The following is a 72,089-nucleotide window of genomic DNA, read 5'->3' as shown; positions in this document are numbered from 1 at the left end:
ATGTAGACACCAGAGAGTTGCCTGATTTTTACAAAGTCAGATTGATGAGCGTTGAAGGAGAAAATGCGTGTAGAAGTTAATAGAACAGAGCCCAGCCCAGACATGACATCATGACTTTGTAAAAAGTAGCACAATATCTGTATCCACTTGATTCATAGCTGGATGACACCAACCAGATACAAGGTTATTTAAAGCACACTCCAGCAAAGTAGACCCATGATGTCTTTGTCAAATTATTTACCCAAGATTTATCCATGGAAAGTGAAATAGTCCTGCCCTGTCTGCCCTGATATACATTTATATTCAGCGTTTACATGAATACAAGCAGATGATAAAAATGAGATATTTGGGTGTGGAGCGGCCGTCAGAATGCAGCAACGTTGCTCTTTTGAATTGTGTCAAAGTGGAACACCACGGCTCGTGCATCTCAATTAACACGCACTCGGTCTCACTGAGTTGCTATGGTGTCAGCTTTCTCATCCGTTCGGCTCCTTCCTGCTCACTTCTCTCTTTGTCACCGCCGGGGCTTCCACTGACCTAACACAAGCGTGTCCTGTCACCGACTGAAGGATCAATGATAAATAAAGAACATGATGCAAATGGAGTCCACACTGGGACGCGTGAGGAGGTCATAGGTTTACCTTGGTTACGAGTGCAGAAGCAAAATGATGCGGTGACAGTGTTGGGGGCTATCATCAATCAGTGGCTCACTGCGATGCACAGGATCTAGATCATGGAGTCAATGTTACACTTAGACAGTTTTGACACATAGTTTTAAAGCTCTGAAACATTTATCCATTTCTGCTGAATTGCTCTTTTCCATGCAGAGCAAAGCTTTCTCCTTCAGTTGATATATGATGTACAGTACGAGATATTTTAACATATACAGTTGAATTTATTGAATGTCTTTATGACTCTATTTCTTAAATACTACGTAGTACACCAAAAACCCTGTTTCCCGTAATTTGAATAAGGAATTAGAGAAAACCGTCTGTAGCTCCTCGAGACACCACCAAAAATAAATCTCTTCACACATTGTAACACATCTGTCAGTCTCAAGTTTCCATAGCTGAAGGTTTGACTTGTAAAAAAAAAAACAAAAAAAAAAACAAAACAAGTACATAGCGTGACTTTTTTTTGCGCGTTTAGTTTAAATAACGTTATTTAAAACTTGAAGATGATGGTTTTCAGAAAAGGTCAAGAAGAGAATCTGTCTACATGATCACTGGCCTGCTGCATATCTATGCTCATTTTACACCAAACCATAAAAGCTTGCATTTGTTTTATCTTCAGCCATTTTAAGGTCCCTATTAAAGAGGTTATAAGAGGTTATATATTCAGTTCAGATGGGATTGTATGAGGATTAACTTGCTGTCTGATTGGGGTTAAGTGGGTGTCATTGTGATACCTCTTAATGGGGCTCCATTGATGGTGTGCGGATTCTCAACAAATGCAGCCGTGTATCAGATTCTGCAGCAGTTACAGAGACAGTGTTGCCAATCATCAATCAGCTACAAAGCGTATGTTTAATCAATAATCTGATAGAGTGCCACATTACATGCATTATGCACTATACTTTGACTGTGTTTTTTCTTTTTTTTTTTTTTTTCTTATTCCAATTTCCAATTCCAGTTATTCCACAATTACTCCACATCAGGATCAAAGTTCATGTACACTGAAATAACATCTTCACTGCCATTGGTTTTACTTCAAAGAAAGGCTCAAATTCAAAATGAAACATCTTTGGGAACATCAATGACCGCCTATAACAACCACAACAGAGGGAAACATTGGAGGAAAACCTCAAGAAAACAGAATATGGCAAGGTACCAAACCTCTACAAGCCTTCCATCCAACGTGCCAAAGAACATGAAAAGCAGTTACTTTGACCACAAATCTACCAGGTCAGATTAATACAGAGAGAACAAAGACTATGAGCGTTGGAGTTGAACCCTGTCATCCTTGGTAAGACAGCCGCGATGTCTTCGTTTATGTGGGTGGCATTGAGCACATTTTAAATAGACTCACGTCGTACGTGTTGTGATTTCAAAACGTCACCGCGCTCCTGCAGCCATCTCATCCCACAATGCAGAACCCCACACTTTTCTTCTTGCAAACACATCACATTCAAATCAGCTTCAAGATTAAAGTCAGAGAATTAAATTCAAACAAAAAGATCTTGTGATTGTTACTCACAAAGACGAATCATATTCTGTCCTCGCTGAATACCAGGCTTTTTTCCTCCACGCACATATATTCTCTGAGAAAGGAGAAGATGGCATCCTGTTTATTTTGATTATCTATTTTTAATGCAACATTTCACAGCTAAACAGGAGTTGAATTTGACAGAGTTTTTTCGGCTAAACACAAAAGTATACTGCTATATGAGCTTGTTGCTTCGCAGCAGGAAGGTCTCAGGTTCAACTCCTGGACCTGTCAAGTTTGCATGCACTCCCTCTGCCCCCATTGGCCCGTCTTCATCCAATGTCAGCCAGGATAGGCTCCAGTCTCCCCCCAGGATGCTGACAGAGCATTATAGAAAGTAGATGGATGGTTATTTCAACAAGGAGACCTCCTTGTTATCTTAGAGTGCTTTAGAAATTGACATGTAGCCAGCCGGTCAGTACCATCAAGGACCTGATTGCCGGTGAAGAGGAAACAGCTCAGATTGTTACTGCCAGTGTGAGTTTGAAGTGAAAGTTGAGAGGAAACCATGGATGCTGCAAAATATTTAGTTTAAGAGTGATGCCTCTTGTTGGCTGTGGACTTTAAACTTGGGCTGAACTACGGTACATATTGTATCATATCTTTATCTGGACTTAAAAAAGCAAACCTCGTGTCGAGGAGCAACAGTGTACTTCAAGCGTTCATTGAGGCTTTGACTTGAAAATAATACTTCACATCTTTGTGAGTGATCCCATTGTGTGCCATGCAAACTAAAACTGGCAAAACAAGGATTATAACAAATGAGAGCCATCTGCCAATATAGCATTGTTTGGCTGCACTCCACCATCAACTCTGAAAGAATCACTGTAGATCAAATTGTTAGGTTTGCGACAATAAGGCAAACAAACTACCACTAATGCACTACCACACATACACCACTTAAAATATATGAGGATGTAATTGTCTGCCGCAAAAATTCAGAAAAACACAACTTTATATACAACCTAATGGATTTGAGGAAGTGGTATTGTGTGAATGTGACATTCAGTATGTCACATATTCCAGTGTGTTTGGAATATGTCACTCATCATTAACTCTAACTCTATTATCTTTAATCAAATACATCATAAATGCAACACCGGCCTTTGAAAAAGCACTGATCCTCGTGCTGCCCCCACAGAATGACAGAAGCTGAGCCAAGGGCGGTCTGACAAGGCCCGCTATCGCTGGTCATCTGTCAGAGATCTCAGGATTATCCTTGATACACATGCAAACCTCTGAATAATGCTGCTATCTCGGCTTGGTAAGCTCCAGTCGCTGTCGATGGGGCACAGTAACGGCAATGAACAAGACAAAAATGTTTGTTCCAGTTGCTGCAAGTTAAGGAGGTTTTCGGGAAACTTTACCCTAATGCCACCAAATGAAGTAATTCACATGATGAGAGCAAACAAATATAAAATCCTCAATGGAACAGGAAGTTATTCTGAGATCAGATGTAAGGAGAGACATCACCTCCACCTTAGCATTATTCTAACTCATAGGTTGTACAGGGAAAGGACTGCTTTCTTTGCATGTTCTGACAGCACTCCTCTGTGTTGTGCAAATGTTTTTTTTTCCAGAACTGGAGCAGCAGGCATAAATCCAGACAATGCGGGACATCTGGTCCCAGTATAGAACAAGCACATCCCTATAGTCTCAGCTAGGATTATCACTCGTGGCTCTCGTTTCTTTGGAAATCCAAATGTCATGTTAGCTACCTTGGATATATATATATATTTATTACCATATTCTGGAAAAAAAAGTTCTGCATACAAGTGTATCACTAAAGAGTAGTTTAACTGTCTCCAGCAAATTTATTCATTTCCATTCCTTGAAAATGTCAATTCAGAATCGCCCATGCCAATGTACCGGCCTGCTTCCTGTGCAGTATGTTAATGGAGGTGATGGTGATGCTGTTTCATTTAAAGCCGTGATGGGGGTAGGATTGTGTGATCGGTGTGTGTGCTGTACTGCTTTGGCCACGTGTTTTCTTCTGCACTGACATTAGACCTCTGACAGCCTGTTCATTCGCAGACGGTTGATTGGTGGTCTTTAATTGGCCGCTGGTAACTGGCTGTTGTGGCCCATCTGTGCGCTAGCATCCTATGTGCTAACCTTGTGACAACACTTCACTCCCCCACCTACTGCTTTCTCTACATTTCGTTGCCCATTATAACGGGGACGGTTTGAACATGGGAACAATTGACTCCTGTGAAAGAATGAAGGGCACGTACACGTAAATCTGGCTTACACGTAATTGCCTGTGCATCCTCCTCTCCTCGCCAATACCACCGCGCCCACAGGTCTCTGTCAGTCAAGTGGGAACATTTGATAAAGTCATTACCATAAACTTCATCATCTGATCCTTCATACTTAATCTTTTTTGATCGTTTGGTGTAAAGGGAGAGAGTTCAGTCTGTGTGAACAACGATAGCTGTCATCTCTCTCATGCTAGGAAGAAAAAGAGAAAGCACTCCAGACGCAATTTCAACTTTCTGTGCATCATTTTATATCTACATATTTAGGTTTCATTTGTTTGTTTGTTTTTTTTCAGCAGCCAGCACTTTTGTACATTACACCTTTGCACGTTTGTTAGGACAACAGTCGACATACAGAGCATTGTTGGTCTCAGTTGAGAACTGGAAGCTGTACAACATTTAAAACCTACGGCTCCAATTTTTGCTCCATAATGAGTTTCATTCTATCACTGCAAGAGATCGGGGTTGCTCTCTCATTTGGGTCCCGTCAAGAAAGTCAAGACAGAGGTGCGTGTTTTAATAGCTTTTTTTGGAATAAGTGTGATCCAGGAATACTCTGCCGCCATAAAGACAGACCTCGACTGCCATTGAAACCCTTCTTCTATCAATTAATGTACTAGGTATTCTACATCCTTCCATTATCTATAACAGCCATTCATCAGGGAGAACCCAGCTGTCATTAGTCAAGGGTGCAGAAAAGCTGGGCTATCATATAGAGATAAAGGACTATTCAAACACAGTCATTCATTAACCTAAAAATGTGCTTTACAGCTGTGGGGGGATACCAGAGTACCTGGAGGAAGACCGCACAGGTTATGGATGTGAATTCCACGCAGAGTAACAGTTATAAGGGCAAAGGTTCTCCCTGCAAATGAATACACAACATTTTACAATGAAGAAATCCTTTCACATTTTCAATAAGTGGTCCACTGTGTGCCATAAAAACTAATAATCGCTAAATAACACTTGCTTAACAAGACTAATAGCAAAGGGATTTGAAACCAGTTTAGATCATTATCTCGAAATGAGAGCAACTAACTAGCAGGTAGAGATAAGGGTCATTGGAGAACAGGATAGGAATTGATTGGGAAAGAGGTTAAAGACGAAGTTAAAAGTGGTGTTTATGCAAAAGATTGGGGGAAGAGAGGGCCCTGACCAGGACCTGAAGAGACAAGACACACTCACAGTGAAAAGCTCTATCTGCTTAGTGGCTTAGTGGCATTGTGGATAGTGAAGCTGGGTGCATAGGAACAGATTTGGGCCAAGGGGGGGTTGAGCTCTGGAGGTTGATGACAATCTGGAGGCAGTCATGTGGTGGGGGAATAGAGAAAGTGTGAAACTGGGGAATCCAAGTTGGGGGTTGAGGGTGAATGTGGCTGAACCTGGAGCAAATAGGAGTTCAAATAACTAACTGGTGAAGATGGAGAATGAAAGCGAAGGGGGAAAACACTGGCTGAATGATTTTTTTATTGTAGAGCACATTTATGTGACTTCCAAAGATCTACAACTGAGCACTATGAAATGTTCACTAGAGGCAACATGGCAGAACACTGACTTCTGCAATTTGGACTGAACAATCTGGAAATGAGTGAGGAGTCAGCTGAGGTTCTTGTCCTAAAGATTTAGTGAAGTGGTGAGCAGCAGGCATGGAGGTGAGCCAGAACAGCCAGGAGAGCCAGAACAGCCAGGAGAGCCGGGTATGTTCAGTCAGAACTACACACATTCAGCTTTTTAGCTTCGTGCTCAAAATGCACCATGAGTTTAACAAGCAAAGTAATGGGGTGAAAGATACAGGGAGGCAGCAGACAAAATGTTTGAAAATAGCCCTAGATGCCTGTTGAACAGGTGGCTTGACAATGTTGCTATTGGCCTTTTATATTTTATTGCACAGTAACATGACGTTCAGGAATAGTTTAGTCGAGTAATCTTCATTTATCTTTACTTAACTGTGTAGCCTCTCTGTTGTGTGTGTGTGTGTGTGTGTATTGCCTAGAAATATAGGAGAGACAGAGAGACAGCTTGACCATAAATGATAAAATAAGAAAATCAATGGTGATGCTGGGTTATTCACACTGGACTGGCCTCCACAAAAGGAATGTGCTGATTCAAGATACTGATGTTGTTTCCTTGCAAGTGCCTGTGTCACTGGTTATGGCAGCTAATCTCAACAGCCACAGGGCAGACACTGTTGTATATCCCGTTTGACTGTGTTCATGTTAATAAATAAATCTCTTAACCTGGACTGATCAATATTTGATATTATAACACTGGCCTTGATGATTATCTTCTTGTGAAATGATTCACAAACTCAGAGAAATAGAAAGCTTCACAAGCAATCGACAGTTCCCACTATGTACAGTCCTCACATCAACATTGTCTGTAGAAGCCGGCAGCTGTAAGCAATGACTACTCTCTGATAAACCCCGAAGTAACAGGGTTAAAATGAGCTAATATGTCTGAATATGTCATTGATGCCAGCTCGAACTGAGACCAAAGCAGAGCTAGAGGACATCCTAATGTTGTATTGGCCAGGACTCAGGCTGGATAACTCTTTTATGTGTCTGCGGAGACTGACTCTTTGGTAGCAGTAATGCAAAAGGTGATGATATGTCAGTATTACTTGAGCATATCACGCTGTAAGGAACAAATTCTAAAATGCAGTTGACATTGGAGGCAGCAGGCCGGTAGAAGGGTGATTCTTTATCCACGGCAGTAATGAGTCTTTTTGGAGTCCAAACGAATCCGATTTGAGTTTCTAAAACGTTACCCTGATTTCAAGGGACCCATCTCAGTTTAAAAAGAGTCCCTTTTTAGTGAAGTCATTTTGAGACGCTTGAGTTGAAATGGCATCAATATTGTCTTGCCTGTGCTTGACCTGAGCAGCAAAGCCTTTGGCACATGATGCAAATTCATTATAAATTCAAACCTAAAGGCATGTGAGGCTACTGACGGAAACCCAGTAGAGCATACGGTGAGCTATGGTCGAATACTGCCTGCAATGTTCTGGCACCTAATAGCTCCTTCCCCGCTGCATCGAATCAGACTGTCGGATGACTAATTACCTGTTGATGTCCCTCAGTGTCTTGGTTGCTTTCAACCGAAGGGCCACATAGGAAGTCATTTATTTCAGTTGTCAGCTGAAGAGTGCTTTGTTTCATATTCATTATCCTGTGGCAGACAAAACCTGCAAAAAACCTTGCTGCATGTAAAATAGAAAAACAATGAAATTCAGAAAAAGATCTGAAGCAAGGGATGGAGTGAATATCTTAGCTGAAATCAACCAAAACATGAGAGATGAAACAACAGATAGCTCAGTGAAAGGCAGCAAACATTTGACGCTTCTCCTTCCATGTCATTGTCGTAATTGCAGCACCTTTGTTTCTGAAGCCATTAACATATCCAGGGCTTTCATCTCATTTCTAATTTCATTCTTTTATCTCCCCTTTTCTTCCTTCATATTCAAGGTGAAAAATGCGTTGAGGTTTTTTTTTTTTTTTTTTCCCCCCTTTATTTATTTATTTAACAAAGTGTAACACTCATAAAAATACCTAGTGGGAGTTACAGAGTGGTATGATAGTAATATAGATGTAGTAATATGAGCACGACTGATAGTAGCTGCTCTCTTGTTCCACAGTTCTGGATATCCCTCAGGTCTTAAGAACACAGGTGAGACAAGGGGATGTGGTGGGATGGTAGTGACACAAACATTTCATCATTCCTCATATCAGTTAGGAACCATCAGCAAGTTGAAACATATTAACATTTTAAAGGTAACATATTCAATCTCTTTCATTTCATCGTGCCTTTCTTCTAATTTTAAATTCAATTCCAAATCCTAATTATGATATCATGTTTGAGGGTTAGGAGGGTCAGAGTTACTGTCCTGAACCCGTGAAAATAGAATCAAAGCAGATTTTTCTCTTTTGCTGCTATCTCTGGGCAGAGACTCATCTATTGTTCAGGGAAGTCATAACCCAGACGGAACAGAAGTGGGTTTGTTGAGAAAGTGGCAGAATAGAGTATCTTTTTTTTTTTTTTTTTAACTGACCAGTTGAGTTTTTAGATGGCATACACCTTTGCTGAAGCTTCTTGTCAAGAAATAGCAAAAACTACGTGCCAGTAGAAGAATATTGAGGCGAGCAGGGGTTGATGGTTCGCCACCGATTACAAAATAGTTTTTTAGTAACTATGAAGAAACAAAATTTTGTTTAGTGGCAAACCATGATGTTGGAACCAAAAATCTTTTCTTCGTTTCTGCCAGTTTGCAAGTCACCCACCAACAATTATGTTGTGCATATCTGGAGCCTCAGCATTCTCTTTCTTTGAAACCTGCAACTGCTCTGAACCATTTTGTTGAGTTTAACCAACATCATGTTTGTACTAAGCCTAATTTAAAGAAGTTTTTTTTTTTTTTTTTTTTTGGTGTAGAACAACATTTTCAGAAAATTGCAGCTTCTTATCATCTGCTCCCTGCAAAAAAAATAAACCTAAAAACAACCTAAAAGGATTAATGAAACAGACATTCTACTTTCCTTAATGCCTGACTGAAAGAAGATTTGATCAGACTTTTCATGATTTCACATTTCTTTTGCACTCCTCCTATTTTAACTCAGATGAAACATATCCCAACCTACCATGATGTGAAAACAAACATGATCGCAGCAAGTGGAAAAATCTTTTGCCAGCGTACTACTTTCTAAGTTCAGATGTTATTCTAATAGGGTAATAAAATAGCGCACATGTAATTGTCTTGACTTGCGTGGGTTGCGCATGCACCTTGTGAATGCATATCTGTGCATGTGAGGGAACTTGTCTGTGCGTATGAATATCTTTCATCACCTCAGGTGTATTTGTAGCAGATTTTCTGGGGAGTTGGAGACAAATCATCTGGATCCTTGCTGACATGAAACCCCCCCGAAACACTAATCAACAGTGTTCTCAAACAAATGCAAACAGGCAGCGAGACCACCACTATGTGGGCTTCAATCATCACGGCTGATGTCACACTTTAACAGGTATCTAGGCTGTCGAGGGAAGAGATAAGGGGGAGAGAGCGGAGAACTGCAGGGTAATCAAGGCAATGGATGATCACAGGCAGTATGCTACAGTCAGGAAGGATTGGACCTTCCTTTTCTTCAAATGATGTACTGCGGTAAAAATCCCTTTCAGGGGTGATGGCAGGTACGGCTAATGGCCATGCATTCAAAATCTCAAACAACGGCGTCAGATCAAAGCTGCTCAAGCAAATCAGCTCAAATAAACTAAAGCTGTGTGTGTATCGTGCAGGGTGAAGGACACACTGAGGATGACTGAGAAATCGATTGGCAGAAGCTGTATTTTTGCCAGCACTAGTAAATGAGATACTACTTAATCACTTAATTCTAATTTTAAAATCCTGAATCAGGAATAATACATGGTTTGTTCGGCATCTGGCACACTGCCAACCAAAAATGAATGTTGCATGTTACACTCATCTTTGGTTTATCTCAGTTTCTGAATTAATGAGCTCCACCAGAGCTATCCAGCACATTTTCAATAATCCTTTATGAGCAACAACAAAGTTCAAAGCAAAGTTCATGGCCTCAGTTAGTCAGAGGGGGACACTGTTTGCAAAAAACTGATGCAGTGCATAAAGGACTTGACTCTATTTAAAAATCATTTGAACAATATATATATGAGCTTTTAAACTAAACTATTTATTTTATCAAGATGAAAGTGTGGTCCCCCAACATCTTCATGTTATTCATATGAGGTGTTGCAAAAATGATTGCCTGCAATGACAAATTGCACTAAAGCTATTCTGTCTCTCAAAACTATCTACATGTGTCCTGTTGGGTTGAGATTTGATGCCGTGCTTGGCCTCGGAATCACTTTCAGCCTGTTCTTCCGATGCATTATTTTGGGCCTTCATCACACTGAAAATTCCCTGTTGACCTCGGTCGCAGTAGCATCCTTTCATGCATCTTCCCAGCACCCTCAGCACTCATGCAACCCCCACAGAAGAACACTGTCACCACCTTGCTTTATCGTGGGGACCATGCATTTTTCATTGGACCCCTCACCCTTGTGTCTGCATTTCAATTTGGGTCAAATCAGTGCCAAAAATGTATTGGTGTCTCGTCATTCCAGGCTGCAGAGCCCCAAAAGTCTTCACATTTGTCAACATGGGCCGAATGTGGCAAATGTTAGAGGGCCTTTTTTGTGCATGGGCTTTAGCGGTGGCTTCCTTTGTGAATAACACCCCTGCATGCCAGTCCTCCGCACGGCAACGTGTCACAGGAAACACTCCCTCTCTTTCTAATGCCTCAGTTAACCGTGGCGCATTCCAATTTCCTTCAACTCTTTTCATCATAAACTTCTGTTAACTTCTGTACATGACCTCAGCGTCCATCCTTTTCAAACTTTTGGACCACCTTACATTCAAATTTGTTAGCTATACTGTCCTGATGTTTTTATATCCTTCATCTTTGTTTTGTTAAGAAGTTGCTGTCTTTCTCAAATCAAACCAGTAAAGCACATGTCTTCAGTGAATTGAACCCATTGGAAGTTCATTCTAAAGGTGTTTTTCTGAGAACTTGCCACAGTTCATAATATAAATAAAAATCTCCCCTCGGTCTATCCAGTGAGTGTTCACAAAATAGCCCATAATCCATGGAAGATAATCTACTGCAGGTCCACTGAAATGTCTGCAGGCAAAATACAACAAACTACCTCACTTGACTCCCTGTCTTGTGTTGGCTGCACAATTTGCTGTCATGTACGAGTAAGGAAATGTTTGCACGCTGTTGTCCACTGCTTGAGGAGGTATGTGAGTGAAAAACTAGGTGAGGATAGGAGAGGGTCAGGCACTGACTTTTCAGGTCAAAGTTCGCCATATTTGAGCATTTGATGCCACCTCCCAAAACCAAGTTATGTCAGCCCAACTCATCCAGAAGTTGCCCTGTTCTCTGAAGAGTTACACGGTTGCATTGAAGAGCTCTGCCTTGTTTGGAATAATGTGTGACGGCTCTATGGTTGTGTCCCATCTGTATCTTGTTCTTTTACTGTGTGTGAATGTCTTTCATTTTAGTTTGAAACCATCTTGGTAAGGACATTTCTGCATTTCTATAATATTTTGCTCACACGACACTGTCATTATTCCCATAAACAGATGTGAGCTTTTTAAAGAACTGTGAATTCTAACTGAAAAAGGCCAAAGAAAATATTTTTGAAATTGCTTCATTTTAAAAAAAATTCATTTTAGTTCTCCTTGTGTCTCACAACCTGTGAAAGAACCACTGTGCAGGCTTGGCCATGGGTTCGGTTCCAGGCCTGGAGCCTTTCTATGCATGTTTCTCCCCGTGCCTGTGTGGGTTTCCTCCCACCATCCAAAGACATCATGTTTGGGTGATGACTCTAAACTGGTGGTGACTCTAAACTGTCTGTAGGTCTGAGTGTGAGTGGTTGTTGGTCTCTGTCTGTCTCTGTGTGTTGGCCCTGTGATGGACTGGTGACCTGTCCAGGGTGACCCCGCCCCTCACCCAGACTCAGCTTAGATTGGCTCTGTGACCCAGAAACAGATAAGTGGTTGAAAATTAATAAATTAATGAATTGTGAAATTTCCCCATCGTGCGACAAATAAAGAAGTCCAAATTCACAAATGCAAATGTTGCAAATGTTGATTTTGCTAATTCACACAAGACACCTTTTCCATCTCTTCATGTTCCTCTACTTCAGCGATTCAAATAGATTTGAATGCATATTCTGTCAGTTAAACAGCTATTGCATTCAGAAAATGTCAAGCACAACATACGTAGAAATATGCTATATCAAAGACTTGTTAGTGCTGAGAAGCAAAGTTAATTACCATGATTTCTCTTGTTCCTTGTTTATCCCCTACATTGCTGTTTAGAATTAAATTATGTACAGACAAATCATCTGAAACATTTTATTTTAACAGAGAGGGGCTTGTGAAAAAATATTGCGACACCTGTTGAGTATATTCCTGAACTCAGTGTAGGAAGACAGAGCGATCAGTTATGTAGACAGAGACACATTCATTCATTCTTCTTCTCCCGCTTCACTCCCGTTTCACTCACGGGACTTGCTGGAGCCAATCCCAGCTCACACTGGGTGAGGGCGGGGTCACCCTGGACCTGTGACCTTCTTGTGCTAACCGCTCTGCCACCGTGCTGCCCACTGACGCACATAACATCTGCAATTGACATGTACAGTATACGGTCATATGAAGTAAATGAACTATACCGCATTTCCATGCATTCTATCTATTTTAAACAAGGAGGCAGCTGACCTTTCAGGTTTCAACAGTATACACCCTGATCTAAAGCTGTCTTGGTATTGCTTGGACTCATTTGAAGTTTTGGATCCATAATAACTGAGCATCTGTTCACAAGTTTCACACTGGAGTTGGGGCTTCGTCTGCGGTAATTCAATAAATGTAATGTAATGGCATGATTCAGTTTCCCGTGTCTTAGTCTTGGTTGGATGGGCTCCCATCCCATATTGGCAGTGGTATAAGTGGGTGACTGTTTCCTATCAGGAAGGAACAGTGAATGTATAACATTTTATTTATGCAATGAAGATGTATTCATTTGGTGAATAATGCTCAAATAGAGAGCTGCGATATACCTACGGCGACACTACCTAAACACTATACTGTTTATTCTACACACATGAGATGCATTGCTAAGATTTAGTCATAAGTTATCAATCATTCCATCCATCAAGCCACATACAATCCATCCAGTCGTTCATCTAATTATCTAGGCATAATCCATCCATCCATCCATTTCATTAATCCAACCGGTCTATTATCTATCTATGTTGAACCCACCCATCACTAATTCATTATTCTGTTGATACAGCACCCATTCTGCAGAGATCATCTTCTCATAATCACAGTCTAAAGACTCACTGCAGCCATCGCACATATACAAAATCTGATGACTCTGCATTCCCTAATTGTTTCACTCAAAGTACTTTGAATGTAGACACACAAACACAGGAGTACTGTACACGGGCAGAGTAGGAAGATGACAAATTTGTGTGTGTAGATGAAAACGATGAAGGCAACCATTGTTCAGACCATGTGACGATGATCTCTCTGCGTCTCCTGCTCCCGCCCCCTTTGCATCTTTGGTCCTCCAAACATTGATTTCATTCCACTGGATCTTTTTTGTCGAGAAACTCTTCCAAATGCATCAAAACCAAACTAATCAACCTTTTTGAGCCATAAATTGCATCCCATCTTCTGTGTTGGCCTCCACCCACCCAACACACGCACACGGCCATCACACAATCCATGTCTTACTGAGAGAGATGGATTGTCCCATAGCAGCATGAAAAGAAAAGGCGACGCTCGTGTAAGGAGATTAAAGGGCCACTTTACTGAGAATCTGTTATATTAAACTATTGGTTCATCTCCACTGGACAGGTGAGGAGGTGATTCAATCCATCTTTCATGGTGAACCACAACCCTGCCAACACATTACTTTAGAGCATCCTCTCCCCCGACTCATCCCATTCAACCGCCATCCCCTTCCGTTTTTCATTTTGATGTTAAATCAGGAGAATTACCAAGGAGAAAAGATTTGTGCGCTTTTAGTTTTGTCGTTGTTGAAATCAACTGCTTTTACTGCAAAAACAGCGCTAACATTTCAAATGGAGCTATGACGCTTTTTAAGTGGTTGTTTTTCATCGGCCTTCTTATGATACACAAATAGCACACATAACAATCATTCAGTAGGCACATGACTTGAGGGCTGGCTTAACAACGCCAGATAAAGCAGCTCCAGGTTTTAAAAAAAATCAGCAATTCACACAGCGTGGCTGCCTAACACGTTCTTAGTTTTTTTGGTGAAAACTTAAGATCCATATGTCCAACAAAAGCACGGCTCATGTGGTTTAAACTGAATAAAAATTTTTACCCTTTCTATTAGGCCACCACCAAACCTGCAATGCCTGTGAACAGAGAATATATAACACCACTGACCTTTGACCAAATGAAACAGACTGTTCCCTTTACTGAAAACCTGTCTGTCATGATATAAGCCTTTTTTTTTTCTTTCTTTTTTTTTACACTTGCCATTATCTGGGAAAGTTACGCAATAGTCTTTAAACTTCAGTTTTGGTAACAGTCTTCATTTTTAGCTCAGTTAGAAAATAAAACATTTGAAATGTTAAAGTAGTACACTGAATGCATGTGTGAGCCGAGCTGAGACTCTGCCCACTGTTTGTATAGCAAAGGCTGTCTCTGTAGCCTTGCATACAAAACAACAACAAAAACAACAAAATAAATAAATAAATAAATAAAAACACAAGCAGCATCTCTCCAAACTCATGGCCTCAATTCACTCCGACTCCCTCCATTTGGTTGTTTCTCAGAGGGAGTGTGTGTGTGTGCGTGTGTGTGTGTGCGTATTACTCGGTTGTTGTGTTCAGCCTACCAGTGAGAGGCACATTTAATATGGTATACAAACAACACTCTCTTCCTCAGTCTCTTTATCAGTTGCTCTCCTCTATTTTCCCATCTCTGGCTGCTGTTGTCTTTCTCTCTTTTGAATTTTTCATAACCCATTACAGTTCTGTTAAATACTGTCTGGTTATTTTTAGACTTACAGTACAAAACCAATTCAAATCACAGTTTCTGGCTGGCTATGATGTAGTTGAAAATCTTTGAGGAGCTGACATCATTGTTTCCAGGGCAGCATGGTGGCGCAGTGGTTAGCGTTAGAAGGTGATGGATGCCTTTCTGTGCGGGGCTCCCACCGCCCAAAGACATCATGTTTGGGTTAACTGGTGACTCCAGATTGTCTGTAGGTCTGAATGTGAGTGGTTGTTGGTCTCTGTCTGTCTCTGTGTGTTGGCCCTGTGATGGACTGGCAACCTGTCCAGTGTGTACCCCCCCACCTCGCCCAGAGTGAGCTGGGATTGGCTCCAGCACAACCTGGAAATGGAAAAGCAGTAGGTGGATGGATGGACGTATCTTTCCTGCTCTCTGCGGTCATAAATGCAGGATTTGAGTACAGCTCAATTTCCAATGAAGCTGTTCCTGTTTACATGTTTTTTTCTGGTTATGTTTTAAACATAGCACGTTTAAAAGCAGTGACTGACCACGCATTACCACTCACCATCACCTTATTCAATCTGCTAGTCTGCTGCTGCTACTCTAGGGGCCCCCAAATCTGTGTGCAGCATGCAGACACCCATTACTTATGTCCAGGGACGTAATACAATTGTAAATTGTATTGTTGGCCAACATTCTGGGTTTACTGGACATCTGGAAATTGTAGCATCTGCTAATTAGGAATGGTGGGCCCCAAGGAGTCATTCATTTACATACACACAAAGGCCCAAGGCTTCAAGATCAGTGGATTGCATAATTTTAAAACTTAGTCTGTCATCACTTCATCCAACTTTTCATGCTGCACATTCTTCCACAAATCCAACCTGTGAGTGGGTTTGTAAACTAAGCCCTCAATGAGTGCTCTCTAAACCCAATTTACAATCAGGGCTGTTTGCTCTAGAGAACAATGTGAACAAAATGAGCTGTTATCAGTCATCTAGTGCGCACATATCAAATCGCATGTCTGATTAGTGGTGAAGTGTGTCCTCAGCCTAACGAGATTATCTGTCCACAGCACTGACGCCTGTTGCTCTGTTCTGTTGCAGCCAATTCACTTTAACTGTGTCGCACTGTCAAATTACTGTACCACACATTACCTCTGGGGAGCCGCACAAAGACGCAACTTTAGAAACACACAGGATGGAGGGACAAAACCAGTGGAGTGACTGCTATCAGAGAAGAGGGGAGGAGGGCATCAAAATCTTTGTCGCTCTTCATCTCTTCCCTGCTGCTCCTCTGCAATTATTGCTGTACTCTCAATTAGTTATGTCATTTCCATAAAAACTTATTTAGAGAGTCTAAAAACAAAGTAAAAAAGCTTATATAGACAGCATTTTTTTATCCCCATAGCATAATCTATTCAAAAAGCAGTTTGGTTTCCAATATGACGTTTATGCATGGTTGTTTAAGGTTTGATTGAGGTTGATAAAGTTTTTCATAAAACAATAGGGGTTTCTTTCAACCAGCTCCAAGAGACCTCGGAGCCCCAAATCGGGCTTATAAAAGTTGTTATAAAAGTTGTGTCATTTGCGTCAGTGTGTAGCGTACAACCTCACACGCGGCAGGATCAGCTTAATTAAACCGAAATGGTTTAAACTGAGGCAGTTCAGAGGAAAGTGCACGATAAGGTCTTTACAAGGTCTCGTTTCAAAGATACGGCAGCCTTAATCCACACCAGGAGAGATTATGCATTCATTTCATTTCAAGAATGAAATGGGGAGGGGAGTTTTTTTGGCTTTTTTTTTCTTTTTCTTTTTTGACAGATAAAGAGGCAGAGAGGTGGATGTGTGGCATTGAGATGATAGATGCAGGAAGATGCGGGTGTTGTAAAAAATGTAATTGATTGTATTATGGAACATTTATTATCTTGATGAATGTGGTTAAGGTTAAGGAGGTGGGGCATGAGCTGTTCTACCAAACAAAGCGCAAGGTGATGTGTTTTCACTGTATTTAAAGCAGGGTCAATGTTGCTTTGCCCCAGATAACCTGGAAGTCGAGCCTGCGAAGAACGGCTGAAGTGTTTGAGGATCTTGACCCAGAGACGCGACTTTAGTCGAGATGCACGCATATGAACATTTTCAAAAGATGTCTTGTCTTTTGCGTCACTTTACAATTCACATCTATTTTCGCCTTAAGACACCCGGCAGTAAAAACTCTCCTGCCTTTATGTGACTGAAATAACACAAGCACAAACAAATACCGCTTCACACATCCTCTCTATATTTCAGATTCAAAAAGGAATACACAAAGCAGACAGTCCACCTTTGTCTGGCATGCTGTAGCTTCAAACCGATGCTCCAAGCAACCCATGAAAGAAAAATTCTGCCAGCTGCAAGCAAGGTGTGGAAGCGATGTACATGTCTATTTGCATATCATATTGGGACATGAAGAGGAATTTCGAGATGCATGTTGGGACATTTGTCTCGGGCACAATATGAATACACCCTCAGCAGGCACAACTGGATACCAGTTTTGATGTCATAGCCAGGTGTGGAGGGGCAAGACGCTGAAGGGTAAGTGATATCAAATATAAGTGAATGTTCTCCAGGCTTCACACCTCGTCCCCAGATGTGACATCAGCCTCATTAAAAGTTACCTTTTTAGCATATTAAACACAGACACATGCACACACATGCACACACACACACCACATTATATCTCTCAAGGCACGTCTTGTGCAAGCCTAGAGTGTTGTCTGCCAATTGAATTATGCAGAGTGGAGTGGAATCGTCTTTAGTGCTCCTCTCAAAGTTATACATACTGGAGGACAAATACACACACCGAAAGACATACATGCGCACACACAGGCACTAATTCTCTCACCAGCTAAAAATCACAAGTGGTTATGCATAATCTCAGGCTCCCCTCCACATCTCCTCTGCTGTTTTTAGTCCCCAGCGTGTCAGTGTTTGAAGTAGAGATGCTGGAAGCCATTAAAAATCTGCTCCCTCTGTACCAGATATCAAAGACACAATCCTGAATTTATTTGACCATGAAAAGTCTACATATTCAGGTTGATTCTCCGACAGCGTTCAGCACTATTCTCTTCTCTAACCATCTTTCATTACTCAACACAGGAATCTGGCTGTAAATATAATAATCTGTTTTGAGCGCATTCAGTGAATATCCTGCTGTATTCTAACTCCCCCAGCACCCAGACCATATTGAGGGAAAAGCGTATTAGATCAGAATGGTTAACTCCGCCTTTGACTGTTTCAGAAATGGAGCGTATTCATTTGACCGCTATGTGCATAGGCCACAGTTTCGCGTGGCGGACATTTGTGGAAAAGTGGAGTTGTGGAAAATAAAGGTGCATTAGTTGATACAGGCCAGCAAACAAAAGTTTCAAAACCTACACGAAACTGACACACAAATTTTACCTGTGAGACTCCATCAATTGGCGTCATGAATGTAATTATTAGCATTGTTGGGGATGATGGGAGAGTCCACTCAAAGTGTTCCCTTTTGTACTTAAAGATGGTTCTTAGTATTACATTCTGATTTCTTCAGCATTACCATTTGTTCACATTCAGAGGTTTGTGTGTCAATCTTATTGGATTTGTCCCACTCTTAACAACCATTGCTTACATTATTGTCCCCACTGTAGAAACCACAGGGTTCATGCTTTGATGAGTGCAATATAAATAAACGTCCGTCTCACATCGATATGAAAGGAGGATAATTGCTGTTTTCTTCTTTATAGCCTCTCTCATCTGTTTTTGCTGGCCTTTTTTGCTGTGCTGTTGTGTTTGTTACTCGTTCAAATTCTGGCATGACATTGAGGTGAAAGTAATTTTTCTGTCTCGCGCACTGGTGACATGGGTTTTTATTCTAGACATGTACTGATTGAAATTCATGTCTGACAGGAGGATCTTTGTTGTTTTTATTTTCAGGTTTTCTTTTCCTCCATTTCCCACTCATCAAGGGGGAGCCATGCTTAAAGGAGCTTATTTTAATTTAGGACTCACTGATTTGCTTTACTTTCTAACTTGTCAGTCTTTTTGGTTTGTGCCTCCACCCACCATCCACCTCGCTCTGTCTTCTCCAATTTCAGAGTTTAGATTTTGCCGTTTTTCTTTTCCAGAGTCCTGCAGTTTTTGCTCACAACAGAAATATCTCTTAGTGTGTGTGTCCCAGACAAATTTTCTTTTGTTGTGCCTGTCTTTTCCAAAAAATACGAAATATTCAAGCTTGTTTAACTCATACCATGAGAGTAAGGCTCTGACATACAGATAATTCTTCCAGCCGTAAGTTGTGAGCTTTTAGGAACCAAAAGGAACCAAAATGCGACAGTCAAAAAATAGATAAATGTGAAAGTGATTTAATTACAAAAAGGTTTACGAAAGTGTTTTTATTGTAGCCTGCAAGCAACAACATACAAAAATCTATGGAGAAACCGACGCAATGGCTGAGAGAAAAAGGAGCATGGTGTGGACGAATTTAAAATACTACAGCAAAGTCTGTTTGTTTGTTTAGTTGCTGTTACTTGCTGTTGCTGTTGCTGTTACCTGTTTAGGTTTGTTTAGTAAGATCTGCCATGTGATTCATCTTTAAGTGTAGTATTTTAATGGAAAATCCTGTCATAGGAAGTATAGGTATTGATAAAATGGGCCAAAAAAAGTAATTGGTGTCATATTGACTCATAAGGGTGTGCTATCACCCATCAATACCGACTAGCACTTCATTGCAGTGGGAGTCACGCTGACTCTAAAAAGGGGCGAGAAATGAAAAGACTGACGCAGACACTAAATACCCCCAAGGGAGACAAGAGGCATCTAGACATAGGACATAAATTAAAACAAGCATGAGACACAGAAGGTACCCAAAATTTCAAAACAAATAAAAAAAAAAAAAAACATAGTTCCATAGTCCCTTAAGGGCCAGAACAAGTGTCCAAACTCAGTTATCAAAGGATTAATCATGACAAAAGTCAATTACGTGGATCAGCTACGGACAAGATAGTGATGTGTCAATAGGACAAAGTCTTTCTTCTGTCTGTTAAAGTTTGCTCTCAGATGTGAGAATACATTTATAAGGTCTGTAATTGTCTGCATATCATCACTTGCTTGTTGAGAGTTGAGAAAATTGAAAGAATAATCTGACAACCAGCTCAATGAAAATGATATTTAGAAGATGAAAATGAAGTTTCCAGCATATTGATAATCATGTGTTTATCTGCTGTCTTTAAGAGCACCATCATTTCGCTGTCGGCGGCTCCGGGCCCCAAAAAATGTTCAGTCCTCCACCTGTGGGCCGTGAGCGCCGCCGAAGCCCAATGCAGCTACCCACCACCTGGTGGCAGTGAGGCGTCAGCCAGTTGTTTAACAGGCTCCAATAAGCAGTAGCTGAAGAAGCCAGCAGCAAACTTTTTGGCTGAAGTTATGGAGAAGTTTTTAAAATGAAAAAATGAAGATGAAAGTGATGCCAACCTCCCAATCCCAAAGGCAAAATCTGTGCCCAAATACAACCCTGACTTTATTAAGTTCAGCTGTGTGAACAGAGGCAGCCCTGGGCTGCTTTGTACTGGGAAAATTGGGCCTAGAGGTCAAAAAGGTCAAGAACCCCTGATTTAAGTGTTTATATGTGACTAAAGGTGTAGCAAAGAATATCACAAGAGACAAAGAAAACTATGAATGAAACGTGAATACAAGGGAATTATTCTGTTTGAGCTCAGACCTGGACCCCTTGTTAGTCTAATTCTCCCTATTTCCCTCTCTTTCATGCCGCTGTAAGGGAGAGTGATTTTAGGCAGAGAGACGGAGCAGAGGATGCCGATAGTAAGTGGGCAGGGAGGCCGCGATCAAGAAGAGAGAGGGGGGGAGTGGAATCAATGGAAGCCATTCATGAAAGACTTAGTGGGAGAATGTGGAAAAAAAAAGAACTTTTTATTATTTGGGTTTTAGCAAAATCCATTGATGACTGCACCGCTTCTAAGTGTTGGGTTTTTGCCCCTGCAAGAAAATTTGGGTTTGCCAGTAAGCACCTTTGTGCCTCACTACAATGACAGACACTTGAAAACGAAAAAAGGGAGGGAGGGAAGCAGAAGGGAAGAAAGGAGATGGGGATGAGAGGAGAGGAGTGGGGCAGAGGATTCAGGCAATGCAGTGACTTGTGAGATTAGCTAGTTTGCTACTAAAGGATGCATAATACCTGCATTTCTTTTGTAATGAGTGTGTTTGTCCTGACTTTGAGAGATAAGTAAAGGCAAATTAGAATAAGTCAGATGCTTCTCTCCATGACACTTTAACTTTTAATGTCATGTTTTGATATCCTTACATTCCTTATGCCGCTCTTTTCTGTACATTTTCAGCCATCATGGAAAGCTTGTTTTATGCGCTGCATGCATGCGCTGTGTGTTCCCCATATTTTTCAGTGTGCGTATGCATACCCCCGCTGCTGTATGTGTAGAACGGCATTCACAGCCATGTACAAATGCACTACATATTTCATTTATGTCTTTAAGTTTGAAATCAGGTTATACATGTTTTTGCTAATAATTTTGTTTTTCATTCATTTCTTCTGCAGCTTATCCGTTTCCATGTTGTGGGGGGTGTTGGATCCAATCCCAGCTCACTCTGGGTGAGGGCGGGGTACACTCCGGACAGGTCACCAGTCCATCACAGGGCCAACACACAGAGACAGACAGAGACCAACAACCACACAAACTCAGACCTGCGGACAATTTAGAGCACAGGTCTCCAACTCGGGTCCTGGAAAGCTACTGTCCTGCATGTTTTCGATGTTTCCTGCTCCAACACACCTGATTCAAATGAGTGACTCCTGATCAGACTTCAGCAGAACTTGATGACGAGCTGATCGTTTGAATCATTGACATGATGTCTTTGGATGGTGGAAGGAAATCCAACCTTCTTATTGGGGGCAGCAGCGCTAACAACAGCCCAATTTACTAATTTCTCTGTCACAATGTAATCATTACCAAAGAACAGACAATTAACAGACACATATAATGAATGACTCCCGAAAGTGTGCTAAAACAGAACACTGGTATTACCCATTAAAAGTAGGAGGCACTTGATTCCTATAGCTGTCAGTGCTTCCTCTGACACAGCTGAAAATACAGTACTGGGAATCAGCGAGTAGCCCACGCAAGAAGTTTTCCTGTGCAGCCACTGGAAACGGCTGTGTTTGAGCAGAGAAGAAGAATTGATTTCCATTAAATAGTGTAATGTGTGTAGTGTAATGTCAGCATTTTACCCTGGAAAGTCTCACCAGGAAAAAGGAAATGTATAGACTGCCAGCCTTAGGGATGATTATTTATTTATATATATATATATATTCTTCAGGTTTTTATGCTAAGCTAGCCACATAGTTACTCTACAGAGTGTCAAGCTGTTTGTTTTATGTGTTACACAGTTTTTCTTCTTCAAAGCAATTCCGAGGAAATTTTATTTTAATGTCCATTAGTGGGGCACCATGGCGACACACTGGTTAGTGCTGTTGCCCCACAACAAGAAGACAATGGACTTGGTTCCCGGCCTGGGGCCTTTTTGTTTGTTCTTTGAATGTTTGTGCCTTTGAATGTTCTCTCCGTGCCTGTGTGGGTTTCCTCCCACCGTCCAAAGACATCATGTTTGGGTTAACTGGTGACTCTAAATTTTCTGTAGGTTTGAGTGTGATTGTGAGTGGTTGTTGGTCTGTCTCTGTGTGTTGGCCCTGTGATGGATTGGTGACCTGTTCAGGGTGACCCGGCCCTCACCCAGTGTGAGCTGGGATTGTCTCCAGCACCGCGCAACCCAGAAATGGATAAGATGAATGAATGAACGAATGAATGCCCATCAGAGGCAGGTAGACAGCTCCATTCATTTAACAGACATTTCTACAAAATTTTTGAGCCCATTACTTTATAATCCTGACTATAATCATCCTAATTTCATGTTATGACTTTCAAAAAGCAAAAAATATCGATAGTAAAAATGAAATCTTGTCATATATATTATGCAAATATCCCTGCCACCTTTCTGCCTGGACCACACCATTAGTTCGTTGGCTTTATTGGCATGAATATTGAATACTCCGTGTCTACGCCATGCAAGGACTATAATTCCCTATCGACAGAGTCTGCAAAGGTAGAAGCCATTAGCAGTCGTGCTGTGTGCAGTCTGTGTATATGTCTGTGAACCCCCAGAGTTGAAGGTCAGGGGAAGGAGAGGCAAACACCATCACACTTGTCAATCTGAGGATGACAGAAAAAGAAAGGGGGAGTGAGAAAACGTGGGACGGAGCTGACAGACAGAGAGGGCGTGATGCCCTGATGATAACATTAGAAAAATGGAGAGAGACAGCAGGTGGGGGAAGAGCGAGACAGGAATCAGCACAGACAATGAATAATTGAACCGGCACAGAGCTTGCATTGCTGCTGTGAAGAGCTACTTTAAAAGGAAAACTCCCACAGACACGCCCAAACCCCATAACCCAGATTCACTCCTATGATCTGGGTGTCTGAGTGTATGTTTTGCTGCTTTTACCGCCTCCCCCTGCTGCCAGTTCATCAAAAAACGACTTTTGAAAAGCGTCCAAGAGGCCTGTGAGACTTGCTGAAACTTTGAAGGAGCTAAAAGTGGGAAACAGTCATACAACACATCCATGCTGCTTTTTACATCTGCAACACCAGTGAAACATGGACTTAATGTGCCAAGTCATATGGGACAGGATTGCTCAATTCAATTTTATGTAACGTTTATAAATTCACTTATTTATCTACCGAAGAATGTGTGACTGTTGTGTATTCTTTGGGGGAAAAAAAAAAACACTTTTACTGTGCTCTTGTTCCTAGATTTTACATGAAACAGAAATAAGAAAGATTTCAAAAAATTACAAAAAGAATGACCAATGTTGTCATGGTCATCAGCACAAATGCCATGTGCCCAGACCTGTTCAGGCACGATAAATCCATCTCTCAGTGCATAGACACGCCTCCTGGTGCCACGACGGCTTCAGGACAAGGCACAGAAATAACAGCTGTTACGCATCTGGCTATGGTGACACATGATTTTCAAAAAGCAACATTCACAGTGTTGCTAATTTGTCAGTCATGGCACATCACAATGTCAACATCATCTATTCCATTTATTGTTAAAAGGAAATCATCTAGAGTCCAGACAAAATAATGACATTCTAAAAAAAGTCAGTCATGGGAAAATATGTCAGTGCAGCAGAGTGGCTTCTTTCGTTGGACTGTTGGGGAAGCTGGAGTAACTGGAGGGAACCAACGCAGGCACAGGGAGGATGAGCAAACTCCAAAAAAACATGTACATTGTTGTTACCCGCTAAATCTGGTACAGTCCAATGACTGACAGACAACCTATCCAGCTTTGGTTGACTCCAGACACCCCACAAACCTGCGTGGATGAGTGATATAGATAATGATGAAGATTGATTGATGGGAAATTATTATTTATTATTTATTATTTATTATTATTTATTAAAAAAAAAACGACAACAAAAGTTTGATCAAATTTTTAACGACGTCACTAGATGCTTTTCAGATTTAAACTGTCTGTGTATTGGACATACCGTGTGGATTGTTGAACCAGAGAGGTGCTATAGATTAGTGCTTTGATGTGTTTAATCCATTATGCTTTTTCCTTCATGCATTCTACTCGTCATCATGTTGGATGTTTTGCATGCCTACAGGGGGAAGTAATTATAAAATGTAGAAATGCAGAAGAGAAGAAGAGCAATACATGAAGGATACGTATAATGGCTATCATGCGCGGACTCATTTCCAGTGAAACACTGAAAGCAAAAGTGAATGCGATGTGTTAAAAATAATATTCCACAATGCTCATCATCGTCACCAACCTCAATAATGGCTCAGCACAAAGGAAGACAATTATGATGTGTGAATTAGGAAAAAGAGCAGAGTTCTTGTGTATCTAATGGCACGACAGATGGGAAAATTGTCACATGGCTTTGTAAGCAAAATTGTAAACCATGTGGGAAGAAGCTAAAACTACTGGGTGAGATATGCAACACCATCACATACGCTGCAGGGCACAGCCAGAGTCGAAGTCTAACAAAGAGGAACCACGCTACAAAGGAGAGGAGAATCATTCATTCACATATTCATCTTCTACTGCTAATCTGTTCCCAAGTGAAGTGTAGAAAACCAAGCACGAGCGGCTTTGCAACACCTGAGCATCAGTAGCACCTTTTGGTCAATGTGTGTGAATGTAGCCACCGGCAGGCGTTGTAGAATGTGTCCTTAAACAATATGTACGGATAAAATATAACTTTTTCTGCCCTTGCGCTTGACCAATCTGCACTGAAAGGCGATTATGTTGCTGTGAACACAGGTTCATTCATTCATTCCTTTTCTATACAACTTATCCGTCAGGGTCGCGGGGAATGCTGGAGCCAATCATAGCCAATGTTCAGGGTAAATACTATATGTATCCAGTGTATCACAGGGCCGACATATTGAGACAGACAGAGACCAACAACCACTCACACTCAGACCTACAGACAGTTTAGAGTCACCAGTTAACCCAAACATGATGTGTTTGGATGGTGGGAGGAAGCTGGAGTACCCAGAGGAAACCCACACAGGCACAGGGAGAGCATACAAACTCCACCAGGCTGGGAATCAGACCTGGGACCTTTTTGTTGTGGGGCCAACAGTGCTAACCTCTATGCTGCCGCGACACCACGTAGATATCATACATTATAATAATGTGTAAATCAAAAAAGCCGGAGACGGAAACACCTTTCAATGAAAGATAACTTTAATCACCATTCCTCTCTTAGACAACTCCCAGAAAACAGGAAGGACAGATGACATTGTGCAACAATGGTTTTAGGCTGAGCTGAAAACACAACTGTGATAGTAGCTAAGCCCCAAAGTCCTCCTGGAAGAGATTTTTACCCTTCCATTTTCAACCTGTCACATGTCACTGGGTTTTGAATGAGAAAGCTGCATACTCCTGGGCTTTGACAGCACATAGCTGATGCTATTGCAGCATACACAATGCAGTGTTTTTCAACAGGAGAACAACTGCTGGGATATTGCTGAACAGAAGCCCGATAAAGTTCCAGACGAGGTAAAAAAGTGGTGTCGGCACATTTGATCCACCTGCGTCAGTCTTCTGACATTTTCTTGATTTTCAAGATTTCTAATTCATCAAAATCTCGCACACCAAAAATGTTGTTTGGCCTACTCTATAACTGAACTGCAACAGCAGGGCCAGCCCTAAAATCTGGAACGTGCCTGACTGGCTGACTTCTCATAACGCATGAAGTTCAATACCCTAACAGAAAACAAAAAGTTTTCATGATAGCTTTCAAGAAGACTAAGGGTGGCAGCAGAATATATAAATATACATCATACTTAACAAACAAAGTGAGAACGAATGATTGGGAAGGAGAGAGGGAGATGCTCCCTCCCCCCGCTCAGCTAAACTAGCAGATGTGGAAAGTAACTGCTGCATGTTATTGGAAGACTGCATTTCAGGATTTTTCCAGATTTTCTTGAAATGAAATTGTGGTTTGCCAGCGACCTGCACAAAAAAAAAACATCGCCATCGCTATAGCTGTGCCAGCAGCCATCACGCAATCTATATTTAGCTTCACAAAGCGCTTCTATGTGCTAATAACCCCCCCCCACCAACAACCCCTTAAATACAATGGATTTTGGATGGATGAATGACTGGGTTTTGTTTTTTTTTTTTTCCAATCAACACCATGTCCAAGCACGGGCCTGCCTATAGCTGCAGTACTGGCAAGAAAATGAGCTGATTCTATTTTGTGCAACAGGATGGAAGCGTTTTTTTTTTTTGTTTTTTTTTCTCCTGGTTGGAAGCTGAAGGCCAACAGCAGCAGAGTAAAGCAGACTGTGGAGACTGGTAACAAACCACAGATAAAGACAGCATCGATTGAGTGAACACGGGCAAGATTTTATCTGCCGGGAGCTATCGCTGTCATCTTACACTTTGTCCATGTACCACAGATATAGGTCTGGCACCAGTAATCCAAAACATTTACCCTTTGTAACTCCTAAGTACCAGAAGGTACAAAGTTTTTGCCGTTTCTTGCCAGTTTCTTATTGACCATGTTTATAGGTCACCTTTGTGACTGCAGCAAAACAAGCAGCTCGCAGTTTGTGTTCATGGCTTGAAATATTAGGTGATGCTATAAAAAGTGGTTCAGCCTCAAAAAGGCCTTGAGCGGTGAGAGTCTTGGCTTGCTGCATTGTGTTGCGAATTTCTTTATCATTATGTTAGAAGCTATACAAATTTTATTTGAACTCACTCAACACAACCCGTCCATCGTGTTTCGATCAAAGCGACCCAGCAACTAAATATTCCGCAACAAGATCAGTGCTGTTTATTTCAAATTTAGATTAAACTGAACTGTGTACACTATAAATGTTGCTCCCTGCACTCTAGAAAATTGGTAAAAACAAAATGTTTGGTGGAAAAGAAGCAACATTGACATTTTGCGATTTCAAAATGTTTACTTGCGATAAAACAAAAAACATTTGTAAGTTCAACATCACCAAATGATGTCTCCAGCAGCGATATTAGTTCATTGTGTCACTTTGTTTTCATTTCTCTTCACGTGCTAAAACTATAGCATATTCCACCAATCCTGGCATTCCTGTGTAGCCTCATCCTTTGGGAATTTACTACCAAGGTGAACTGACTACTTTCAAGCACTTGACGCTCGTAGCTGAATTCAAATATGTTTACCACCTGATTATGTTTCCCCTCACTCTCTGAGTTGCTTCGTCTCTCATTGATTCAAGACCTCGATTCAAACAAACAACAAACGGGCCCGTTGGAGGTCATCAGCTAACCAGTAAAGCTCACCCCACCATTGTTTGCTACCGTAACTCCCTCTGCTCCTCGGCGTCCTCCTGTTTTAGTACCGCACTGATCAGCCGACTATTGACTTCCTTTAAAATAAAGCTTCTTTTATCCATTTATTTATTTATTTTTTATATTTGCTAAATTATTTAAGATATCTTTGTTTCTCAGTTTACTAATAAAATAAATTATTATTTTGGTCTGTTTGGAGGGAACCAGATATTTAATAATTCACTATCAGATGTTTACAATGGCAGTTGTTCAGTTACTGTTGTCAGGATTATGTACAAAGTAATTGGCAGAGTAACTGAAAATTAGAATATCTCATCTTTGTTATTCTTTTTATATATAATAGCTCTTATACCTAATGTTTGTGTGTACTATGAGTGGATTTGCTCTCCCAGCACAGTGCTTGTTGGTGTTGCTTGGATGCTAAAAAACAGAGTTTATTACAAAATTTCTCTCAAAATTTTTACGTTTCTTCAAATGTTCAATGTCTTGATGTTTCTTTGACTGAAACCAAGTCCATGCCATTGTCGCCGTCCAAGCTTTACCAAAATGATTTTAGCCTATGGATAAAGAATTGGAGAGAAAATGTAGAGGTTAAAAAATCCAGCTATAACTTTTGGCTCTGAGTCAATTATACAGTATATTGAAAGCATAAGTGTGGGACACCAGAGGTCAAATAAAGTATTCATGGACAGAGCTGTTCAAATACATTTCCCTTAACTGCTCACAAAGAGCCAAAGAAAAGGACTTCACAGTGAGTGCTAATGCAAAATTCAACCAATGTAACGTGACGGCTGCTATGACTACACTCGGCAGAATGATGGATACTGCTGTCGGACTGAATCACCCCCATGTGTGCGCATGCGTCGTTTCTTTGTTTCTTTTTCTTTTTTACTACAGTTAGTGACTGTACCACACCGAAGATAAAGGCTTCTATTCCGTCTAAGTGACTTGTGGGTTTTTGTATGTGATTTGTTTTTGTTTTGGCTGCGCTTTGTTTGTGGGACCCCGCAGTTGTGTGATGATGGATGCTTGTGACACATGTCTTGTAGATGATGGATGGCTGGGGTTTCTGCCGTAGAGGTGCGGCAGGCAGTCAGATCATCAGCGCTGTGCGCTGTGGCAAATGCAACATCAACGAATAGTAAGCTCAGGTGGAAAAAAAAAAAAAAAAAAAAGATACATTAAAAGTTTGAATGATGCTTGTGTGGAAACTGGGTCACAGTAAAAGGAAAAAAAAATAACAGTAAAAAAAACTAATATCTCATTCAGAGAAGTACACCGGAAACACAAGAATAGAATTCTGATTTGCAGCATGAGAGAAATTAAGACCATTGCAATGAGAGTTGTTGAGAGTCGTTCTGCATGCTGCTCAGTGTGTTCCCAGAAAGGCTGAGCCTGCCTCAATTATGCTGAAGAGCAGAAGTCTCAGCTGAAAAGGACTAACAGCTATGTTTGACATGAAAATTTTGTTTTTTCTGACCTGATGTTTTAGTCTTCACCGCACTGTGATGTTGAAAGGTGCTACATAGTAGCAATGCTGCTGCATTTGGGTTACAGGTGCAACAAAATACACTTTAAATCACAACCGAACAGTTACGTGCCAGCAGTTAAGCAGGTGCAAAGCTGCCTAACAAGCCACTCTCTTTCAGCCCCAGGAGGCATAGAAGCTCGAGGAACACTATCATCCCTTGCACTTAGAGCGATCACAGGAGCTGCCAGCCAAGGTTCATTCATTCATTCATTCATTCATTCATTTTCTACCGTTTATCCATTTCCGGGTTGCAGGGGGTGCTGGAGCCAATCCCAGCTCATTATGGGTGAGGACGGGGTCCACCCTGAACAGGTCACCAGTCCATCACAGGGCCAACACACAGAGACAGACAGAGACCAACAGCCACTCACACTCACACTGACAATCAGACCAACAGACAATTTAGAGTCACCAGTTAACACAAACATGATGTGTTTGGATGGTGGGAGGAAACCCACACAGGCACGGGGAGAAACAAGCATGGGAAGGCTCCAGGCCTGGAACCGAACCCATGGCCAAGCCTGCAAAGTGGTTCTTTCACAGGTTGTCTTGTCCCCTGACTGGTTTTCCTGTTCGTGTTGCAGTCTCTGTGTGAGACACTCTGTCATCAGTGAGCTCCATGCAGAGGCCCAATGCTTGTCATCTGGGAGGTCTGTCATGGAGGGCTGTGAAAGATGTTACAGCACGTTCACCTGGGGGTTGTGTCTGTAACAATGCTGTTCAGAGCTTGAGCCAATTATACTGTACTGCTGCGGAGTCACCTGGCCTGGCTCTTAGTGCGAGTTGTACCATTTCTATTTCTAACAAAGGCTCAGTGCTCGCAGGTGTAAGGGGGCCAGTGAAGTCAGAAAACTAGTTGCACTTGACTGTCCAGGTCACTTTTTCAGGACCCTCTTTGTAGACTTCAGCTCTGCTTTTAATATAATCCAAAAGCCCCCGATGATCCAGAAATTGCACCGACTCAACACTCCCCTCCATTTCATCCACCTCATCCATAACTTCCTAAGTGACAGGCTGCAAGCAGTGCGAGTGGGCACAGCCACATCATCGCTAATAACACAGTGACAACAATATCAACAGCGGAGCTCCACAACGTTGTGTGCCAATTCCATTTCTCTGCACTCTGTATACCAATAACTGCACCAGCCCATCATCCACTACCACATACCTCAATTCCTCAGATGACACAGCCATCCTTTCCCTGCTTATGGACAACACCTCCGTCCACTGTGCCTTCCACCCAGTGGTGTGAGGATATCTCACACCAAAACCAAGGAGTTAATAATCAGTCCTCCTACACCTCAACGCCCTATCCTCATCAACAACCAAGCAGGGAAAATAGTTTTGAATATCTTGGGCTAACACTGGACAATCAGCTGACTTTTGACCAGCACACCAGTGACATTCAGAAAAGGAGCCGTCCACAAACTGAAAGGACCCTATGTTGCCACCTACCTACTCCTGCTACTGTATAAACGTGTGATTCATTCTCCTGTACTGTTCCACCAGCTTTTTTAACATGTTGTCTTCATAACTACAAAAATGCAAAAACACCACAGTGTCAAAAATAAATGGTCTCCCCACACCAAACCTAACCGACCTAAAGAACCGGGCAATTACACGCATTGTAACTTCAATAGAACAGGACATCACACATCCATTAAATACCCACCTTACCCTCCCCTCCCAGGACGCCGATACAGAGCAGTGAGGTGCAGAAGGGCCCACTTTGGAAAAAGCCGGTGCGGACTTGCTTGTTCATCTTTTACTGCAAACCAAACATGTGCTTTTGTTCATGTTTTGTTTTTCTGTTTTCTTGTTGATGATGGACATTAAACGGAGACGGTGCTGTGAAAAAGAATTTCCCCAAGAGGACAATAAAGTGTAGGAGTCCATTTTCCACCAGTGGGTCCCCATTTTGGTTTTGACTGTACTTATGCATATGCATATGCACAAGCATGCCATCATGCATTCATAGAGCCATTTTGATGCCAGTCTGCTGACTGATGGAAGCTGACCCTGGTCTGCCATAAATCTTTGCTGAAACAATATCTATATATATTTCTATAATTTTGAAAATGATTCATAAAGATTTGACACTCGAAGAAGCTGATTTAATAATCCATAGATACAGACGCTGTTCAAGTGAGTAAAGCTCTAGTTATAGTGGAGAGTGATAGCGCAAATTTAATCTGCACATCACTGCTAAATACTTGGTTGTACAAGCTTTCCGTGTTTTGAGTCGGGTGATTACTCACTAGGCTAATTAGATAGCTACTGTAGTTTCCTGAGCTTCTCTCTATATTGTGTTATTTACTCCTCCATAATCTGTCAGACAGGGATGTAAAGCTCTCGAAGATAACAAGCCCCAACTCTAACATCAGCAACCTTCCCTTCTACCAGTACTAGTCTCATATTTGCAGAGCATTCATCTCTCACTGTGAAGTTTATGCTCCTGAGGGAGAGATTAAATAAAAATGCTTTGGGCAAATCAAATAATAAGATATGATAGTATTCTGGACTGTGGAGTCTCTGGCTTTCCTTCTCATTGATGCAAATTCGCAGGTCGGTCTTTATTAATTGAACTTGCAAAATACACATGAGCTTTGTCATACATCTATGTGTGTATGCTAGTACAACAAGAACTGAATCCCAATGTACACAGAAACGTCAAAGGGTTCTTTCAACTTAGTACGTTAGGCTCCTCGTTGGTTATGTAGTTCAAACACAAACGCATCATCTTGGCTTTTTGCACTGTGGAAACTGTATTTTTAACCTGAATTGCATTTATTTGGATTATAACTGTTTAATATGTGTAAGTAGCACTGAACAACAGACGCTAGCTCCTTTCTGGTAAACAGATGTCTAAAGTGCAAGTCACAGAAAACAGCAGAGAAACTGAGGGAAAGGGCAGTGTGGGAAGAGGAAGTGGCAGGCGGAGGTTGAGGGAGAATAAGAGATGAGCATTGAGAGAGAAACAAAAAATTAATGGAAAGACAGAGACGAAGAGCAAGTCAACCAGTCAGAGAGAGGAAGAAAAAGGACGAGAGGAGTTTGAAGAAGAAACAAGTAGGAAAAGAGAGGGAATCAATCTGCCATTGCAGGCTGCCACAGCCAGACTGATTACAGCCGCCTGCAAAACAGTCTGTGGTGAACGCGCGTGTGTATGTGTGTGTGTGTGTATTGATTATCCTAAATCCTTTGACTGTTACGGCGTGAGGTGTCCATGACTTATCCAATCACTGATGAGAGGGAGCCTGCTCACTTTGTAGTCTCCACAGCATGCACGCACACAGCACACGCACACACACGCACACACACACACACCTGTGTTGTGTTATCAGCAGTCTTCTTCCTATCTTACAGAGCTTCAAATTGTATCGGCCTGTAGCTAGTCATGTGGTCACAAAAATACACATGCAGTATGAACACACACACACACACAGACAAAGGCATGATAGTAAAACTGTAGATTTTGCCAATGGCTTGGCTCAGTTGTCATTGACAGAGGCAAGGAAAGAGGGAGATCGAGGCTGAGAGATACAGTACTCATATGCACTGCAGGGGAAAGCAAAGGGGACGCCCCACAGAAAAAAGACAGAGAAGCGCAATTCAATTAAAAGAAACCACAATCTGGGCTTTCTCTAGTGAGAGTAAAGAACGTAGAGGATAACATGCTGAGCGAGTCTTAAACATTTCCTTGGGAAACATTTTGTGTGTGTCCAAAATAATAATAATAATAAGATGAGTCAATTCCGTACTGTCACTGTTTCATGCTGCCCCCCCCCCCCCCCCCCCTTTGTGGTGCCCTCACAAATGTTTCCTTTCATTTCATTAATAAATTCAGATTATCTCCTCATACAGCTGGACTCTGTAGCTTTTTAGAATAGCATTGCTCAACTGTAAATAAAATAACCGTTGTTGGAGATGGTTTTTATTCATTTATACACATTTACTGTTTGTGATCCTCTAATAGAATTTCCTAATTGTATGACAAATACAAAATTTAGCTAGATATCCAATTTGTGAGAAAATTCTATTGGGGGGGAAATTAGACAGTGGGAAATACATAAAGCTGCAATGTTTTAATGAAATATAATCTAGAAGGCTTCTTAGTGCCTTTTGTGGATTGAATGGATTAGTAGCAGTGAAAGTTAAGCAAATTAGAATCCATTAATTTCTTTCATTATGTTGGCGAACACTATTAATCACGGCAAGACTGAGTGTAGGTTGTGCAGTTTAAAATTTTTACCTGGCATGGATCATCATTATCACTGTTGAAAATGACAGTCAGCTGATGGTAATTAGTGGTTTTTAGTGAGGAACTTAATGACAGGCAATGAATTTGTCTGGTTAAAATGGGCGTGTACGTTCAATCAAAGGTGTTGAGTGAGGGAAGAACTTCCACTCAACATCATGGCACAACTGGGATTGTGTGTACTGCAGTAGCTTTAACAGAAGGAAAGTGCTTCCATTCTTAACAATTATTTAAATTTAACAGCAATATTTAAAAAAAAAAAAAAAAATCATCAATCCGTCTCATCAGTCAGGTTACATATGTTACATAATAAAAAAACTTAAAGTAAGCTTTTGGCTGGACTTCATATTGGCAAGGACTCATTATTTAAAAACACAAAGCAGGAATAAAGCCAATACAATGCTAATTGTGAAATAAAATAAATGATTAAACCCTTGAAGCTCCTTCGATTCAAAATATTGGATTTTGGCATGAAGATTTCAAGAGGCTGTGGCCTGGAAGTGCTTAAGAATAAGGCTGAATGTAAATTAAAAAAAAAGGACACAATTGAGTATGACCTATAATGGAATATATATTTATAAAGCTTTCAGTAAATACTGGCTCCTGCATATATCTTAAAAACTTTTTCTTTTGTCATTTTATACAGTTGACAATCGTAAAAGATGAACAGGAAAAGAATAAAGTGTAAAGCAATAGTAGTAAACTAGAACTACAACTACAACAGAATTGGACTGACGTTATCTGTATCTACTATAAAGTATGTTCCTCGACATTAATTTACAAAATCCAATTGTACAAGTTGGCTAAACCATGCAAGGACGCACTTTTATTAGATCACTGATTTTCATCTCCTAAAGGCAGATATCATTCCAAATTAGAGTTGGTAAATAACCCCCCCCCAAAAAAAAAAAAAAAAAATATATATATATATATTTTCTTGGCTTTTAATACGTATTTCTGCTTTAGTTAACTCAAACACAATAAAAATTGAAGAACTGCTTCGGCATCAGAGAATGAGAGTGCATTCAGATTATGTTTGCTCTCCTATTTGCCCAAACGCTTTTAACAGGAACATGATCTAATTTTGGACAACAATCAAAGTAGCACCTGTTTGACAACTAGTAGTTGAGAGTACAAATGAGATTTGGCACTTTGGGAATATCATTAGTTTTACTCTGCATTGCCGTTTGGAACTTTGTGGGGTTAATGTTTACCACAATATGCGTGTGGCCGGTATGTAGGATTCCAATGCATCTAGCATTGAGGTTGCAAATTGCAAATAGGAGAAACCAAGGTGATCTTCAGTTAACAAACTGTGAGCTACTTCAAGGGTACTGAGTAGGACCAAGGGCTACTTGTATGATACCAACTTCCTGAATAACAAAGTTAGCCAGATCACCTTTTAATAATAATAATAATAATATGTTAGTGTTAACTACTACACACAATTATTATTAACAATGATTTGTGGTGGGTCATTAGCATCAAAGCTTTTGTGACAAGTACTGAAATGTCTCCACATTGTGCCGTCGCAATGAGACATTTTTCTTTCACAAAGAACTCTTCCTCCCAGTCACTTTGAAAATTGTATCTTTTCTTTCGCTTTCCTGCTATGTTTTCTTCATTTGGGGGGGGTGAAATCCATGTCTAACTCCATAGTAGCTGCACCCGTTTTGTCTCAGGAAAGAGTGCGACAGTGGTGACATGGCATGCACACAATGTTGACCTCAGTCAGACCAGAGTTCATACATGAATTATTTTTGTTTTAAAGTTTTTACATTTAATATTGCCATTTAAAAGTCTGCATTAATGCAAGCGTTTTTGATTAAGGAAGAACAGCAAGAACAAAAAAAAAATATATATATATATATAAATAAAAAAATATGTAATTTCATTTTGGTGACTTGTGCTATTTTTAGCACTTGGGCTACTCACGTCATCCCTGTGGGCGACCAGGTGCACCGTGTTGGCTACCTCTGCTCTAAGGTCATGACAATTGTTCATAATTTCAGATGTTTAATAACTAATGATGACTACAAGTGGATCCACTTACATCATACTGACTGGCCTTTTAGCGGTACATTGTTGTGATTTCTGGGTAAAACACAAAGGTGTAGGCAGAAATAAAACTGCCTCGGAAAAATGAGCGTGCAAACTCCCCCCTGCTTCTCTGGGTTGTTCTCTATTTCAAATCAAAGAAGGTAAACCTTTCTTGTCAGACGACAACAAGCGGCGATCCACTTCCTGATTTAATTTTTTTATAGACCTCTCTCTATACTTCTGAATACATACACATTTCAGACCAGCGTACTACAGGGAAAAGTGCATAGGCGAGGCTAAGAAAATCTAAAATGATGTCCAAGTGACAGCTGTCATAGTAATGCAAAAGGTGCTGCGTATGCAATGTGATGTGGTGTGTGTGTTTGCATGCAAAGCTATCAACGTAAAACAATAAATTGACCGAACGGTCTCCAGTGATTGCGGTTTGAAAAATAGTGTGTAATTTTAGGATATTTTCATTGCTCTCAACAATTTAAACACAATCCTAATCTGTTCAATACCAGCCTGTCAGCAACCAAGTACAGTCTCAAACATGAAAAACATAAGCTTGTTTTTGATAGAAACACAGGGGACTCATAAAGGAGGAACAGCTGCAACATATTGGTGAAAATGTACCCCTCATTTACATTTAAGTACACTGCGGAGACAGACATAACACATATGTGCAGGGAAGAGATGCACTTAAAAAAAAAAAAAAGCAGATTTAAAAAATGCAATTTCACCAAACAAAATCTGTCAGTGTAGAGGAGGAGGAGGAGGAGGAGGAGGGGTGGGGGTACATGTGTCAGACTTTAGAAATGAAATAATACTGTCCTAAATATCCCCTGATGTACTTCGCTCGTTATTACACAAAAAACACCTGCTGCTTTGTGTGGATGTAATTGTGTGGAAATGTCTGCCGCTCTTTATAGCTGTTTTTCTTACCTAACCGCCCATGCAGCTGTGCGTGTTTGTGTTGAGGTTAAAACGCGGAGTAAGTTAAAAGCAATGAAGGACGTTTCATTAGTAAAAACAACTGCTGGCAGAAGTACAAAGTCTGCTGTTCTGCCCTTTCTGCTCTGTTTAGCCCATTGATTGATTCACTGTACCGCAAGGAAAATAACTTCAGCACATTTTGTTCATTTGCCCATTCCGTCTTGTTTTCGCTCTGCCATTCTGGGTAGATTTTGCTTCACTCTTCCCAGTTTTGCCTTCTGTTTCATTTACCATAAAGGTTCGTTCATTTTCTTCCATTGCACTTTATTTGCTGCATTTATTCTTCCCTTTCCTGTTCCCCATATTTCCTTGTTTGCGTACGTGAATGAGCATTTGGGATTTTGAGGGGCTGTGATGATATTGAGTTACTACAGTTGGCGCTTGATGTCGTGAACATAAATAACTTGACTCGTTCCCCTGTTGTCTGATGCAACACTAATTACAATCTACTCCACAAATGGTATTGTCTAATGCTATTGAGCGAGTTGTTTGGTTGTAAAAGCCTCAGTGTGGCAAATCTACTCATTATCAGTCTGACATTGTCTTGTGTGTATTTCTCTTGAAAGGCCTCACGGTACATCAGCTTGTGTTGCTTCTCTGTGGTGGTTCTGATCGCCTTCGTAATGCCTGCTCAAATTTTCTGCCGCTCCATCCTTTTATTTTTTTTTCTAAAAATTGTGCATGTTAATGGCATCACTTTTGCCATTGTCATTGTGTGTCTAGTTATAATGCTCTTTAATTGTCAAATCAGGTAGGCCCCTTTTTAAATGAATCATATTGGCTGTATACACCCTGAATGCTAATCTTAGGTTTTGGTTTGATTATTTTCAGTGCTGGCAGCAAAAATACGAACGATAAAGATGAATGCATGTTTTTGGGAAAGTTGGTAGAGTTGGGTAAGAACCTTATTTAAATTTAATCATGTTTGAATGTTATTATGATGTTATTTAATGTTTGTTAGTCACTTTATACATCTACAAGCATGGAGACGCTGTTGCATAATGCATGGCGGGGAGTGTGTGGAGACACCCTGGACATCACTTCTGCCCCTGTGACAGACTGACCACGTTTTTATTATAGTAGTCTCCTGGGCTGAGGTCAGTGTGGTTGCAGAATGGTATCTGTAAAGATAAATGGCTGCTTTGAGAACGATGTGTAGCTCAGTGGCACTGCGTGGCACTCCCTTCCTTACTGCACTTCGAACGGGGTCCTTGGCGTGAGATTTTTATTTGTTTATTTATTTGTTTTATTCAGTCATGCAGAAATTACTTCAGTCTGATGCCCTTCAATAACACAACATGATATTATCATCTTATCATCAATCAGTGACAACTAATGGGCCATGAGAGAAATCATAATTTGAGGGACAGAGCAACACAAAAGTGTTTCCTCTGATTCATAAATCAATGTCTGGGATGGAGCGAGTTCTGTGGGGTTTAATCAGTGTGAAAATAATTCACCTCTGAAATAACCGATACAAGCACTGATAATCAAATAAACTAGCAGCAGTGTTACTGAAATGATTTATTTTCAATATTGGTAAGAGTCATTTGAGCAAACACTGCCACAGCATGCATGAAGACTGCCAATGCTCTCACAGAGTACAGCTACTACTGCAAACACTAGCTCGGCAGAACAACAGGCCTAGCTTGAATTTTTCTAGCCAAAGAACAAGAACCGTCAAATTTCTGTGCACAGTTCCACATTCAATAAAATATACTACAGATGTAGGCCCTTGTAATTAAATGTGGGGTTTGAAATGTCATGTTGTATAAACAATCCTTAATAGTTGCTTCATGCACGGTCACCACACGATTTCCCTGAAAGGATGTTGAAAAGTTGAGAAGAGGCAAAAAAGAAAAAAAAAAAGTTGAACAACTTTATTCTTTTCTTTTTCACCTTTTAGCCATTTTTTATGGACCTGAAATTGTGTGTTAGACAAAAAATTTCTCGAACTAAAAATATGTTCCATTTTTGCTGTCATTATCATTCATTCATCGTCTACCGCTTATCCGTTTCCGGGGGGGTGCTGCGGCCAATCCCAGCTCACATTGGGATTGGCTCTACACAGAAAGGCCACAGGCCTGGGAACCGAACCTGCAACCTTATCGCAGTGACGCACCAACGCTTCCCTTCCTATCATCATCCTCCTAAAATTAAACTGTGAAGTGCATTGTTGCTGTTCTGTGAAAATCTGCAGAGTTGCATCAAGATAATATGGGTCATTGAGGTAAATGGTAGGTGGCTCTAACACTCCAGCTAACACCATGATCAGCCCGCCACAGAAGACACAGGCAGGCAGCCATCAAATCTACGTTGATTGAAAAGCAGGGCAGAAACATTAAATATGGCGGATTTCACAACTTAGTTAAAACATTTTGAACAAACATCAAAACCAGACTGTTCCCCATCTTTGTGTAGCCTGCATCATGCTAAAAATTGCATATTTGCATTCGCCGAAGCTTTTGTAAAATGTCATTGCTGTCATTTTACACGCTAGAATTTGCTCATCGACCAAAGAACTGGGTAAAAATGACAACAGACTCACCATTCATTAACATCTGATCACTTTGTGAGGAGAGAGAAGGTTGAGACATTCATCGCGTATGCTGATGAATGCAAACCAAACTAAATGTGAATTAATATTAACACCAAGTGCAAAAATATTTTCATGTGAACAAAATTCTTTTGAATCTGCTTCAGAGCAGCTCCCAAAAATAATTGCGACAGCATCGCATTATGTTAAACTGTGCACGATCCCGAGAGATGATGCCGACAGCCTTCACACACACACACACACACACACACACACACACACACTCACACAGTCATCTACAAGATGTACCTACTTGCATATGCTATGTATAGTTGCTTAGCAAAGCTTTCAAGTGCTATACTGGTGCCATAATGTCTGAAGTGCATGTTGTAATATTACAAACCCCGAAGAAGAACAAAGCCATCTGTCTGCAATTTATAGAAAGAAACACCAGAATCTAAATAAATGCTAATCAACACATGATGTGTTTGGACAGGGGGAGGAAAGACACACAGACACAAGGAGAACATGCTCCAGACAGAAAGGCCCCAGGCTGGGAACCAAACCCACAACCTTCTTGTTGAAGGGGGGCAACGGTGCGAACCACTCTGCCGCCATGCTGCCGTAGGTGCTTTCTTTCTTTGCAACATTTAATCAGATCTCCATTGCTGATAAAATCCGTCACTCAGGGAGGTGCAGTTCCAGCCTGCAGTTCAATATCCGAGTGTCAGTCAGTCGCAACAGGGCTCAAAGCTGCCTCCCCTTTCCTCTGTGCTGTTTAAGGGGAAGATTAGGTTTCCACTTAAAAGACTATTCTCCAAAGATGTGTATAAACCACTGAATCTTTTCCCTTCATTATCTGGCACTGTTGAGAGAGGAGGGTTAAATATAAGTGAACAGTGTCAGAATCCTTATCATCCAACCTGTTGGAGTCTATGGCTCTCCTTCCAGCCCTGAAATGAGGTCAGCTCTGTCATGTTGGTTAATATGTGCTCACATGTAAAAGAATTCCACATGGATTTACTTTGCAGCCCCTGAGTCAGCCTAACTGCTCCCTCGCTTTTTCTCTTTATGTTTTTTATTTTCCCTGCACTTATCTGTTTTCGTGCAGGGTCGGCTCCCAGGGGCAGCAGGCCATGTAGAGAATTCCTCACTGCAGCAACACTTTCCAACACCTCCAGGGGAGGAGATGCCCCCCCATGGTGCCTCCCCTCCCCCCGCCCCGATGTCACAGATGCCCCCAAGCTAGATGAGATATGTAGTCCCCTAGGGAGTTCAGTGTCTAACCCAAGGTCTCCTCTCAGTTGAACATGCCCAGAAAGCCTGCAGAGGAAGTCGACTAGGAGGTGGCATTCTCAGGTGTTTCATTTTCACTTATATAATGCAAGACACGCAAGCCCTTTTTCCTTTCTCAAAAGCAGCCTGTACGGGAAGCTGCCGTATTTCCTTGATAACCAGCTACATTTGCTTATGACATTGCAGGAATAATAACCGGATTTATGCTTGAGCATCGTGCATGATGCCCTTGTACAAGCAACCGGAATTGGTTCCCAGTTCGAGGTTGGTCCGACGTGCAGAGGAAGCTCCAAAGGAGCCGGTTGAAGGTGGCTCGTGCCTTTGGTTAGGAAGCCCAGAACATACCATGGAGCTTATTTATCTCATCTAGTCTGATAACATTTGAAGGGGAGACAAGTATCTGGGCATGCTGCCACTACAACCCAACCTCTAGCTTCATGGCAGAAAATGGCTGAGTAGACTCAACGTGACTTTACAGATTCATCCCCCAGCTTATAGGTTCCTACAGAACAGCTTACTGGACAAGAATCCAGTGTATAGTCAGATGTTGCTTACATCCAAACTGATATGCCAAAGTAGCCGTGAACTTTTAGCAAACAGGAAAAGATTTGTTGAAGACCAGTTTTTTTTTTTTTTTTGAGTGGCAGATGCTATGTAATTTAGTATGTCATATTTCAAGCAGCAGGACCATTTACGCATGATTTTGTTAAATTAAACTGCAACGTCCACAGTCATCTGAAAAAAATTTAGACTCGTTATCAGGGGTTCTAGGAATTACACACCAAAATTATATATCAGCTGTTTCACTTTGTTGCTCAAGAAGCTGCAAACTAGCTGTTTACACACCTCTCTTCGACAAAGACCAGAGTTGGGGAGATGGGTTGTTTGGAAATTCATTTAACCTCACAAAAAGTCAAATCAAATAAAATCCACACCATACTGTAACGCCGTGGGAAACTCAGGGTCAGGTGGACTTGTAAGTCAATAATGTGTTTGCTGTGCTTGTTTGTTGCTTGTTTAAAATGTCAAAGGGGTGGTGAGATCAAAAAAAAAAAAAAAAAGAAGCTTGCTTTGATTTTCCACTTCATTAGTCAGTGATGTATTGCTAATGCGTTGATCGATGGAAAGAGACGCGCCAGGGAACATGCCCGTTTTCGCACATCGCACCTGCAATCATGATGTTATTAAACGTTATATCATCTTAATTGATCATAAACTGCAGCCCCATTATTTACACCGGGATATTAGACACAGTATTTTGTTCCTGAAGAGGTGAGCATCCAGCAAGACACTTGGTAAAGGGCCACATGTAAACACACGAAGCTGGATTCCTTTATTTGAGGGCGCTCACCTTTTTTTGGTATTGGGCCAAACACTTTATTCACACTGAGAAATGACAAAATAATTACTTGCGTGGTAAGAGGCCAAAAAATGTTCTCCCTCATCTTTAAGCACACACATGCTGGCAAAAGACTGAAAGCTAATAGCCTTTTGGTCGGACTCCCAGCTGTCTGCTCAATTTACAGACAAAACAATGCATCGTAGCTTATACACAGAGAATAACTGTCAAATTATGTTGTTGGTTTTTTTTTTTATTTATTTTTAAGTCATAAACACATAAGTTCAACATTCGCACACCCGCCTGATCCTCTTTATACACACATACACTTCATGCAGTCCCAAGTGTGACTGGTGTGGGAGCAAATAACACTTACAGTACAAATAAATCCTGACACGGACCATTCGTCATGTTTTACAGTGCGTGCATATATACTTTGTCTTTAGTATTGCAAATGAGACTGAACACGCACGGTAACAGACTACCACAGCACACCACACAGAACCACCGGTCACGGGAAGGGTGATGGTGCGAATGTTATAATCAATGTGAGCAAAACTAGCAGTGCTAACCCTCCGTGCTGCTGCTGGAGCTGCTTGGCGACGGCACACTCGGGCCGACCAGAGTTCATATGGCCCTTTAACGTCCAAGTTTAAAACACTGCAGGCCAAGAGGTCATTTCTCCTGCTGCGTCATGCTGAGTTTGCGTTGCTTTATTTCAGTTGCATGATGGGAAGTGGAATACATTTTGCGTGAATATATGTTATAAAATGGACTTTTCTTTGTCTCCTTGGTGTGCCATATGTGTAATCATCAGCTGGGTGACGTCAGTAAGAAGCACGTCTTATATATTATACATAACACATCGCTTCATTCCTGGAACCTTTAGCCTCCATTTTAGAATGACCATAGTAACAAAGCACTGAAATGTTGACATCACGGTGATCCGACATTTCTAGCTGACAAGTCATGATATGTAGCAGTGTCTGCTACTGTGGCTGCTTGTATCTGTGTTTTGGTGAGTGTGCAGTCTGTCTATAAAAGCAGCAGTATTTTCTTCTAGGGATATAAATTATTAACATTCACTAGAGCCACTGTCCTGAGAGACAGGGTGCACTGGATAAGAAAAACAGCAGAGAGGGAGATGATAAAGAAAGATGGTCATAAAGAGACGGGGGAGAGAGGGGGCAGTCATATCTCATCCACAAAACCCACTAAGTTGTTGTGTCCCACCAAAGCTCATACAAAAGGAAAGTATTGAGCACGCAAAATCTTCATAAAACAACAAAGGCTTAGCTTTTGGTGGCCGATATACAATATGATAACCAAAGATTAAGAGTAGCCCTTTGTCACTGAGAGGAAACTGTTTATCCTTTTGACAAAATGGAAAAAACAAACAGTGGAATGATTGTAGTGTATATTCCTGGAAACAAAAAGCTGGCAAACCAACCCCCGAAAACATAATAAGCTGTGGCCCGTTGTTGATGAATTTGAACCAAAATGTTTGGAATTCCTCCTCAAAACTATTAATTACAGAAAGAGAAAGTGTTTCACCAATCATTCAGGCTTGGAAATAACATAATACTTCCAAACATCAGTGCCAGCTGGAACGTACAGTACAGGCCAGAATTCTGGACACACTTTCCTATTCATTTGAATGAGAAAGTGTGTCCAGACTTTTGGCCTGTACTGTATTGTGATAACGTAAGAGTTTACGTAATAAACTGTAATTAACCAATAATTGTGCCGTTACTGTAGATTTGGCTTTATACACACAACTGTTTCTCGACATTATTGTCATATTGATCCTAGTTTCCACGCACGTCAGTCCCACATGCATTAAATATGAATTTTAACTGTTATTTTAGTGTGTATATTATTGCGATTATTTACATTCTATGTTGTGTGTTTGCCCATGGGAGCGAGACAACATCTACAGACAGTGACATCATGAACCGTTTCATCCTGACGGATGAGAACACCCAGTTTAAGTTTGCGCCAGAGCACCTTTGGGTCTCATGCTAGTCTCTGAAAAGCCCTATATGTCAAGAAGAAAAAGTGGCTATCCTCTGTAAGCCAGCAGCATGCAGCAATTTGACGGGGCAATGTGACACCAAATCCCATTTCCCACTCCACAGTGGTTAACAGGATAGAAGACGCTCGCTCTCTTTCTACGTATGTGCCTTTTGCTCTCTCCCCTTCCTCCGTCTATCTTGCTTCATCCCTCCTCTCTGCCTCTCTGGCTGTGTAACCTTTGTTTTGAATTGCTTAAAGCTTGCTCTTTTTCTCACTCTTATCCTCTCCCTATTCTATTCTCTCTCTCTCTCTCTCTCTCTCTCTCTCTCACTCTTGCCCACTCGCATTCTTCTGCCCCTCTCTCCCTTCTTCCCTCCTGTTCTCTTGTCTTCCTCTACCTCTCCCACTCTTGCTTTCAAACACATCCTTATTTTCAAACTAATCCTCTTTCTTCCTGTTCAGCCTTCAGTGTTCTCACTCCGGTCTCTGTGTTCTTCTGCCTGTGCCCTTTCTCTCTCCTCTGCTTACCTGAGCCTCATACTTCTACACAGACAGCTTTAAGTCTGAAAATAGTGCTTCTTTTTCTAATTTTTTATTTATTTATTTTTTTTTTGCAGAGGATTCCATCCCAGGAAAGCAGCTAAATGAACACTCAAGACCTGGATCTTGGATTTGATTCATGTGAAGTAAAATTTAAGAAAATCTGGCTTCATTTCTCAACGAGCACAAGGGTTTCTGTCTTCATCCATCCGGGTTTTCTTTTTATGTTATTATGACAGAAATGTGTGTGTAAAGTGAGATTGCCCAAATTGAGCTTCTACCCTCAAGAAGCAGAGATTGAGGACTGGTAGGATCACTTCTTTCTAATGTTGCATACCCACGTTTTTCCTCATTTTTAAATCTGTCTTCTCCAGATTCAAACAACAGCATTTTTTTGAGGTGCATTGCGTGACATACAATATCATAAATACATTCATACAGCTCCACTGGAGTCCCAATAGGCCTTGTACTTTTTTTTTTTTTTTCAACTCTTCAGTCATACTAAATAACACGCGGCATTTTTCAATGTTTTAGTTTCGAGATATATGGATCTAATTTTGTCACGTGGGCGCGACAGATGCAACAATGACTGTGCAGCTCAATACATAATAAAATATAAAAAAAAGTTCCTTTAGAGAATTATTTTGTTGGCCTCCCATGATTTTAGAGGAGGACAAAGACGAAATTGTTTATTGCATTGATAGGTACTGTTGATGGATTATCGTTGACTCACCAGCCTATTTTTGGATGAAAGTAATGGGTTGCCTATCAAAGAAATAGCTGAATCAACCCTTACTTAAATTCGTCAAGGAAATTAACCTCAGGTCTATTCAGGTGTTTTAACATGTAACAATCACGGTGAGTTACGACTGAAATTAAGTTATATCTGAATCTTCATTTACTCCTATCCAGTAACGTCCAGGCTGCTGTTTCCACGTACAATCTTCATTCTCCTTCATTTGAAAGGTAAATTAGTGAGATTCATCAAGAGGTGTAAGCATCAGCCCAGGCTTACTTTGGTTACAACAACTCAGCTGTTCATTTTTGGCTAAATAAAGTCTGCTTGCATTAATATTCAGCACTCAAATATGTGCAAGCAAAGAATACAGTTTAGAGTTCTGGATAAATGTCTCGATCAGCGGTTTAACCAGTCTATAAATGCAATGACTCTTTTTATTTCTGAAACTTCTCACATATAAAGACTCCAGGTTGCAGAAATACAAATGCTGTGGCGTTATCATCAAAAACTTCAAAAAAAAAAAAAAAAAAAAAAAAGGTATGGATGCACACTCTAGAGTTGGTTGTTATCATTGGTGCCACACAGACCCACAAAAAGACACACAGGGGATAAAGATGGCTGCAGGTGCTGCTTGTTAGAAACAGCAAAACAAAACCCCGTTCGCCACAGACTCACACTGAGTACACACAAAAACAATCATCCTCACATAGACACTCTCAGGCCCTGACAGTCATATTATCCTGGCTCTCAGAAAAGGGGGCCCAGGAGCACAAGTCAGGAGGCAGATGGAAGAGTGAAGAGTTTTAAGTTTGAAAAAAATGAACAAGGATCTAAAACAAAACAAACAGGACAAAGTACAGAGGGTCAGGCTGAGGCAAAATCCAAAACACAGAAACAAGGCAAAAAACATGATCAGGACGAAAACAGGTAAAGAACAGAGCACTGGAAAGGTTTGACATTAAGACAATCTGGGAGAGAGCAAGTGGAAACAGAACGGTCTGCACACTGGGGAGCTGGTGTCAGAAACCTGCTAGTCCTAAACCACACATGGCTCTTTAGACCCCCCTTTAGTGGCTCCTGGGCTTAAAAAAGAAAAGAAAAGAAAAAAGGATTAAAAAAAATATTTTCTTTTAGTTCAGAACTGGAAGTGGAGAAAAAAAAAGGTGCTCTTACTCACCTACGCATCAGTTGACACACGGAAATTAAATTCAAAACTTCTGCAGTGAATAAAAGGACTGATGAGATATCGATGGTGTATACAATTCATTTTTTATTTTTTTTTTCAAATGACTGATTTCATACTCTATACTCTACTGTACACAGTAATAAAGTTCATCTGGCTTCAGACCTGCAATGGAGTGCCTCTACATCTAACAGCGGAGGCATGCAGTTCATTCTTACTATCAAATTGCCTCCATGACTCACACAAGAGACAAACTGATAGATAGAAGAAGGAGTTAGCCAAACAGAAAATAAAAGAGTGGTTGGCTATTCCGTGTCAATATATGAAGTCTGGTGATATTTTTTCATAAGGTTTGGTTGTTTCAACTCGAATGGGCTCTGGTGAGTGGGTTAACTTGATTTGTCAAGAGGTGAACACATAAGTACCATGGAGACCTCTGGGCAACGGAGTAAATTCAGAGAAAACACAAATGGGCTGAAATGAAGCGGGCAGAACAGGGCAACATGACTTTGTCTGATGTACTTGTGAGAAACTCAAAGCAAGAAAAACTGAACAAATGCTGAAGAGTAACAAAAAAAAAATGTACACTATATAAGGCGATCTACTGTCTTTTTTTGTCACACTAAATTTTAGAACTAAATCAACTAAAACGTTTGACCAACCTGGCACCTCCTCTGAAAGTCAAAATAATGTTTGTCCTGTGATAATAAGTTAGCAAATGACAAGATATTGAGTTGAAAAGTATTTCCAGGACGTCTCCAACCGCAACAACTGTAACTGTTTGTGTGCCTCCAGTATCGGTCCGGGAGGCCGACTCTACTCGTTAGCTCTGCTGCTCTCTCTCCTCTCCCCCTTGCATGCGTCAACATACCAACAACCGTGCTTCTCCGAAATCCGTTTCTCCCAGTTCTAAGCATATGCACTGCGTCTACTAACCATGTTTTCCCGAAGTCTGTCTCCCCCAGTTCCTCTCCTGTCTGTCCCTGTCCTCATCCTGCAGGTGGTGAATCACTGCCATCCTATGTTCCTGCAAAGCCTGCTGCCCCCCCCACCCCCAAGCCTGTTCTGCCCGAGGTTTCTGCCTCTCAAAGGAAGTTTCTCTTTGTGCTCGCTCATCGGGGGACCTTTTGGGTCTCTTTAATCATTTTATAAAGAGTTTGATCTAGACCTGCTCTATATGTAAAGTGCCTTGATGTAACTTTGTTATGATTTGGCGCGATACAAATAAATCTGATTTGATTTGATTTGATTTGATGCAGCAGGTGCAGCAAAAAAACCAAAACAAAAACCCAACAGCTATTCAGACGTGACGCATACTCAGAAAATGCAAGCTGTGCACCTTTCTGCAAAGATAAATACCCTGGCGTACACGACAGGTCTGCGAATCGAGGCTGTAAGCTCACAGCCCATCGTATCGTTACATGGGATGTGAACAATGCCGAGCAGAAATTGCTGCTATGTAAACTCAGAACCTCTAATTTAGTGAAATATATCAATGAATGCTCGATTAGGTGGTTTGTAAATGTTGAGACCGGAGCCACACTAACGACACGGACAAACTGGATGGTCTGACCAGTTTATTTTGCCAACTGAATAAAGGTAGGGGACTGCTGATCCGTGTGTTTTGGAGAACAGGCAGAAAACGCTGGAGGCTGGATGTGGATGCAAATAAGCTGGGGAGGACCGGACGAACTAAGTCCCCGGGTTTGCAGGTCAAAGCTTAACTGAGGTCAAAAGGTCACAGGGTTTACCACTGTGGGCGAAGCAACAGACTAATGAAGACTGGGGGGGGGGGGGGCAGGTGTTTATGCTGTAGGAGGTGGTTTGTGTGGAATCAGTGTGCAGGTGAGTGGTGCGAAGGAAGGAGTACATGCAACCGGATGAGGGAGGGAGGTTAGTCTGGGGACAAACATTCTGCAAAAGGAAAGAAAAAGGGCGAACGCAATGACACTGCAGCTCCTGATATGAGTAATGCTGAAAGGGGCTCTCTCATAACACACGCAACAAGGGCCAACGGATTCTGCAGCTGAAGTGTAATATCACAATATCGCCACAGTCTTCCACAAATAAAGTCCAAAGTGCCCCCCTAATCTCACCAGTTTTAGTATTAATCAAAGGGAAAAGTTCCTTCCTACTTCAGAGGTGCGTGGAGCTGCCAAGTAGCAAATGGAGTGTGGCTCCAGATAAGGTGGGTTCAATAGTGAACTCAGAGACAGGTTCTGTTGCTGAGGGGGAATGAATGAAAAAAAATGAATACAAATTACTTGACAAAATCTCATTCAATAACATATCAAAGTACGGAAAAAGTTGCAGAAGTGGTTTTAGCGACGCATACCAGGCTGTCATCTGTGTACTGTGATAGCTAACAGCGGATCGTGAAGTCAGGGAAACTGATCTCCGCTTTATCACTGGAACAAGTGGCTGCAGCAGCTCATGTCAGAGCCTGGTTGAAAATGAAGAGGCCCGCAGTTCACATTCATACACTTCTATTAATTAAAAGCCTATTCCACCTCCAAAGGAAATGATTAAAATCCCTGCATGCATCATTTCCTGCAATGAGTTCAAATAATTGGTTGAAATCGAGGTTTGAAATTTGATAGTGAATCAGTGTCTATGTTGGGGCTCTGACCGGACAATAGAAGTGTCCGAACAAATGATACAATGGACAGACTAAATTATCATCCCTGGCTTTTTCACCATCACTACAATAAGGCCCTTTCTGAATATGGACTTTAACAGCCACACAATTATGGGCATTCACAGTTTCGCAGAGATGACTCACTTTATCCCCACGGTCTAGGAATAAATTCACCCTTTGGTTGTGTGCACTGTGGGAAGATGACTACTGTGTCAGCCTTACCTACCTTGTGGGGAAAAAAAAAAATTGCAACACCTTTTTTTTTCAAGCTATTTGAATCTTGGAGAATTTAGCAGAAATGGCTCCAGCCTACATTTTCATTGTCTGAATTTTGAGATCGTACAGTTTTATATCCAACTTCAGCTCAACCTTTGCACTGATGGCCCTGTTATTTGTACTCAATATGTGCCATCTCGGAGCCCATTTTGGTGTTTAACAGGTGGCACCGTTAGAGAGAATGATGCCATTTCTTTGCTATTCTATTAGCAATGCTGATGTCTGGCATGGGCAGAGTTCAGAAAACACATTTCCTTTCCCTCACAGCTTTTCCATAAATGTGAAATAAGACTATAGGCTCTGTTGGGCCCAGAAATAGGCCATCTCTGTCATAACAAAATGTAGCAATACGGTGGAGTGGGGGGGGGGCAACACGTGGCATCCGGTATATATACCGGTATCCGTTTGGGGAGCCAAGCGTTTGCCTGGATTGTTCTTCCAGCGTACTTGTTCTTACTTTCTCCAAAGCAATTTTTATCCCTTTAATGAAACTAATCAGCATCTTGGTGTCAGCGCAAATATCCCAATATGTGGCACATCAGGTTAGACATCAAACTGGATTTCTTTAGAGGGAATCCATCCCCTCAAATCACACTAGAGACACAGGAGGCACTAAAATGGTTTTTCAGTATGCATTTTGTTTTGTAACAAGAAAGGTTTTTTTTTTTTTTTGTTTTTTTTTTTAATCTGTCTTTTTGTATTTGGGCTTGACTCTATTTTAATGAGCCTTGGTGTCAATATCCAAGAATTTTAAAGACTGAACCTGACAGGCAGAGAAGTGTAACGCACATCAGAATGGATTTTCATGACTCACTCGATTTATCTTTATTACAAATTCATAGTGTGGGTCGGGATCGCCCCAAGGTTTAATATTTCACTGTGCTTCCTTTCATAGGAAAGTGTCACAAAAGCAGCTACATGAATCATTAAGATTCAGAGACAATTTAGATTCACCTTTTTTCACCTTATTTATGAATTTACCTTCAAATAATGGAACGCCAGAGACTCCCGCTCTAGAAGAAGCCCGCCCATCTCTCCATCAATCTATAAAATGAATCTAAAACCTGTCTGCTATTGTGAAGAAAATGAATCAATATCCCCATTTCATTTCAGGGAACAGAGGGTGCGTACGTGCGTTTGCGGATCACACAGGACCTTGTGCGTCAGTGCGATCGTGTATGTTCCGATGTGCTTGCGTGCATCCAAGTTGTTGTCTGGGAGGCAAGAAAAGATAATTTTCAGATGCCTGCAATTCTCCTGACAGACCCTTAGAGCTCTCATACGCTCCCTCCCACACACACATATACACAAATGCACTCACAGAGACACCTAGCAACCCTCACAGCTATCCATTCAAGCTGTTTGAAAAAAGCTGTTGATTCCATACGGGCCTGTCTCCAATACATCAGGGCTCGCTCTACCTTTCTTCCCCTTCGTTCTCTCTTCTCACACAAACCCTAAAAACAAAGAAAGCTACGAATGCTCAAGCGTCATTCAGCACTGATACTCGAGGGGGTTTCTCGGCATGAAGGGAGGAGTGGAGGAGAAAGGAAAGGGCGTAGATAGCACATCTATACTAAGCTGGCGAAATGCAACAAAGAATCCTTTGCTACAGGCTTAACAATAATTGTGATTTTTTTTTTTTTTTTTTGTGTTTACATGTTATAGATTGACAGTCATAAGTCCTTCCTTGTTCCTTTTATCTCTTACCTGTATTTAATTAATGCTTTAACCCTTTTAGACGTCTCCTGTTTTCATGACTTTGTGTTCCTGAAAAAGTGCTGCACATATTCACATTCTGCTCGTCCATTTAAGCAGTGACGATGGAAAAATCTGTGCCAAAGCCGCTAATGCTCCAAATATATTTGTCTATGTTTCTGTCTTTATTCTGTCACGACAATAAACTGAGATAAAATGTGGGATTGGAAAAATCCAGTATTGATAAAAATTTACATTAGGTGGCTCAAAAGAACCACCTGAATGTTTTTTTTGTTGTTGTTGTTGTTTGTTTGTTTGTTTTGTATTTCCCCCACCTTTTCTTTGCTTTCCACTAGATTCTGAAACCCTCAGCTCAAAGTAGAGGGTCACAAAAAGTTTGCTCAGGCAAGGTCCCAGTCAGCTGTAGATCTCACCACAGCGAGGCTGCAATATCCTGCCGGTGCCAAGATGTGTTGGCGTATTGTGGAAAGTGGAGCTCACCCGTCTCCGGGGAATATTGCGTTTGTTTGTTTATTTTTTATTTAGTACTTTTTTTTGCACACAGTCTCCTCCCTGAATTCGACTAGTTTCCCAGGCTCACTATGTCGCTGCTCATTGCAGCATTAATCTATTTGAAAATAAGAGAAACACAAATTCTCTGAATTATTAATTAAACAATTACCACAATTACCACATTTTGAGATGGTCGTTTCACTTTTACAAATGAGCGTTTGTTGTCCTTAATGGTGGACTGCTGATTACTTGCCCAAGGAGCTGTCTCCTCTTTGTTGTGACATTACAGCCAGGTTCTGTAAGGAATACACTCATTTGGCTGATGTTGGGAAAGCTACATCAAGAGCAGACCTACTGATGACTTCGTATTTTTATGTAGCCAGCGAAAACGGCCAAAGTTTTGACCATATGAATCCGATTGAATTGAATTCTCTGTAAGCGACTGCAAAATGTAAAATTAGCCGACCATTTTTTTGAATTTGCATGGAGTTCACCACTTCCCAAAGCTGCTGATGACTGCAGATCAGGCTAACTCTTGCTGTATGAATTTGTCAGCATTAAACGAAATAAAGTATTTCCAATAAGGACATTTCAGTTCTATAAGACCTTGCATTTTCACTCTAGCAGCCAGTTGTTTGTTCTGAGCTTATTGTCCATTCTCACTACATGTATGTACAGACTTGTATGTGAGCATTTGTATGTAACACACTCATTATCCAACTTGACTGACAGCCCAGTCGCAATATGCACTTCCGTCTCCCGGGTCCGTCTAATACACACTCACTCCTCCACCAACTGAGTGCATGTTCTACATTATGTGTTGTGACATACTTCGATGCACTTATTAGCATGGCTTCACAGTGCGTGCTGTGTGACTTGTTTGTGTTTAGATGTGTATGCACACTTTGTCAAGCTGCTTACTGCACTCCCTGCTTGTGCTGATGTGTCAGACTGTGTTGGTGCGTGTTCTTACGTGTGCCTGTGTGTGACTTGCTGTGACACACTAGTCACATGTCGTTGGATGGTTTGTGCTTGTCTGCACGTGGAAGTTTCTCTGCCTGGCCGTGTTTGCTTATTTGTCCAAACTGTTCCTATATGATAATGAGATGATATGAGTGTGTGTGGATGAAATCTCATGAGAACAATGACAATAGCGCACACATACAGAGAGGAGTTAGAGAGACACATATGTTATGCTGTACATGTTTACGCGACAGCACAAGAAGTGGAGTTTTACCTGGAAGGAAAAGAGGAACGGCAAGGGAAGAAATATGTTGAGAGGGTTGACAGCGATGAACCCAGAGTCCAAGTGAGTGAAATGAAACAGTAAAGAGGTGCCGCTGAGGAGGAAACGAGTGAGAGAGGGGATGAGTGGGAGGATCATGGGAGAGTTGGACACAGAGAGCGTGGGCTTAAAATGCCAGGAGACAGTGTGCGGTAATTAAAAAGCTCTTTATGGCCGGCTGAGCGATTTAGTCCCTTTACAAAGGTCAATGCTGGTTTGGAGCATGACCAAAACAACAACAACACCAAAAACAAGATGAAAAAAAAAAACAAAACACACGTCTCAAGAAATGAATGGTATGACCAGTGAACAAATATGATAACAGTGACAGAACAAAACATAAGATGAGACCTAAAAAAGAACTCAAATAAAATAATGGAAAATAATGCAGCTGGGTGCAGCAGGAGACACTCAGGTCTTGTGGATGTTTTACTAGAGAATTTGAATAATGTGTGGCATTCTGCGGCTTAACCAGGGATGGAAATGAACCAGATTTCACCCCAACGTCATCCCGAGGGTTGACATTTGTACTGAGATTGCTGCATTTCGGTTTATGGTACAAACATGAGCATTAAACATTGTTTCCAGCATGCTTGCAAAAAAAAAAATAAATAAATAAAAATAATAATTCCTCCTCAGCGCATTCTGATCTGATTCCCAGGACAGCTTCATGTGAGCCTTTGTCTCGTGATGTGACAGCTCCATTCGTCAGGTTTGATTAGGTTTATCTCGTGCTGCGCTGTCAAGGGAAAGCAAACAAAAAGTAATTAGAATGATTATGAGGCATGTGATGTCCTTTTTTTCATCGGATCTCAGAGCAGCTTTCTGTGTCAATAAAGGGCAAATTCACGTTTGCATCCGTCACATCCTTCTGCCCTCTAGCGGAAGCAGCAGGGTCTTATCTTTCATAGCTATAGCTTGGCTTGCCGTTGATGCAGTCTCACTGACAAAGGCCGGAGCTTGACAGACACAGATGAAGGTTTCCATTTGGATTGCATTGACAATAATTTAATAATGGATGAGAAGCGACAACCAAAAATGTTCTTGTCAGGCAGTCCTTGACTCAGTTTCTACTGCTCTGAGATCAGCTGCGTGCAATATATAGCTCTGCAGACGTGTGGAAAACAAAACCATCAGCCATGACTCTTAGAGCAAGCAGTGCGAAGTAAACATGCAAATCAAACTGATTGATCATCTCTGTGCCAAAGCTGCAGCAATAAGTTTGAGACCCCGACGCGGAATATTGTCGCAGGAGTAGAGCAGCTCCTTTCAGGAATAGCTCAGACTGTAGGCTGTGTGCTAAACAGGCAGCGAGAGAGAGCGGACAAGAAAGAGAGATGAAGCTGACAGCTGGAGCAGAGAGTTAGAGGTGAGTAATATTTGTCTGTGAAACAATGTCACAACTCCTCAAGGCCCAAAGTCCCATCTCTCCCTTATACACAGCCCCTATTCATGGAACATAAAAATAAGAATATCTCAAAAAGCTAGTATCACTCAGATTCAGCAGGTGTCTGTGTATATTTGTACATGGTTCCTTTACCGACTACAATAATGCAGTCAATGAGAATTTTAATTCTCTTATATTTTGTTCAATTCATTCTATCTGGTGTCTCTTAAATGCAATTATTATTCTCTTCACTTCTACTGACATGGACTCGCACGGATAGGCTCATCAAGAATTAAACATAAGGACGTTGTATCAGGGGTTGAAGGACCTCTTGTATTTCCTGGATGGAAAACAGTGGGGGGGAAAAATAAGAGGGAGGGAAAAATAATTAGACACAAAGAAAAAGAAAAAAAAGGTGAATGAGGATCAGTGAACATATTTTAATCAGAACAAATGAGGGAGAATGAGTGGGCAACAAGGGAGGAGATAGAAAGGGATTAGAGGGCGAGAGACAGAGGTGGAAGACAGGGAGGCATTATCATTTCAACGACTGACTTCATATGAAAGATGTGGGAGGCAAACGTACATACACAATGGCCTACATACTGTATCGCTGCATCCTCCCCCTCTAAGTTGCTCACCGCCTTTATTTTTATTTTTCATCTCCTTCACCATTTTAATGTCTGAGCCTTTTTTTTTTTTATCCCATCGCTTCATGTAAGGTTTTCTTTAACCAAGATGTTCCCTCAGAGATTACAGACTGCATGCTTTCTCCCTAAAGAGACCTGGCCAGCAGCCATTCAGTTAAAAAAAAAAAAAAAAAATACAATAAACAGATTTCACGACCAGTAACAGGCACAAGAAGACAAAAAGAGGATGAAAGTGATGAATGGCCTGATGCTTTAGCTCTCAACATTCAACAGCTTGCAATTCATTACTTGTGGCTTTCTGATTGCCAACTCGTCCTGCAGCCTATTGCGTCAACAGCTCTGGTGAAAAACAAACAAGTTACCAAACTTTCACTTCTAAAAAAAAAAAAAAAATACCACAAAAAAAACCTATCAATATGGATTTTTGTTGTTGTTGCTGTATTTCTTTTTAACCTGGCCTACACGGTTTATATATAATGTGGATTTGATTGAGCAATAATATTTTTGTTTTCTCAGTTTTGATGCACTCATTTATGAGAAGGTTCAAATGCGTTTATCTAGACTGCTGTAAGAAATATAAAACATGAATTAAAATCACAAAACTATGTGCCCTGCCCAAAAAAAAGGCTGTCCTTGTTCTGTCACTGGTCCCGTGACACAACTTTTTTGCTAATCCAAGTTAGCAGGGAACCGAACCCGTGACCTTCTTATTGTGGGGCGATTGTGGGGCGACATGTGTCAGTGCTCATGTGATATCGACATATCAAGTTACTTTATTGTCCGTACACACACCCTTAGGATGAGTACTCATAAGATAAGAATAAATAGAATAAATCATTCATATCAACATACATTCACTGACCACACAGCAGTACATCACACACACATCAGTACCGATGTATGCTGAGATCAATAGTTCGATAAAAGTCTACACTTAAATAGTTAATAAGATATTGCAGGTTTTGAGGTCTTAGGTTGGTGGTTGGGTTTCACTGTTCGGTCTGGTTATGACTCTGGGGCAAAAAAAACTGTTCAAGAATCGTGTAGTGCGTGTTTTTATGGATCTGAATCCTTTGGCCAGTGGCAAAAGTTCAAGAAGCTAGTGGGCAGAGTGGAGAGGGTCCTTGAGCTTATTCAGCAGACAGCGAGAGGTGAAGATGTCCTTCAGGGCTGGTAGTTGGGAGTCTGTGATTTTACAGTCCACTGCAGAGCTACTCCCATGCCAAGTCAGGATACCGTAGTTCAGGACACTCTCAATGGTGCAGCACTAGTAAGACACAAGCAGACATATTCCTGATTATAACCACTGTCATGCCTTTTTCACCAACATGTTGGTGTTAACAGTCCATCATCTGTGATGTAGTTGCCCAGGAATCTAAAAACTTGCCACCCTCTCCACCTCTTCGCCTTTGATGCACAGTGTTGTGTGCACATCCTTCTTTTTCCTGAAGTCAGTTATGAGCTCTTTTGTTTACAACAGTTTCTTCACACCGCACTGTCAGCCCTTAGGCAGACTCATGGTTCTTGCTGATCAGCCACCACCTCTGTTGTGTCGTCCGCAAGTTTTTTGATAACATTGGTGTTATAAGCAACTATTTATTAACAAATTTGCCCGCTGAAAACCAGTAACACAATAAAGTTACACAAAAGTCTAACCCTGTGTTCATGTGATAGTTCTGGAATTATATCTTGTGGATTCCTTTTACCAAAAGCTTCCTCTTTTCGATGTAATTATTTGAAAGTATCTTTACAGATTTAACCTGAGGCTTCATTTCTGGAGAAGGAGATCAATTCAATATAATGTCATGTCCAGATGAATTAAATTACGGTGCGATAGGATTTTCAGATAATCAAAGAGTCAATAACACATTCATGACATATGCATATACTTTATGCTGTATTATTGCTTTTGAGCCAGAAGGTCCTTTGAGTTGTGTGAAAGCTCTGTGACCTCAGAGCCAAAGAAACTTGCAATTTTAGAGGATGCAGCGATTTTCAAACGGCCTCGCGATCACTAATTGGTCTTAAGGGCAGAGATGCTTCAGTTTCATACATAAACTAAATAAAATGTGACAATGGATTACCCTCAGTGAACCCCGTGACATTCAAAATGAGCCATCTCTCTCTAACACACACGCACACTCGCCTTAATGGGTAAAATGTCCATTCATATCTAACTGAAGAGACTTTACAGAAGACATTAGTTATAAGTTTGGTGAAAGAAAATCCGAAACCAATTCTCTTCTAGCAAGAGTGAGCTGATTGAAGTCTTTGTCCCTGGAGCTACTTGATGGCATGAAGAACATGACTGTGACTGATGGTAATTTCAGGTCCGACCGTTGACTCAAAGTCCTTGACCTTGTCCTTGTGATCAAACCTGTGGAAAGATTTTCAGGTGATGTGCGTTCTGTCTTCGGACCCATGCCTTCCCCGTTGTTCTGCTCACACCACCTACACTTTGTAGTGGAAACTCCAATGAACACAAAAGACAGAGATCACAACTTGAAAGTCGGCTTCTTTCTTTTTCTGAACCGAGTTTATAACATTTATATCTCTGTGATACACCAGCCGAAGTCTGCATTCTTTGTAACAATTTCTCTGTCCCTGTAGGGCTGTTAATGGGTGACTGTGTCAGGTTTGGCTTCCCTTGACTTACTTCAACAGACTCCAGCACTGGTAAAAAAATAAAACTAAATAAAATAAAACATTGCTTGCTTCACTAATGACCTCTATGACATAATCCACTTGTCTGTTGTTGCCAAGTTGAATGCATTTCGAGGTTGTGAAGAAAAAGAAAGAGTCTTTTTTTTATATAACTTTTCAAAGAATGAAAAGTTATATGGTAGTTAGTAGTTAGTGTTTAGCGCTCTTGCACCACAATAAGAAGGTCATGGGTTCGTTCCTGGCCTGGGGCCTTTCTGTGAGGAGTTTGCATCTCCCCGTGCCTGTGTGGGTTTCCTCCGGGTACTCCGGTTTCCTCCCACCATCCAAACACATCATGTTTGGGTTAACTGGTGACTCTAAACTGTCTGTAGGTCTGAGTGTGAGTGTGAGTGGTTGTTGGTCTCTGTCTGTCTCTGTGTGTTGGCCCTGTGATGGACTGGTGACCTATCCCTCACCCAGTGTGAGCTGGGATTGGCTCCAGCGCCCTCCCAGAAACGGATAAGCGGTAGAAGATGAGTGAGTGAATAAGAATGACGGTGAGTGGTTTTCCAATATATAGGATTGGAGTAGACAAGGAGTTCTCGGGGGTTAAGGTGAGCCTTATGGGAAGGTGGGGGGGGCTCACTGAGCATCACATGAAAGTCACACATCCTCATGTTCACCCATCACACCCCCATTTCTCACCACCTGCTGTCCTAGTGGATTAATTTTGACAGGCAGAAGCATATAAGGATATTATATCTTGGGCTCCTCTACTGATTTTCTAGATTGGTTGCTCCAGATTACAGGTTACTCTCTGTGGAGTAAAACGTCAACTGTAATCAGTGCCTGTGTGTCTCCCTGTTAGCATCTTCCTTATTTGCATCTGTCATCCATCCTCCCTTTCCCCTCCTCTTCACACTGGAGTGGCTTTGCTGCTGAGAGATGCAGACATTCCAGATTCGTAATGCGTTCTACCAAAGTGCAGGTGGGTGAGTGATTACATGGCTAAGTGATTATATGTGTTTCTGTTGTAGGTGCTGGTGGCGAGGGGGGTGTGGGGAACATGCATTTCACAGTGATTAACTGCGTGTAGGACTGTGCTGACAATGATAGCTTGCTCGTAGCTCTCGTCCTGTGTTTGGGGCAAAGAGTTGTTATTACTGAGCAGGAGATAACAGGAACACGTAAACACGCAGTAGGGGAGAGTAGCATTGGTGGACTGGCCATCAAGGGTCCGGGGAGTGTTACGGGTGGGCTGATAGGTATCAGAAGAACAGAGACATGAAAGTTGAAAATTGATTGGAGTGTACCTTGACTGGCTGGCCCACAGTGAAACAGTGAGAGAGGGGGATAAGTCCATATAATAATGTTCCACCAGATGAGCCACAAGGGTGCCCGCTCCCTCTCTCAATCAACAGAACATGATGAAATGGATGAAATATTGACCTGACCTCTGTCCTGTGTATAGGTGTGTAAAAAAAAAAAACATACTAAGAAACATTTGTGTATCTGCAGGGATTGTGCCAGTGAGCCCAGTGACACTGACAGTAAAGATTAGATAGAGCTCTAGCTTGCATGTTTGCTCTAAATTAATTGCTGTTTTAAAAAAAAGACCATCAAATTGCAAATTGATATGAATTTAACCAGCCCATTAAAGCTAGCGACTATGTAAATGCAGGGATAGATGCAGAGGTCTCTGACACAAACCAAACATTAACGTCCATCACCCCAGCTGTGCTGCTAATGGCACACTGACCGAGGCTGAAGAGACAGCGAATGGATGCCGCTGCTTAAGATACATTTGATAACATTTACTCAATAAATTTGGACTTGGCAATTTTTCTCTCAAGCAAAAGTCCCATAGGTGAGTTATCATGTGTGACCAGAGTTCTCGCTGCAGGTTTAATTACTTCATCGCAGCATCCATCTTGTTGTTTTCTTTGGAAGGCTTTGTGGCTAGCTAAAGTAATCCTTTGTGGGAGCTGCATGACCTGCTATGTCTTAGTCATCGGGCATGTTGATACAGCAGCAGGCTAGACTGTGTGTGTATTTCGGTTTTCATCACACGCATGTGTGTGTGTGTGTGTGTGGGAGCGCTAGAAAGAGTTTAGATGAAGAGAGAGGACGAATGACAGGGAGTTGTCATGTTGAAATGGCTTCTGTGGCAAAAAAAGAGAAAATACTGAGTGAGACGACAAAGCCAGGTGAAGTTAAGGCTGAAATATCAGGCAGTAGAGGGCGGTAGTCTGAGAGGCTCACAACCTCTGGTTCCCACTTCTCTGGCAGCACTCAGAGCCGGGTAAAGATTACTGAGTGATACGTGTGAACAACCTGACCTATCTCCTTTCTCATCAGACTTTAAGCCCACTTTGAATCACGAAGTGAACATATAAAGTAAATTGTCCAAAAAGCTGGATGTCGTTTTCTATCAAATACTAAAGATTCTAAATAAATGTTCTGGCGTGCCTGGAACCATCCATGGCACTGAAAGACAGACTAAATTCTAGCATTTGAAATTAGGATCTAACCTTTTGTTGTGTTTGATTGCATCCGCTGAGTGTGGGTGTAGGGATGGGTTGGATGTGGGTCTATTAAAGGCCTTTTATAAATTACAAACAATATTGGAAGAAATTGAAGTTATTTGGACATTTTGAGTGTAAGGTAAGTGGTTATACATCAGGTCAGTTTTATACTGGCCAGATGTATTCCTGGTCACATCAAAATATACTGTGTAATTTAATGAATTCAAACAACTTACATTTTTTACAGCAGGATGAGACATTCACCTCATATAATGGAAGAATTCCATGTAAGACATTAAAGCATATTGGTGATGCATTTCTAGCAGCATCTTTTTTTTTCTAGGCTTTGTGTGATGCTCATTTTTGAGACATTGAGAAACAATGTCAAAGTTCATGAATGATGAAATCGGGAAAAAAGTTTTAAATCTGCTCATTTTGGCCATGTGGCCTGATATTTAAAGATGAATATACTCATGTAGGGCAGCACGGCGGTTAGTGCTTTCGCCCCGACGCAATAAGAAGGTCATGGGTTTGGCCTGGGGCCTCTCCCTGTGTCATGTTTGGGTTAACTGGTGACTCTAAACTGTCTGTAGGTCTGAGTGTGAGTGGTTGTTGGTCTCTGTCTGTCTCTGTGTGTTGGCCCTGTGATGGACTGACCACCTGTTCAGGGTGTACCCCCCCTGCTGACCCAGAGTGAGCTGGGAGTGACCTGGAAACAAATAAGCGATGGCAGATGAATGAATGAATGAATGAATGAATATACTCATGTAGAAGGGGTGATTAAGCTAACTTGCATGTTTTAAATTGCAGGAGGAGAGTGTTCAATCAGAGGAAACTCACACAGGTACATGGGGAACATGCAAAGCCGGCAGAGACGGGCCTCTATAACACACATTCCTTCATTCAATGCATTCACCTAATTGCAGATTCCCTCCACCACACTGGCTTTTATTGAACCCAAGATTTGCTAGTCCACCAGGAGAATACCAACGTCTGCTTTAGACCACTTCAGCAGCTCTTTTTTTAAGAGGGGAAGATGCACAATCCTAAAATAAAATAATAATAATAGTAATAAAAAAAGAATATAGGGTATTACAGTTGGTGCACCGAATGCTTCCTCCCACAGTGGGTTCATCGTACAGTTGGTCTTCAGCCATGTGGGTGGAGAAAGTGCACATATGTTGAGATAAGCTGCCTTTAAGAAATGCAGAAATGAGAGGTTCCATCATGCCGCCTCCACTCATTGAACATGCTATTATTTTAACAAAGCTTTGTAATACTTGAATTAACAATTTTTGCTTTTAATAATTTCACATAAGTCTTTATTTCTTTTGAAAACGAGTTAAAAAGTAAATGAAAACATTTTACACTTCAACCATTACATTTCCATGGTTTCAACGATGTGTTGAGTGCCTTTGTGATTTCCTTGTTCTGTTGTTTTGCACCATGTCGTTCTTTCCTTGACCTTCTGCCTCTGGTAATTTCCCTTGGAGGGGTCTCTCCACCTTTCACACCGATGTGACTCAACCTTGAATTAAAAGATTAAGAGCAAATTACACTGGTTCCCAATCTTCATTAACACGATATCCCATTGAAAAGGGCGACAGAACAATTAGTAATTATTTATGATTGCAAGTGTTTAAAGGATGGGTACGTTTTGAAGTTTATCTTGAAGAAGGCATCAGATGCCATATGTACAGCATGTCCGTGGCTTTGATAATTCCTTTTCTTCACATGGACAAGGAAGGAAAGGCAATGATGAATGAAAATTCAGAAAATCCTTTCAAAAAGGTTTTTGAGTGTGATTTGGGGCAGTCAGCATAAAACTAACAAAATTCTGATATTGCTCTCAAGGTTTACTGTATTGGATTCCAGGTTTACATATCGCTCATATAGCACATATAATGGCCGGTATGGTAATTAAAATATGTCATACTTTCACTGCTTTCGTTTCTCTTGCTATAACAGCTATTTCCTTGACATCATCAAACAAGAAAGTTGTCAAATGCTGAAAAGTAACATCAACGTTGTGTCAATTGTGCATTTTCTTTGCAATTTGCGCTAGCTCTGACGTGTTTTGTCACTTTTCACTAGCCTCCCACGCTCCAATCTGAATTCCCGTTAAACATTATCTTCATGAATGTTGAATGAATGTTCCAATCACAAGGCATTTAAGGGATATTGCTCCTCATTGGTTGTGTATCCACTTCCTCCAGCTCCTCATTAAAACAGCAACATTTTTATAATTTCACAATTCCATATTAATTGAAGCTCATTATCTTGTGATGATTTTTTTTTAATAAAAAAAAAAAAAAAAAATGTTGGTGAAAAAGCCAAGAAGCAGTAAATTATCACGGCAGTGAGATGATTGTTACAGCAGAGACAGCCATTGTGTCAGCTGACAGCAAACAGCGTCCTAATGGGATCATGGGAAGACTCAACATGTCAACCAGTGAATTCTTCAGGATGACAAAATAAGGGGATATAAAAGTCAAAGTGTTCATAACAGCACACCAGAGCTCAGGAGAGGCAAAAGGCCTAAAAGTACATGTGAGTCATTTTGAATAAACCAGTTCATCTGAAATGAGAGAAAAAAATGTGGTTGCATTTGTGTAGTGGACACTTTACAGCAAATTTCCACAACATGCAACCACAAATCAGAAAATAAACACTCACAATGTGAATAACCTGCTTGCTAAGAGTGCAAATCATTTCCTTTATCTTGTGTTAGTTTAGGGCAAGTTCCTGTTTAACCACTGAGTGCTCAATTTAAACTTTGTTGTTGAGCGTTTGATTACTGGGAAATAAATATCATCTGTAATGAACGTTGAACAACATGACACAGTTTTAAGAAGAGTTCCTCAGGAAAATTGGGTTTATTTGGAAATTTATTGTCGAATCACTTTGCACCTTCTTAACTGAATTAAAGCAACAAAGAAGTGAAAGGCAGAAATCAAGCTAAATCATTCTGTAGAAGAGAGAACTGCTGCTGCTCGATTCCCATTGGCTATACCGGTGTTTTGTGCAAGAGTTGGCGAACATGCAGTTTTTCTCAAAGTAAAGCAAAGTGCCGTACAGTTGTCTGAAATTTGCCCAATCGCCAAATGAATGTATCTTGCTACCCAATACTGATAATACTGACAATCAGTTAAATAGTTACAGTTACAGTTCAAACTTGCATACAAACATGCACATTAGTCCATTCAAGCTTAAATAGCTACTGTATATCCCCCCTGGTCCCATCCCTCCGCCAAGTTTGGACCAATCAAATGTGGTACTTTTTGCCTTTTGTCATTCATTTTTTTTCAGTTTTCCAATGTGACAGAGGAGTGCAAACTCAGACAGCAATGGCCCCTTTCAATGAAGATGAACTTTGTAAGTAGCTAGTTTCAAAAACTGTCAGATGGAAAGTCAGGCAATAGAACGTTTTTGCTGTATTTTTGCAGGAAAGAAGTGACATTAGCTCTCCCTTGTCTCTGCAGATGTGGCCGGCCTCAATCCTGCCACAGGCCGCAGACGGGGTCTAAATGCTATTCACCGCTGAGCCACTAACGCTGCAGAGGCAGAGAGCTGAGCATGTACACGTTCGCATTATTGGCTCATTCAACAGCCAGAGTTGCCTGATGTTCTTAAATCCCTCACAGAAAGCTGAACACCGGGGATGGCACAGGTATGGCAATGTCATCCGGCGATGGCTTGCTGACATTCCTTTCAACTACGACTACAAAGCAAAGGAGAATATGTGTGTGATGTTGATGAATGTTTGCAGCCAGACAAACAAAAGTAACAGAGCTTCTAAAGCCATACTTTTTAAAATGATGCCGATGCCATGACACACATGGCGTGTATTCAGTCACGATTTGATTGAGCTACTCGGGTCAGTGAGTGGATTTCTGCCTCTCCTTTTGTAATGGAGACTGGGGGTTCCATTACTTAAATGAGTAAGTGAACGTATTTATGGATACAAACAATACAGTAACAGAATAGGCATTGAAGTGACAAACATTTGGGAGATTTGCTGTGCCGTGCGGAGGTTCCAGGTGGGAGTGGGCCTGGGGGGCACAGAGGGTCTGGCCGTCCTGCCTGTGTAAAATGAAAACCCAGTGTCAGTCCGTGGTGGTCACTGTGCAGGGGATGGAATTTGGTGAGTAATTCGTTTGCTTCATTTGTGCACAACAATTTTGGCAAATAAAGTCAGTACTCACCTTATCCTGGTTGTCTCCTCAGCAGGGGTGGAGGTCAAGGGGGGAGAATGGACCAGGAATCCTCCTTGGGATCTCTAGGAGCAAACCATTACTCCTAGATAGGGGGGGGGGAGTACAAGCATGTGCAATGTTCATGTAGAGGATTGGGCATGGGGATGTATTATTGAGTTAGTGTAATAGTTTGTATTTATGTAAATATGCAATCAAGGGATGCTATTGCGATGGTGTTGGTTTTATGTGAGTATTTATGGAGGACTATGGTTGTGGTCTCACCTACACTTAGTGGACTGGTCTGGCTAATCTCCTGCTGACGGGAGGATATAAAAGGCAGCCTTATGTCATGAACAAATGAACAATAGCACCTTGGTGTTTGCATTTTAAATTGCCATCTCATGCCTCTATCTTAAAGAAAACGTAAAGCTACCGCCGGCCAATCTGACGCCTTTTAAAAGGTATGTTGGAAAGGAAAAGATCACTGTGGCACATCTGCTGATAAATACTTTACAATCTGTGTTGAAATCCAAACTGTGTAAATGAGTTGTGTGAATAGTTTCCATACTTTGTTCCCAGTGTTCTTTCAAGATAAAGTTATGCCTCAATTTCACACTTGAGGAGCAGTTTGATTAAACTTGCTCAGGATAACATCCACGTCTGAGGCAGTTATGAAAATACTTCATTAAGAATTACTGGAACAAAGCATGGAGAAAGCTGATCCAAATGTTTTATCAGCCATCAGCGCACCTCTGCAGACATACACGTTGTCTGTCTGTTGTTTAAATCCCCCCCTCCCCCAAATACCGAATTCTGATGTATGATTAGCCGCAGTGGAATTTCTTCAGAGCCTGGGTATTGACTGTGGATCACATTAATGAAGGCGACCTTTTCACCCACCAGTCTGGACCGTGTCATCTCATCCTCGGGGGAGGCTGGGATGAGTGCAGAGTGGGGAAACAGGAAGTAGTTGATGGATCTGAATAGCTGACCACTTTGTTCTGTATCATTATACATCACAGTTGTTTGTGTCTGTGTTAGAGAGAGAGATGTTTGACATTGTATTCTTTTGTGACTTCATTAAAATGATCATGATCATGTGTGTACTATTATTGTTTTGCCTCTCAGCATATACAGTTCACACCCTCAGGTGAAGAAACATGAGTGATCAAAATTCCGTCTCAATCACAGTTGGATGTCCGTCTGGTTTCTTCCACACATGACGCTCAAAATCTGAAAATGGATTTTATCATACCAGATGGGATACATCCGTCTGGGGACCCTGCCATCTAGCCAAGGTACTGTACAGCACTGCAGTGACTCCCGTTTCCATAATGGAGTGAGAGAGACACAAGCAGAGAAACAAAGTGCATAGTGGAATTACCCCGCTGGTGCAATTAAATGAATGGCATTCAAGTGTTCTGTGTAAGTGTAAGTTAATAATTTTATAAAGAGTTTGGTCTAGACCTGCTCTATATGTAAAGTGCCTTGATGTAACTTTGTTATGATGTGACGCTATACAAATAAATCTGATTTGATTTGATTTGAAGTGATGAAGTCATAGACACTACATGCCGCTCCATCATTTCAGAATTTTTACCTTCGAAAAAAAAACTAAACAAAAACAAAACTGGACATTTAGATATTCACCGACTTCTTTTGTACTTTTTCCAAGTTAAAGCCCTCTAGTGCAGTTGTTGTGTAAGCGGTTCAAACTGCTTACAGTGTGAAATGTGGTTTTAAAAGCACGATGGGCCAAAACTAACTGCAAGGTGATCCCCCCCCATCCCCTTTTATTCGATTTGTGTTCTTATTGATCCTTAGGAAGTTCCTTTAAACTTCAAAAATCTTTTGTTTCAAAAGGCCAAGCCCTTCAGTCTCACAGAGGGCAGAGATGAGAGCAGCTTTCAGCTGACTTTTGTATGTGTGTGTGTGTGTGTGTGTGTGTGTGTGTGTGTGAACTATCAAGAATAGTGGACTGCTTTTTTTCCCCTTTTACTGTTGTGTTGAGGGTAGTACTGCTTTAATTTGCCCCCCTAGCACAATTTGCTATAAACTGTAATGGGATCTAGATTGCTGGAGGTGCAACAAACTTAACAACGTGAATCTTTTCATAATCTTTCATATTTAACCCTCTTCTTTGCCAGATTATTTAAATGCTGAGTCTTTGATGCAGCCAAAAAAATAATGTTTACCGTTTTTCCCAGAAATCTTTCCATATCCGCTGTGCCTCTGATTAACATTTCAATTTCACCTTGGGGCTAAAAGTGTCCACGTTAAAAGTCGAGTTTTCCAAAGAAAGCTGATGGACTGTTGATGTGACAAACTAGATGCCCCTATATAAGCTGAGTGGCACCGCTGTGCCATGCCTCATAAATATCCCACAAATATCCCACAAATGATGTGATCGCCACTTAGCATGCCCAGGAAGTAAGAGCATTCTCATAAAATGGTGCATTATCAGAATAAATACAATGAAAATTAAGCTTGCGTTGAGTCACTGGCCTAATCAGTTTACACCTGAGTTTTACTGTGGGCAGCTTGTGGGGACAGCGTTCTCATTAAACTGAAGTAAAGTGTTGTGAAAATATTAAAATGAATGTAAATTTGACTGTCTCAAATCTCTCGAGCATTAAATATGGCAGTCGGTGCATTTACTTGATACATAATGACATGAAGCACCTGGTTTTTATTTACGATCTTTGTGGAAAAAAAAAAATGGAATTCACTGTATTGTTTTTTAATGGTGCCATTTTTTAAGTTAAGTTACTTTTAATGACAGTCATACTTTACATGTTGTTATCTGTGTTTGTGTTGCTGCTAAATGAGCTGTAATGAACCTGGTTGGTACAGTGTGGTGGACCAGTGGGTGGACCGGGACGAACCCCACGAAAATGGGAACGCAGCACACGCTGGCTGAAGAATGTCAACGCGCACAACACATGCACAAACACCAGCGATAAACACATTTTCATTCCAACTACAAAAACATGGGATACCAACTGTGTCCAACTGTTAATCATTCCCAACCTGCTATAAGAGTGTGATGAGATTTTATTCAGAATTGCATGAGTGCATTCAAAATATTAAAAAGAAGAATATCAATGTTTGAAAACTGCTCACTGTGAATCACAAAGAAATAGCCTCATGTTTGTGTCATGTTACAACCTGGGAGGGAAAGCTTTACATTTATCAGGAGCCCCTGAGAAGAATAAAGAATAGAATAAAATGAATCACATGGTTTAATTTAGGGATACAAATTTTCATTAATTCATCAGTTTGTTCCTGCCTTTTGTTTTTTTACACAGGCACAGAAAAATCTAAGTCAGATCAAATGTTTCTTACACTTATATTTTTTTATTGTGTATTTTGCATCATTAGTGTTTACTGCATATTTTATCCAAGCTACCCTTGAAGAGCACACACATCACTAATGGCACTAGGCTCAAGATCAGGCCAAAAAAATTGTCAATATCATCTGAAAGGATTCACACTAAGCTCTTGAAATAAGCTCCTTTTTTCTTTGTTTCTTTTTTTCCACTCTGCTCAGTTAAACTGACTGTATTTGGCTGTAAGAGCCTCTGGTTAATTTCCTGGACTATTCAAAGTAAAAGTCCACACTGCTGGCTTCGAGTGTGAGCTTTGTTTGCATATCACTGCGCAACATCTCACCTTGCCAGCTTTCAAAGATTGCTGGAGCGGGACACATATTTTCTTTTATCTGTCTTTTAAAAAAATCAATTGGCGCCATTTTGTCAAAAATCAAATTCAGCCTATTATCCTTTCATCTCCACAGCCAAATGATATGCAAAACAACCACATAATCATGCAGTGCTTTTGCTTTCAGGAAGAAAAAGCTGTGAGAGTGCTGGTGCTGTGGTTTAGGTACATGACAAAATACTGAGTCTATAATTACACTCTTTTGAAAATTGCGCTCCCTAATTAAAATTTCTAAATATTGATAAATGCCCTTAAGTAAATATTTCAATTTGAAAACTTTGCAACTCCAATGCACTGTATGAGCGGTACGTGTCGTCTTGGCATCTGGTCTATGGGGATGCATACATAGAAAAACAGTTCACAGTTCCTGAAGAACTACTGTCAGGTTGACACAAGAAACAAGGCACCGATGCTCTGGCCTCCAGTTTAACTGGCCAGGTGTTATTAGAAGGCTAAGTTTGTCCGTTGCATCTCCCGGGGTGAAGGGCTGGATGTCGAAGGCTTCTAGAAAACAAGTAGCCCCACTAATTCCCCTGACTAAGAAATATATATATATATATCTACTGAATAGGAGTGCAGCCACAGCCAAACAATCAATGATCCCAAGAACCAGCATCTCAGTGTGTGTGATTCTGCTGTTTGGCATGACAACAACACATCCCTGACTATAAGGACGGATATTGATACCCCAGTAGAATCCTGCATTTTCCAGCCTCAGCGCTGTTAATCTTTCATGGCTCATAGTCTGGACAGGAAGCACTGAGGAGATTGAGGAACACGCATTTTATTGCTATGTTGCACCCTCATTTCTTGCTCTCCCTCTCTCACCTGCGAAGCACATTAGCTACGCACTGAGAGGAGCTTCAACAATTATCTGCATCCGAATGTTTTGGTAAAAAAAAGACAGTGGAATATTCAAATATTCAAATGTGAAAGTTGAGTCTCCACATGTGTGTTCGCGCTAATAATGTATGAATTAAAATAACAGCTTGCTGGCTGTTCACATGGCTGTGATGAGAACCCCTTAAGTGGTAATACACCAATATGCCATTATGATCACCTACCTAATATTGTGTTGGCCCTCCTTTTGCTGCCAAACCAGCCCTGACCCATCGAGGCATGGACTCCACTAGACCCCTGAAGGTGTGCTGTAGTATCTGGTACTAAGATGTTAGCAGCAGATCCTTTAAGTCCTATGAGGTGGGGTTAGGGTTAAGGTCTCCATGAATCAGACTTGTTTGTCCAAACACATCCCACGGATGCTCGGTTGGATTGACATCTCAGGAATATGGAGGCTGAAAGAGGCCACAGCCATCAGGGAATACCTGAATACAAGGTATGCAACAACGTTTATGTAGGCGGTACTTGTCAGAGTAAGATCCACAAGCATGCCAGGACCCGAGGTGTCCTAACATTGTCCAAAGCATCATAATACCTCTGCTGGCTTGCCTTCTTCCCATAGTGCATCCTGGTGCCATCTATCCCCCAGGTAAGTGATGCACCTGCACCCCACCATCCACCTGAAGCAAAACAGAACATGAGTCATCAGACTGGGCCACCTTCAGAACCAGGATTGACTACTTCAGCAATTTTAGCCACAGTAGCTGGTTTGTTGGATCTGACCAAACATGCATCAATGAGCCTTGGCCATCCGTGAGGCTTTTGATGGTTCAGCACCGTTCCTTTTTTGGACCACTGGAGACCACGAACACCCCACAAGAGCTACAATTTGGGAGATGCACTGACCCAGTCATCAGCCGTCACAAATTGGCCCTTGTCAAACTCACTCAAATCCTTAAGCCTGCCCATTTTCGCTTCTTCTAACGCATCAGCTTTGTGGAAGGAAGGAAATGTTTGCCTGCTGCCTAATATATCTCAACCACTAACAGGTGCCAAAATGAATATAATAGAATATATAAGAACATATAATTCGCGTTACCTGTCGGTGGTCATAATGTTATGCCAGATCAATGTGTATATATATATATATATATATATATATATATATATATATATATATATATACACACACATACATATATGTAAATGTATACACATTAAGATGTGTATACGTTTACATAAGTAATATTACAGCTTGCTACACTCAATAATGGCTATTGGTACAAAGCTGTTCCTATAACTCTTTGTTTGTTGGCACTCAATACATATGTCCAGAGGGAAGTCACTGAAATGTCTGAGGCTTTCAAACTAGTGCAAGCAGCAGTGATGGGCATGGCCCAAAGAACAAGAGAGAATTTTGTTCTTTTTAGAGTTTGAAACCTGATGTCATTCGGAAAAAGGGGGGAAATGTACTTTCCCACTGCAAAATCCCTCACACTTCAAACAACAAGATAAGGCTTCTCCAGAATGATAGCCTCTTAGATGATGTGAAATGTCCTCAAGAATCTATAATTCAATCCAGTTGCCCTAGATTTCACAGTTTCTGAAAAACTCTGTGGCAACTGCTGAAGTAGTGACCGAGTAGCGAAAAAATAGGCAGGCTGCAATCCAACTTCAAACCCCAAACCTTGAGAAGTCGTCCTATCAACTAATGATCAGAACTCATCACATATCGCATTTGGCTATGGATTTGTTTGGATTGACAAAATGACTTTCAGTTAACTGAGCAACGCAAACAGTATGAGCACTCAGCAGGCTGACAGAGAGAAAATTAAGATAAAAAGACAGAAAAGGGAGGGAAGATAAATGTGGAAAAAAAAAAAAAAATACAAGGAATGGTAAAGGTCAAGAGGATTAAGGAATGTGGGAAGACACAGAAGGAGAGGGCAGGAAGAGGGAGCTAAAGAACACTTTCTTTCTTGTTTTTTTCCCCTCTATCAGCCCTGCCGGGACTTAAACTTTCGTCTCTCCTCTTCTTCTTTTCAATCTCTCCTTGTCTTTCCATTTTAGTCTTCCTCCCTGCAGGCTCCTTTGCGTTAAGGCTAAACCCGTCATTGATCCCTCTGTAAACAAGCACAGATATGTATTCAACACAGCAAAACACCAGCGGGACCAGCTTAATGGTTTTTGTACGTGCGTGCGTGTCTGTTTGCGTTTGTGTGTGTTGTTGCAGTCAACATGGGGATCAGTGGGCCACAGTTAGTAGCTTGTGTCTGCGTGTGTGAGAGCGCGAGTTAGTGTTGGTGAGTGAAACAGGGCAAGGATAAATCACTCTCATTTAGCGTGTGAGTGTGTTAAGAAGTCCGGCACACCTCCACCCCACGCCTCCAGTGGTTAGCGCTGTCGCCCCACACCAAGAAGGTTGCAAGTTCAGTTCCCGGCCTGCTGCCTTTCTGTGTGGAGTTTGCATGTCCTCCCCGTGCTTGTGTGGGTTTCCTCCTTGTCCTGCCTGGTAGCCTTAAAATCAATAAGTCGCCAATTAGTTACGAATTAATCTCATAAGTGTCTCCACGGATTTCACTAACCTAGTTTATGTAACTAGAAGTACAAGTCTAATGATACTGAATCAATCAAAAAAAAAAAAAAAAAAAATGCTAGCGTTCTTTTGATGTTCACAATATAATACCACCCTTTAACACGCTTGGTCTTACAGCACATATATCAATCCTTTCATGTGTGCATAGTCTATGTATAAGTATATATACCAGCATATACACTCTTACTTGAACTCCATTTGCATCAAGAGGAGCCCAAGCTATCCCAAGAACTCTTTTATGCAACAGCGCTTTCAGAAATTGCCTGCATTGCTTGTTCTCCTACCACAAACAGAGAGAACCATGAGGTAATCCCATCTATCTTGTGGTCTTCCTATGGTTATTAAAGCAGTGGCTTGACATTGTCCAAAAGTTTTACTGAAAATCTTTTTCAGCCTGCACGAAATAAGGTTGAGTCTGGTAGATCAGAGAAGCAATGAGGCTGCAGACAGAATAATTAATAAACGCTGCTGCTATATTATTTACCTGTAGAGTTGTGGGATGGTAATGGCAAATTTATAATTAGATCGTCATATATCCTATCATTCAACAAGACGTCCCCTGCGAACAAAAATCTATGCATGTTATCATCTGTTGCTATCATAAAACAAACAATCTGATCAGCTCACTTCTGCCTGCAAGCCACTGCATGCAATCCAACTAAAAATGCTGTTTCTTTATTTATTTATGAAGCAACTTTTGGTATTGCTTTTCTGGTTTATATTTG

The sequence above is a fragment of the Echeneis naucrates genome, chromosome 22 (assembly GCF_900963305.1).
Source record: "Echeneis naucrates chromosome 22, fEcheNa1.1, whole genome shotgun sequence".
Classification (NCBI taxonomy): domain Eukaryota; kingdom Metazoa; phylum Chordata; class Actinopteri; order Carangiformes; family Echeneidae; genus Echeneis; species Echeneis naucrates.
The sequence above is the reverse complement of the archived record's forward strand: the minus strand, read 5'-3'. Positions refer to the sequence as shown.